Source organism: Oratosquilla oratoria, chromosome 12 (genome assembly GCF_046742065.1).
Source record: "Oratosquilla oratoria isolate Oo_2021 chromosome 12, ASM4674206v1, whole genome shotgun sequence".
In the NCBI taxonomy this organism is placed as follows: domain Eukaryota; kingdom Metazoa; phylum Arthropoda; class Malacostraca; order Stomatopoda; family Squillidae; genus Oratosquilla; species Oratosquilla oratoria.
In genome coordinates, this window is record NC_134788.1 from 31,810,590 (window position 1) to 31,882,678 (window position 72,089).

The following is a 72,089-nucleotide window of genomic DNA, read 5'->3' on the forward strand; positions in this document are numbered from 1 at the left end:
TAATTGGGAAATTAAAAACTTTCGAATAAACGGACTTAACGTTGATTCCATCTGGGTGCAAATTGTCATCGACATCACAAAATCAGTGTCCGAGTTAGTCAAAGAACAGAAGAATCACTGACACACTGAAGAGGTACTGATGTGAGACGACACAACGGGATAAAATGTAGCTAATTCATATCTTGTGTAGTATTGTGAAGGTTGCCAGTTCCACTATCTTGAAGCACCAATGTTCCCAGGAGTCTTTGAAACAGTGATTTTGCTGGAGATAAAACAAAAATGTATACAGAAAATATCAGATGCAATAATCCCAAGACATACAATTATTTTTCATTTAATTCTTATTATAGTCTGTGGCCCCCAAGAAATCCGTTTAGGGTGTGGAATACGCCGTGATTTACAAGCCATTCTGCCAAATCAGCCCTATCACATCCCTCTCTCTCTCTCTCTCTCTCTCTCTCTCTCTCTCTCTCTCTCTCTCTCTCTCTCTCTCTCTCCCATGTACTATTTATTTCTATTCTGAAGCTGGATAGTACAATGAGTATGACTTTGTAGAATCATAACAACTATTTGAACCAATTCTATGACACGCGTCAACAGCGCTTTCTCCATGTTGCCACGCCGAGTTGAAGCAGGTGGAATGGGGCATGGGTAATCGTGGTTAAAAACCCAAAAAGTTATACTTAATATTATATTATACAGCTTCCTTTACTATATACAGAATATATATATATATATATATATATATATATATATATATATATATATATATATATATATATATATATATACATATCCGATAATCTTTATGACATCGCATGGAGGATTCGAACCCACTGCTATCGGACACCCGTAAGATCACCTTCACAGAGACCTATAGCAGTGGATTCGAATCATGCATGCGACTGTCATAAAAATTATCGGATTGATGTCGCTGTTACTAGCGAATTTCTCTCATATATATATATATATATATATATATATATATATATATATATATATATATATATATTTGGATGATGGAGAACATATATACAGGGGAAGGCTCGGAACCTTATACACTCTAACGTTTCGTTCGCGTAGAACTTCTTCAGAAAGTGTATGTAGAATTGCAATTGGAGTTTATGTACTAAATCTAATTATCTTTTCGGACACTTGGGAAAGGTCGTTTTTCTGGCGTGTTTTAGAATTAAAATACTAGTTTCTTTAGCTAAATTGATAAACCCTCCTCGATGATTCGATGAATTATTAGTAGAAATATATGCTGATTCAACAATTCTTCTAGTGAATTTATCAAAACCTTTATGTAGCACTTCAGCTTCTCTCCAGTTTGGTAAATGATCGAATTTTTCCGCATGAAAAGGTTTTGATAAATTCACTAGAAGAATTGTTGAATCAGCATATATTTCTACTAATAATTCATCGAATCATCGAGGAGGGTTTATCAATTTAGCTAAAGAAACTAGTATTTTAATTCTAAAACACGCCAGAAAAACGACCTTTCCCAAGTGTCCGAAAAGATAATTAGATTTAGTACATAAACTCCAATTGCAATTCTACATACACTTTCTGAAGAAGTTCTACGCGAACGAAACGTTAGAGTGTATAAGGTTCCGAGCCTTCCCCTGTATATATGTTCTCCATCATCCAAATAATTTGTCTAAAATACTTATCAATATATATATATATATATATATATATATATATATATATATATGCATATATATATATACATATATATATATGTGTGTGTGTGTGTGTGTGTGTGGTGGAAAAAGAAATCACGGGTCTAGTTCCGAGTTTTTTTTTTTTTTTTTTTTTTACCGGTTTCGCTCCATGCTGAAGAACCATAGAGCTAAACCAGTCAGAAATACCCCCCCCCCCACAAAAAAAATCGGAACTAGACCCGTAACTTCTTTTTCCATCTTCATCAACTTGTCACAATGTACCAGCATATATATATATATATATATATATATATATATATATATATATATATACATATATATATTGTGTGTGTGTGTGTGTGTGTATGTATATATATATATATATATATATATATATATATATATATATTTATATATATATATATATAGACGCGACGCATAACAGACTCTTTGGGACGCACAAGCTATTTCCCATATTTGGAAATCGTGAACATTGAAGGTAAGTACACTTGTCGTCATTAGAACCTAATTTTTAAATCCTCTTTTTTCTTAATTATTTAGCTCAAATAGGGCATGTCCCTCACTGTTCGTATCATTAATCGATCATATAAACTAACATGTTATTGTTGAATTAGTTTGAGTGGGGTAAACACGATCTTAACACCATAACAGGATTTTTAAGGTGAGCATCACACTGGGCCTTTCTCGCTAGCATGCTACTTGCTTTTGCTATTTCGTTTGATCAGAAACGACTTCGTTTACGATCTTTTGTTTTTTTCTAAATTTCCAAATGTCAAATGATTCTTGCGTCATAGAAGCTGAATGTCGAATTAGAAGTTCAAATTGTACAAATGTTAGACACGCCTAGAATATTGTAACCAAAGTCATTTATAAGTAGACGATGTAGCAAAAACAATTAACATGCCAGCCTATTATGCCGCCAAATTTACCCATACATTTCAAACCTAATCAACACACTGAAAGACTTTGTCGGACAAGTTCAAGTGTGTTTAACGGGATCATAACAATATCACAACAGAATCTAAGCCCATATATTTCAAACCTAATCAACACTGACAGATATACGATCAAATGGTCCCAAAAACTGAAATGCAACACCCCCCACCCCAACCCTAACACATACAAATCAGCTGGGTTTTCCTCTCCCTCTTCCCCCTCCTAGCCCATACACAGTAGATGAATGTGTTATTAAATGTGATCGTATAGTTTCATAAACATTTGCACTACCTTTAAGCAGAATCCTCCAAATAAACTATATATATATTTCTGATTATATTTTGATTCACTGTTATATCAAGAGAAACTATAAAATAAAAATGTACATACATACTATTCTGTAAACCATTTCGTTGTCAAACACAGCACTTATGCTGATCATACAATTTTGTTTACATAAAATTGTATAATTCAATTTGAGTTTATCTTTGACAGTGTATCACAATGTTTTGTAAAGAAGAATAACATGACACTGCTTGGCTTGACTTACCCTTCGGTCAATACATCCGAGCTGCGTATAAAGATTCTTTCAACGAATCAGTGTCGAAACCGGTTTGAAACTTCATGAACCGGTCGACATTTATCTACAACTTGGGAGCTCATTACGAAGGGTTTGAATTATACCTAAATCGAAAAATCTAACCCTTCGACTATAGATTATTTAAGTAAAGAGAATCACCAAAGAGATATGATGATGATGATAATTTGTCAAATGTAGCTGACGGTTATTGTATCTATTTTCACCGCTACACAATGTATCGGGACGAATACTAAAACATATAAATGAATATATTAGGCAAAATCACTTACACCACCAATCACATCAAGAGATCAGAATCAATGATGAAATAATTTATCATTGATAGACATCTCAAATAAAATATGGTTCCTACTGTTGATTATTTTTTTCTTATATTAATTTTTGTACCCAGCCTACCTTATAAGATGGTATAGAGTTGGTATATTCTTAGGTATAGAGATGGGTATTCTTAATATCCGTATTCATTACTGTTTAAAGAGATATATGAATTTCTATTATCCTAAATTCTGGTAAAATAAATTATGCGTCACAGAAAGCATCGCAAGCCTTTGATATTATTCATAATTTTTTTTAAGGTAGATTACGTAAGCGACATCAATAGTATGCACTAAAAATAAACAACAGATCTATGGGTATTTTCCAAAATTTGGTTGTCGATATTTTCAGTGATCTTAATTCCCTCTCTCCCGTTTCTTTATTGAGCTCCCTGATTATTGATATTTTCCCTTTTTATTCCACACTTATTATATCTGGGTGCATCTTTAAGACATACGGGAAGTATAGATAATATACACAAACACTTCAAACAACATTTTCAAATTCCCTCCAAATGCTTCGAAGCCGCTTCGTTTTCTTGTTGTCATAAACAGCTGACTTAGACGAGTATGAATTACTGATCAGGGAAGCATAAGCTTCTGAAATGGTATACCGGTATATTTGCATTGCTGTTGCCTTTGGTAAGCTTCGCAATTACTACCTAGTGTATACTAAAGTATATGTAATAGCTTAGGCCAATTTACTACAAGGCATTTGTTTAATCAGTCGTAAAGCAAATCGTAGTTGTAATTTTGATTTTTAGTAGTTTACGGGTTTGTGATTTACATTATATTGAATCACATGAAACGCTACAGATGATTCTATCAGTTGAAAATCTGGCCAAGGAAGTCTTAAGACTTTGGGTGAGGGAACCCTAGTGTTTATACCAATTACATATATATTTTTGCTGTGAATAGTAACCATAAATTCTTTGGATAACAATCTTTATTTTTCTTGTATGTATGGCTGTATTAATTGCCAGTATAGCTTTTGTTGGTATATAGGATTATATATTTTAATGAACATTTTTCACCAAGTTAACGTTAAATTTGAAATACCAAATGGAAAATCTTAGTGTTAGGCTATGTAATAAACACCAATTTTTTTTTTTTTTTTTTATTGACAACCTAGGCCATGATTATAAAATTTATAATGGAAAATACACATGAAAATATTGTTGAAAGTACTGTAATATTGTTTAAACAGTGAAAGGGTTATATTTATAATAAAAAAGGATAAGTGTTAACATAGTAATGTACTTCACAAAAGTAACGGGTCCATAGACAATTTTTCATTCATGTTTACAAGACTTTGTACGACATTACATCCCACAGGTTCCCAAATTATTTGAAGAACTGAATGACGACAATCAAATGGGTAAGGTAAATACATTGTGGTAACGTGAAATATGTTCAAGGTCCTAGTTACATATTAATTTCCGCATTTGAACAGCTTCTCTTTTGCTGCTAAGGTCTTGGGGGCAGGGCCCTGACATGGGTAGGTGCCACCTCAGGGCAAGTCGAAAAGTGACCCCCCCCCACACACACACACACACACACACACACCACCACCACTACCACCACCTTCCACATCTGATGGTCACTAGCACAATTCACATGTAACATTCATCTGCAAAACAACGTTTATACATACATCATTCATACACACAACTCATGATAAATAAATCATGCATTTAAAGTACATTAGGGGGAATTTGCTTTACATTCTATTCACCAAAAGTGCAGCCCCTACCTAACCTCAAATTCATGTACAGTTCCAACTTAACCTATATCCTTGATTTCCAGTTATTATATTTAGATTTGAACTTGTGTATTGTTTGAGTTTGGGCTATACCACCTTCTAAGCTATGCCAGGTATTTATTCATCAATATGGTAAACAGTGTTTTTTCACATCCTTTAGAAATAATGTGGTCTTTCTTAATTTGTTCTCATGACCTCTTAAAGCCCTCCCATCTTTAATCTGGAAATCTCTTCTCTCAAAGCAGTCTATCCCTTTTAGCAACCTGAATACTGTAATCATATCACCTCTTGTCTCTTCGATCTTTCAAAATTGGCAAATTATTAGTGTGTGACTGATGATACGTCACTGGCCTCTAGTAGTGAGTATGGAATGATCACCAGTACCTGTATGTGGAGAGGCAGTGGAAATACAAATGAAATTGGTAAAAAAAAGGTTCTTGCCGTATTTACTACAAATAATTGTACTATCACTGACCCATACAGGGACAGTACTTTTAATTGAATGTATTTTCTTTGAAGGAATTGGTAATGGTTAAAGAAAATGGAGAAAAATGGGAGATAAGCCAGTTGTTTTTTGCTGATGACACTGCACTGTAGCAGGATCAGAGGAGGGGTCAACTAAGTGGTGGAGTTTGGAAAGGTGTGCAATAGAAGGAAGTTGAAGATAAATGTGGGTAAAAGGTGATGAGATGTACAAGGGGAGAGGATGGCAGCAAATTGGAAGCGAGCATTAAGGGAGAGAGACTGGAGGAAGTGGATAGCTTTATATACTTGGGGGCAAATGTGGCAGGAAAGGGAGGAGTGGAGGTGGAGGTAGAATGTAGATTGAGAGAAGCAAGTAAATGCCTTAGTGGATTAAAAAGTGTGATGAGAAATAGACATTTGGGAATGGATGATAAGAGAAGATTGTATGAAGAGGTGATTGTGCCAACAGCACTGTATGGGGCAGGAACATGGAACATGTATTTACCTAGTTGTATTATATGGGAAGGGAGCTATGGTCGTGGTGACCCGTCTTTGTATCTTTCAACATCAAATTTTTTCTTAAAATCTTGAATAGTACTTGCACACACTGTTTCTTTATCTAAGTTATTCCATATATCCAGCACTCTGTGTGGGAAGCTATTCTTTTTCTGATCTCCTCTGTAGTTGTCCTTTTTTTAGTTTTTTTTTTTCATGACCTCTTGTTTTTCCATTGTCATTTTTTAGTAAATCTTTTCTGTCAAGGGTTTCCATTCCTTTCATGATTCTAAATATAGTCAGCAGATCACCTTTTTCTCTTCTTTGCTCTAGTGTTGGTAGTTCTAATTTCGATAATATTTGTTCTTATGTTAATTTGGAAAGAGCTGGTGCCAACTTTGTTGGTGCTCTCTGTATTCTTTCTAGTTTCCTTATTTAATTTTTAGTACTGGGTGTCCATAGTGTTGCTGCATATTCCAGTTTTGGTCTAATCAATGTGACTAATATTCTTTTAATCATTTCTTCATCCAAGTATTCAAATGCCACTTTTATTGACCTTAGTAGGTTGTAGGCTTCACTGACTATTTTGTTTATATGTTTATCCAGTGTCATGTCTTTGCTGATTATCACTCCAAGGTCCCTTTCTGAGTGCACTTTCTTTTATTTTTTTTTTCACCAATTTTGTAATTTTTTGAAATTCTGTTTTTGCTTTTACCAAACTCCATTATGCTACACTTCTTGATATTGAAGTTCACGTCCCACTTTTGAGTCCATTTTCCAGATTTTGTCCAGGTCTGATTGTAATGAGTCACAGTCCTCTTCTGTTGATACTTTAATATTTTTGCATCATGAAATGCTTGAGAAGTATGGTAGGGGTTACTAGGCTGGATAGAGTGAGAAATGAGGAGAGCGGGAGTGGAAAGGTAGTTGTTGTTGTCATTCCCTAGACTGTCTGTCTGAGCAGTCCCATCTCCCCAAGGAATGCCACAGCCGAAACTGGGTTTTCCCACAAATCCTTTATAGAGTGTATGTTGTGTTGTTTGCATGCATGATTGTGTATAATGCAGTCTTCCATTATGTGTTGTATGGTATGGGGTGAAGTGTTACATCCTGGGCAGCTGTTCCCAATGCGGTCATCCAGCTTCTGGTATTTTAGAAGTGCTGGGTGGAGACCACACCGCAGTCTGGCCAGGTGGATGATATAAGAGGGGATGGTTTGGACACATGGAAAGAATGAGTGAAGAAAGATTAGTAAAAGAGGTGTGGAAGGCAGAGGTGGGGGGAGTGAACATGAGGGGGCAACTAAGGATGAGATGGATAGGTTAAAGGTGGCATTGGGAAAGAGGGGAATGTCTGTTGAGGAAGGAGGGAAGAAGACAAGATAGGGGTGAGTGGAGAATAGTTGTTGATGAAGGTGGAAAAAGAAGTCACGGGTCTAGTTCCAAGTTGTGAATATGTTCCTGACCAGTTTTGCTCTATGGCTCTTCCGAGGAATGTGTCTCTAAGTTGAAGGTGGCGGTATACATTGGGGAACAAGGCCGCTTTCCCTCCAAGGATGTGGGGTCCAATGTTGTTTTGACCAAAGCATACAGTAACTTACAATTTAAAACATAGTTATTCAATTTCTTTTGTATTGGGGAACAAGGTGCTTTCCCTCCAAGGATGTGGGGTACAATGTTGTTTTGACCAAAGCATACAATAACTTACAATTTAAAACATAGTTATTTAATTTCTTTTGTATTGGGGAACAAGGCGCTTTCCCTCCAAGGATGTGGGGTACAATATTGTTTTGACCAAAGCATACAATAACTTACAATTTAAAACATATTTATTTGATTTCTTTTGTATTGGGGAACAAGGCCGCTTTCCCTCCAAGGATGTGGGGTCCAATGTTGTTTTGACCAAAGCATACAATAACTTACAATTTAAAACATAGCTATTTAATTTCTTTTGTAAATACCAGAAACGGCTCCAGTGTGTTTGAAAATGTAATGGTGTATTTGTAAAGATGAGTGATTGAGTGGTGTAAAAATATGTAAAACCTAAAAGACATCACAAAATAACTTATTATTTACATAGTAATAGAATAGTAACATGGCAAAATGAAATGAAAATGTAATAATTCAGTGCAAAGTGATGTAACATATGACATTACATTATGTTATACAACATAAGATATTATAATTTATTAATGATATTTTACATTATATATATATATATATATATATATATATATATATATATATATATATATATATATATATGTATATATATATATATATATATACACATATAACAATAGGTTTTTCCCCCTTATAAGGGAGGTAGCCAAAGTCAAAGGTATAAATCCACTCCTACTTCATTCCCACATACTCCAGTTCCATTCACCATCCCTCCCTCTTACCTTGGCACCTCCTGGATGACTGGTCATCCCTGCATCACTTCCCCTGCCCTGGGTCAGAAACAGTGTAGCAAAACACAGCTCATTTACAGCAAGGCTACTTCTTTTAATCACCAAACCCCCCCATCTCTGTCCCCTCACGCAGAAAAAGAGAAGAAAGGGGAAAATCCCTCTAGGCTGCATCAAAATATACAAACATACTCCCTCACCCCCCCATCCTCCACCCACACCTTTGTTCTTGTGGGGACCAAAACCTGTTCATTAGCATGTAGCTGATACTTTAGGTATCCCTATGGACCAGAGTCACACATAATTTTGGCAGTGATAGAGGAAATCTCTATTCATAGAGAAATTATGCTACTTTATTATACTGCGACTGTCCCTCCATTATGCTGTCCCCCAGCACTCTTGATGCTGTTCTGTACCCCTTCTCTGAATATTTATGTCCTTTTTTGCCAAATCCTGTGGTAGGGGAGAAAGAAAACCGCCACTGAGTGTTCCCACTCGAGTCGTACAAAGCGACAAAAATGGGACAAGACTAGGCCTCCTACTCTCTGGAGCCCCAATTGGGACATTCCTAAAAAAAAGAAAGAAAGCAAAGACATAAGAGGGTCTGATAAAAGTTACATGATATAATGTAATATGAATAATAGAATGAAGCATAGTGATAGAAGATGTTTAGAAAGGAACTGGCATAAGGATTGGTTGTTTATGGATGATGCTGTGATGCATGGAAAGAAGCGGGTAGGGGATGGGGGGTGAGGGAGTGTGTGTGTGAATGATATTTTGACGCAACCCGAAGGGATTTTTCCAAGTTTTCTCTTTTTCTGCACAAGGAGATGGAGAGGGTGGTAGCCGATGAAGTGAATGGAATGATTCGAGGGTTGTCTGGCATCGCGACAACAAGCAAGGTCAGCCGAGGAAGTGAAGCAGCCTTGCTGTGGATGTGCTGTGTCTTGCTGCTATGCTTCTGACCCAGGGCAGTGGGCAAGATGCAGGGATGACCCATCATCCAGGAGGAGCCAAGAAAAGAGGGAGGGAGGGGTGGTGAATGATAGTGGAGTATGTAGGGATGAAGTGGGTGGAAGTGGATTGATGCCTTTGACTTTGGCTACCTCCCTTGTGAGGGGAAAAAGGCCTTGGTGTGTGTGTGTATGTATGTATTTTCTCTTTAAGAAAACTGCACCCATTTAGCATTAATTCATTTTTATTTGTTTCAGAATTGGGCGAGGCAGATTCCTATTCTAGTCACAGTGGGTGAAATGATGTATCAGTAAAGAAACAAGTCTCCTCAAAAAGAATGTGACGCATTTGATGGAAAGAAAACACTGAAATGAATCAAAATCGGGAAGCAAAGAAGCAGGTGTGTATGTATCATCGTAATCCCCATGACGAACGTGTACAGGCAGCCTCATGTGCATGAGTTGAGGTGACGTCTGATATCCAGTCGGAAATAAAGTAGGACGACTCTTGTCGAGCCAGTGGTCATTATGAATCAGACTGCCTCTGACGATTATAAAAAGTGTCGAGTGTGTGGAACGTCCTTCTGTAGTTCTGCAAGCTTGATACGTCATCTTCGGATACATACGGGCGAGCGGCCGTACAAGTGCACGATATGCGTTGCGACGTTTTCTACTTCCTGGAATCTGAAAACTCACATCATGACCCACACAGGAGAGCGACCCCACAAATGTACAGTGTGTGACTCGACTTTCATCACGGCTAGTCAGCGGAAGGCTCACCACATGGTTCACACGGGCGAAAAGCCTCACAAATGCAACCTTTGCGATGCCGCCTTCAACACGTCCGGTAATCTCAAGACCCACATCATGACCCACACGGGCGAAAAGCCTCACCAATGCAGTTTGTGTCACTCGTCCTTCCTGCAGAAGAGCAACCTGAAATACCACATGATGACGCACACCGGTGAGCGGCCGTACATGTGTCAACTGTGCAGTTCGACCTTCATCACCGGGAACCAACTCAAGTGCCACATGAGAATACACAGTGACGAGAAGCCTTTCAAGTGTAACGACTGCAATGCAGCCTTTGCCCAACGAGACTACCTCAGGTCACACGCTCAGCGGCACACAGGCGAACGACCTCACAAATGTACACTTTGTAAAGCGAGTTTTATGCAGGCAGGTCAGCTGAGGGCTCATTTCAGGAAACACACAGGGGAGAAGCCCTTCGAGTGCAAATATTGCTCTGCGACATTTGCCCAGAGGAGTTCCCTGAACTGCCACCTTCGAGGCCACAGTGGCATCAAACCTCACAAGTGTCACCTGTGCTCGGCTGCCTTCCCACGTGTGGACAGCCTCAAGACTCACATGAGGACACACACCGGAGAAAGACCGCACAAATGCAATATGTGTGATGGCGCATTTTCTACACACGGGGGACTCAGTCGTCACAGGCGGACCCACACAGGCGAAAGGCCTCACAAATGTCTCTTTTGTTCGGCTACCTTCTCGGAGAGCAGTAACTGCAAAGCACACATGAAGAGACATCGGGGTGTGGCTGCGCCCATCAAATACTCGCGTTCCTCCACCAAACATCAGAAACCCAAGCCCCACAATCGGTTGACCTCACTTCTTCGAGGGGAAGCATCATCTCGCCATACCGTCAAGTCGGAATTGATGGAACCCGACGATTCGTTTAATACTTCTGAACATGTCAGTTCATGTAGTTCATCAGAAAATGTACATTCGTTTCATCCATCAGAAGTGCATTCGTTTGACTCTCCCGGAATTATGCATTCGTTTCGTTCGCTGAGAACTATCCAGGACTGTAATCCTGAGAGAGTGTTTGTGATGGAGGACCAGGTGCCTGGTGTTGACTCTCACAACGTCATAGTGCCGGAGAAAGAGATCCATATTAAAGTTGAAGTTGAAGACTATGAAATCGATGTTGAGGAACATGATTTGGACTTGGAGAAAATATGAAGAGTGATTAAACCAATGGAGAATGAAGTGAAAATTAACTTCTGCGTGTTGAGGTACAAGGTGCTGAAGTTGTACTGTAATGTTGTAAGTCTACGTAATGAAAGGCATTTTTTTTTTCTGTTTATTTATATTATATATTTTTTGTGTTCCTGACTAGATTGAGATTTCACTATTTCAAAGTTTTTCATTGACAACCCTTTGAAGTTTACCTATAGCAGTTTAGAAAATGTGGTATATAACATCTCATGTTCATATTTGATAAGCTATGGTTGTTCCATATTTTCTAGTTGCACCTGATGTGGACTATGAAATACAATTTCACTGGCTCCACAACATGCTACTTATACTAAACAGTATTTTGTACCATATTGCCAAAATTAATTCAAATCTGATTTACTTCTAGTCTTTCAACAACACACTGAATGAAGATGTAGTGTTTCAAGTGTTGTTTTTTATCTCAAATATACCAAAAACTTTTATGTTCTTGATTCTGTGATATGTATCAGGCTTTGCCTTTTGGAGTTTTTGCAAGTCAGCCATACTTGTGTAAAATAAGCAGCAGTAAAGCATTATTGTCTGTCACACCTGAATGTGGTTAACTTCTTAAGTAAAAGCCAGTAAAACAGTTAAAATACATGTTTTTATACCTCGTATATAGTTCACAATGGTTCAGTTCTTCTGAATGAACCAATCTTCACCTCTCAGTTGGATATAGCGATGACTGTGGAAACCCACCAGCCCACAATGACTGACATGTCCTCAAGCCCTTCCATATATCTCCCTGGGAAGAAACTGTGGGTCCTTGTCTGTGTTGCATTACAGTGCGACACTTCTATCACCAGCTTGTAGAAGTAGAGTAACAATCACTAGTTGTCAACTCCCATGTGAAAATCAAGTTGATGGAGATCTTTGCCCCAAACCATGGATGGGAAGATGTTGATTGGAGATCTTTCCCCCAAATCAAATCCCAGCCCAACATGGATGGGAGGGTGTTGATTGTTTTTGATGTTTAACAGATGATCCTGACAACTACCACATCACAGGAGCATGACGGTCATTGGCCCATGAAAACATGACATCCCTTGCAGAACCTAAAAGTCTACAGCTGATAAGATTTCCACTGCATGATTCCATCTGGGAAGTTTGGTCAAAATTAGTGACCTATGGTAACCCAATCGGGGCAAGTTACCAAAATGACCCACTAAAAACTCAAAGGATTTAGCCTAAACTGACCCCAGAGGGAGTTGTGCACATTCATCGTCACGTGGCGTGAGTATCCTGGACCTAGGGGCGTGTACGTGACGAACAGCCTATGGTGTCTGTACCTTTGGCCTGATTGGTGTCCAAGTGGAATCCACTGGAGGCCTGGTGTCCCTCGACCCGTGGGTGAGATGCTAACCCGATCGAAGCAAAAAAAAAAAAAAAAAAAAAAAAGCTGGTTGCCACGCACACGCCCTTGGGCCCAGGTTCCTTTCGTCTACATCACCGTGCTCCTTCTGGGGTGTGTGTGTGCCAAATTGGTGATTTGATATTTGGCCAAATACGTGGGTCTCTGACTTTTTTTTTTTTTTTTTTGGGGGGGGGCTAATTTTGGCTACTTTTCCCGATTGGTTCACCACCTCGCCCACACGTCAAGGACCACCAGGCCTCCTGTGGATTGCACTTGTACAGCACCCGGGCCACAGACACGGGCACCGGAGCGGAAAGGTGATTGAAACAACCTGCCTGATGTAGAGAGAATTTATTTAGAAGTAAATGTTGGGCGCCAATAAAGATAGCTCGCTTTGAGTGCAAGGAAAATGTGAGAGGGAGGTTGCGACAGCGAGTTTCAAGTCGTGTCCCAGCTTGGTCTGCGTGCAGGGGAGTGGGGAGGAAGTGAGAAAGTAGCCAGGCTCACGTGTGACGCTCCGAGGTGAACTGAATCTTCTGCGTTCGTTCAGTCTTTATATGATAGATGGGCAAGTCATGACCAGTGATCCTAATTGGCGTGAGGTCAAAACGTGCTGGTGACTCACTAAAACAGAGGGTATGCGTTCCTCGATGAATCTAGTATTCATCATCACGTGGCTAGCCGAGGTGCAAGGTTAGTCATCGCTGGACGATACTGGCACTGCACGTGTTTCCTCAAGGAGGCTTTGTCCCACCTGTGGGCCTCAAGGAAACTCTGAGTCGAGTCACGCGGCTGGGTTGCGCGAGCGTGTCCCATGGGACCACTTGTGAGTCAGTAAGGTTGTGGGACGGCCAGAGAAGAGGTGAGGACTACTAACAAAGGTTCAATTTGGCTGGTCGCCGTGCACACACCCTTGGACCCAAGTTTTTCCCGTCTTGTATGAGGGTGGCTAACGAAACAAGATCGAATTTGTGTATATTAATTAGCAAAACAGATAAAAACGTGCGTACGCTTGGAAGGCGTAATGGGAAACTGGGCGCTTGGAGGACACCAACCACTTGGAGCGGAAAAACTCTCAAACGAGCGAGCAGAACACTTAGTTCTTACAACATATGTACAGTATACAATAATGAATATACAATGTTTCAAGTACACTATTGCAGTCTACCTTGCCATGCTCTATACACGACTCTCTCGCTCTGGGGTAAGTTTGGGCCAAATCGATGAACTGACGATTTGGGGCCGAATCCGTGGGTTACACTATATATATATATATATATATATATATATATATATATATATATATATATATATATATATATATATATATATATATATATATCACTTGCCCAGACCGAGTCACCGCCTCACCCACAGGTCGAGAGCCCCCAGGCCTCCCGTAGATTGCAATTGGACACCACTCTGGCCAAAGGTAACACAAAAAAAAAAAAAAAAAGGCTGGTTACCACACACGCGCCCTTGAACCCAGGTTCCCCCCTGTCTACCTTGGCGATCTCTGTGCATGTCTCTGTCCCTCTGGTGCAAGTTTGGGCTAAATAGCTGACATGATGATTTCTTGCCAAACCCGTGGGTTCCCTTTGAGTTTTTGGGGGGCCATTTTGGTCACTTACCCCTATTGGGTCGCCGCCTCACCCACAGGTCGAGGTCTACCAGGCCTCCTGTAAATTCCACTTGGACACCACTCAGGCCAAAGGTACGGGCGCCATATTCGGAAATGAGAGAGAAAAATGCTGGAATTTTGCTTCATTAATATTATTGATATTATTAATATTATCATTATCATCATTATTATCATTATTATCATGATCATCATTATTATCATTATCATCATTATTATTATTAATATTACTATCATTATTATTATTAATATTACTATCATTATTATTATTAATATTACTATCATTATTATTATTAATATTACTATCATTATTATTATTAATATTACTATCATTATTATTAATATTACTATCATTATTATTATTATTACTATCATTATTATCATTATCATCATCATTATCATCATTATCATTATTATTATCATCATCATTATCATTATCATCATCATTATCATCATTATCATTATTATCATTAGTATCATTATTATCATTATTATCATTATTATCATTATCATCATCATTATCATCATTATCATTATTATCATTAGTATCATTATTATCATTATTATCATTAGTATCATTATCATCATTATTATTATCATGATTAATATTACTATTATTATTATTATTAATATTACTATCATTATTATTATTACTATCATTATTATTATTATCATTACTATCATTATTATTATTAATATTACTATCATTATTATCATTATTATCATTATTATTATTATTATTATTATTATTATTATTATTATTATTATTATTATTATTATTACTATCATTATTATTATTATCATTACTATCATTATTATTATTAATATTACTATCATTATTATCATTATTATCATTATCATTATTATCATTATTATCATCATTATCATTATCATCATTATCATCATTATCATCATCATCATCATTATTATCATTATCATCATCATCATCATTATTACCATTATCATCGTTATTATTATCATTATTATTATTATTGTTATTATTATTATTATCATTATTATTATTATTATTATCATTATTATTTAACTTCCTTCACCTCACAAAACGTAAACAAATAAACAAATAAAATAAATAAATAAATAAACGCTTTAAACATTCGTGACATCTCTGTATTTGGTCATCAATGGGTACCGTGTACAAAGGGCAGGAAATTCCTATGAATAGACAATTCTTTAAACTCGTTAATGGTCCACAACTAATGGCCAAATTGGTGTTACAGACAATAAGAATAATGTCGAGTAAAATAACAAGTTAAAGATTATAAGAATTCTGGCAATTTCACAGAATAGAGGAAATGACAACTTATAGGAACGAAAGTACAAATATAAAGCCTGCTATATCGGCTAGGTCCTTGAACGAAAGTAATTTGCAAATTATGGTTTGAAAATAGACGTGGAATTTGGGAATGGATGGTGTGTCACAACCCCGAAAGTTGTGACATTCAGTATTTTCAATTTGCATTTAATTTGTAAAACTTTATTATAAACATAATCCATGTAAAATTGTAAATGTATATATATACTAATTTGAAAAAAATAAAAGGATTTTTAGTAATAATTGCATATTATTTAGATAGACTTTATTTGGCAATGAATCAATGTAAATGAAGTGCAAATAATGTCAAGAACACATAGTTCGGAATAATTAATGCAAATGGCCGAGTATAACACAAAAAGCATGTACGAACCTTTTGAAACAGACAATCTTGGAAAGGAGGAGGGAATGACATTCTGACAAATGATGAAAGGGGTGCAAGGGCCAAGCAAGGCTGAGAACCCCTGTCCTAGACCCTCTTATGCCCTTTTTTTTTCAGGTAATGTCCCCTCTTACGACATAGGTTCGGAACAACATCCAACAAACCATACATTAGCCAAAGAACCCTACATATCTTCACATCACCGTAATCGACATTCTGAAACAGCTCTGGTATGCCTGTGAGCAAAACTTTCATTTACTGTTAGTGCCCATGATCAGTAATATTACGGACCTTTTCAAGTTCAGACTTGTATACGACACAACAGCTTTAGTTTTCTGAGTGATCAGAATCGGGCTTTTTATGCCTCATGGAACTGATGCACTCTTCTCATTCCTAGTGCAATCTTTCTTTTTGTAATTTCCTGCACATGATTTATAGCAGTGAGGTTTCTCTCCATTTCACTTGGCAGTACAGTTCTTCAAGATATACATTTGGCAAGGGAAACAGATGATGACATGATATATGTCTCTCACATAATATATACACCATTCCAATTTCATCATATCTTGGTTTTTATGAATAATTTCTCTAGTAGATGGTTCACACTTCGGTACATAATGTATGAAAAAAAAGATTAGTTAGCCCTTGATAAATCATATGGTTTAGATTTTCCTTGTTCCGTTGTGACTGATATTTTCGTTAGGTAAGAATAAGCTATGTCAAACCATTTCTAAAGATGACCTTGTACATTTGCAAGAATGTCTAAAATTGTTTGGACATTTGTTAGACGCTGAAGTGTCACGAAGATATCATAATAAGCAAAGAAGGAAAACACAGATAACGAAAAAGTTGTTGATTGCCTGAGAGTTGCAGGCCATTGTCACAGCCACAGGTTGTAGCTGTCTAGTGATGGATACTTTAGGAAGAATGCTGTAGGTCAGTAATGAGATCTAATTAGGTGTTATTCCATTGAAAGAAACCCAACATTTAAAATTTTGTAGAGGAGCCTGTCCGTAGCCCGGAAGTTGAACTTTGTTTTGGGTTGGGATACTCTTAAAAGAGTATTTCAAATCATAATAGCCCCTTAACTCTTAAGATCTAAGAAGTAGTTGACAGAAAATACTGATGTTTTGGAACACTTCCAAGTATTAAATGAAGAGTTAGTGTAAGGTTAGGTATGTATAAATTAGTTTGCCATTTTTTTTTCTAATCACTACTGATGTTACTATTTATTTGTGGTATTTATATCTGGGGGTTGAAAATACTCAGAATTATAAAAACTAGTTGGTGATATAAGAATTGCAACTTTGAGATGTAACATAATGTAAACTGAGCTAATTCTTGGTAAATGTAAAGATACTCATCCTTGAGATTTAAAAATCACTGCAGACATTACATTGAACTTGCTGTATTTATATATGGGGTTCAAAACACTTGGAATGATAAGGACTAGCCAGTGATACCTACCTACCTTTGTCCGATTTCATCTTGACCGATTCAGCTAATGTGGACGTCCGCTGTACTCAGGCAGCTCCTCCTCCTCTCTGTGTCACAGGATTGGAGGGAGTAGTTTTTGGAGCTGGTGTATCCCAGTGTAGGTGGTTGGTCCATAATTGTGGCCAGCCACTTGTCCAGTTTGTTTTTGAAACTCTCTAGTGAAGTGCCTGTCTGGTTTCGCAATTTCTGTGGGACAGAGTTGAAGAGGGGTGCCCCAATATAGGTGAAGCTGTGGTGTGCTATGTTCTTCATCCTTTGTGACGTCCCCTCAGTTTTCCTCACATAGCACAGGCGACCTCTTCTTAGGTGATATAGTGAAGGATTGCAGATGTGTGTAAATATCTAAAATTATGCTGTCATTAGTATACATTATCATAAACATGTATGTGTATATGTACATTTATATATATATATGTAATATATATATATATATATATAAATATATATATATATATGGATCATGTCAAGAACAGTGACCCCAATGATCCTCATCTAAAGAATGGCTATCCCATCATAACCTAACCTAACCCAACCCAACCCTCCTTTTTTCCCGATTCAGATAATATTAAGATTAGCAAACCCAACATATCTATATCATAAACAGAAAACCTGATTATACTAATGTAAAGAATAATGAATCCAATAATCTTGTTAGGAATAGCGAACTCTGCTGTGATTATGTTCTCTAAGATGTGGTCAGAATTGAAGAAAACTGTGCTTGTTTTATTGTTTATTTGAACAATGTTGTCCTTGTCTTTCTCATTAATCGCTAGCTTTGCACCCCTATTTAATTCAAAATACTTATTTCCCAATGCAGTCCCCAGACATGACTATTATGGGAGTTGGGGTTGGTACAAACAAGTGTTTTCTGATTGAAACAGAACACCCAATTTAATGAAATCAACAGGAAAACTGTTGTGAAAAAAATAAGATCTAATATCCTGTTTATGATAATAATAATACATACATATACCAAGACTTCTTCCCCCTTACAAGGGAGGTAGCCAAAAAGGAAAAGGCATAAAATCACTCCCACCCATTCCACCCCTGAATACACTCCACACCCCTCCACCCTCCCTCTTATCTTAGCACCTCCTGGATGACGGGTTGTCCCTGCACCTTGTCCACTGCCCTGGGTCAGAAGCAGTGTCGCAAGACACAGCACATCCACAGCAAGGCCACTTCATTAAATCGGCGACCCCCCTCTCCGTCCCCCCATGCATAAAAGGAGAAGACGGGGAGAAATCCCTTCGTGCTATGTCAAATTTTGCACACACATACTACCTCACCCCTATCCCCCCACCCATTCCACCTCATGCATCACAACATCATCCATATACAACCATTCTCCATTTACCCCTGTCTTCTGTCTTCCCACGTCCTTCCTCAACAGACATTCCCCTCTTCCCCAAAGACCCCTTCACTCCATCCATCCACCTCATCCTAGGACATCCCCTCATGTTTACTCCCTCCACATCTGCCTTCCATACCTCTTTTACTAGTCTTTCTTCACTCATTCTTTCCATGTGTCCAAACCATCCTAATACTTTTTCATCAATCCTATCTCCCAACTCCCTTTCCACCCCTGTTCTCCTCCTCACCTCCTCATTTCTCACTCTAGCCTAGTAACCCCCATCATACTTCTCAGACACCTCATCTCAAACACATTCAAACTCCTTCTCTCTTCCTCTCTTATGTTCCATGTTTCTGCCCCATACAGTGCTGTTGGCACAATCACTCCTTCATACAGTCTCCTCTTAGCATCCATTCCCAAATGTCTATTCCTCATTACACTTTTTAATCCACCAAGGCATTTACTTGCTTCTCTCAATCTACATTCTACCTTCACTCCACCTTTTCCTGGCACATTTGCACCCAAGTATCTAAAACTATCCACTTCCTCCAGTTGCTCTCCCTTAATGCTCACTTCCAGTCTACTGCCACTTTCACCCCTTGTACATCTCATCACCTTACTTTTACCCACATTTATCTTTAGCTTTCTTCCATCACATACTCTCCCAAACTCTGTCACCAACTTCCTCAGTCCCTCCTCCGATCCTGCCACAAGCGCAGTGTCGTCAGTAAACAACAGCTGGCTCACCTCCCACTTTTCTCCATTTTCTTTAACCATCTCCAATCTCTGACCCACTACCCTTGCATTTACCTCTCGCACTACCCCATCCATGTATAAGCTGAACAGCCAGGGCGACATAACATATCCTTGACCAAGTCCCACCTTTACCTCGAACCACTCACTCTCTATTTCTAATCCTGACACAAGCTCTACCACTCTCATAAAAACTCTTGACAGCTCCTAGAAGCTTTCCTCCTATCCCATATATCTGCATAACCTCCCACAGTGCCTTTCTGTCTACCCTATCGTAAGCCTTTTCAAGATCCGTAAAAGCTCAAAAAACATCCTTCCCCTTTCCTATAGCTTTCTCACATATTTGTCTTACCACAAAGATCTGATCTACACAACCTCTACCTGTCCTAAATCCACACTGTTCCTCACCAATTACTCCCTCTGTTCCTCTCCTAATCCTCTCAATCAAGATCCTCCCATAAGCCTTCCCAACTACACTTAACAAGCTAATCCCTCTGAAACTACTATATTCACACTTGTCCCCTTTTCCTTTGTAAAGTGGAACTATACAGGCACTCCTCCAGTCCTCCGGTACTCTACCCTCACTCCAGCAAACATTAAATAACCTCACCAGCCAGTCCACCATCACTGTACCTCCTTTTTTTAGACATTCTGCATGGCATCCATCCATACCAGGTGCCTTACCTGCTTTCGTCATTTTAACAACTGCCTTCACTTCATCCTTCCTTATTTCTCCTTCATTTTCCTCACTCATCACGGTCATTTTCTTAGCATTTCCCACTGCAACTATCTTTCCCTCCCTATCCTCCTTCACATATAGCAACTCCCTAAAATACTCTGCCCATCTTCCCCTTACTGCCTTCTCTTCCATTATCATCTCTCCATCTGCACCTTTTACCTTTTCTTCTCTACTTGGTTCGCCTCCTTTTCCTCTCTTAATTTCTTTCCAAAACATCTTTTTATTGCTTTCAAAATTTTCTGTCATACCCTTTCCCCATTTCACATCTGCTCTCCTCTTTGCCTCCTTTACCTTTTGCTTTGCTTCTCTTTTCTTTTCTTTGTACCTTTCATATGACTCCCTCGTCCTATTTTGTAACCAATCTGTGAAAGCTCGCTTCTTCTCTTCTACAACCTTCTTTGTTTCTTCATCCCACCTTTCACTACCCTTCCTTCTATTTCCTCCTGTCCTTGTTCCACACACCATCTTTGCACACTTTGTGACTCCCTCCTTGAACCATCCCCATTCCTCCTCCACACCTAGCTCTACTCTATCCTTCACTCCCTCCCACTCCTTCAGCTTCTTCTTGTACTCCTTCTCCTTTTCATTTAAAAAATTCACTCTAAGCACCTCCCTACCTTTTGTCCCTTTCCTCTTTCTCCATCTATCCTCCACTCTCAACTTACCTTCCACCAAAAAATGATCTGATATTCCCTTAGCACATGTACATCCTTAACTTTTCCTATCATAGTCCTATTTACCACTACATAATCCATCAACGCTCTATCTACCACCTTTCCATCCACCACCATCTCCCATGTGTACTTATGCTTGACTTTCTTCCAAAACACTGTATTTGCTATCATCAACTCTCTTTCTAGACACATTTCCACAATCAACTCTCCACTACGATTCTTTCCTGGAACTCCACATTTCCCAACCACTCCATCAATTGGACCATTTCCTACCCTAGCATTAAGGTCTCCCAGTACTATTACATTGACATTTCTCCCTAAATCCACTATGCACTCATTTAAATCTATCCAAAAGGCCTCCTTTTCTTCTACACTCTTCTCACTGCCAGGCCCATATGCACTTACAAAGACCCACATCTCCTTTCCCAGTTTCACCTTCATCCACATTATCCTTGAGGAAACCTCCTTCCACTCCACTACATGTTTATCTATCTCTTCACTTACTAGAATAGCCACCCCTTCCCTCCCTCGCCCTCTCTTCACTCCTGATAACTTCCCACTTACACTCCCAAACTTACACTCACCCTTCCCTTTCAACTTAGTTTCACTCAAAGCCAACACATCCATCTTTCTTCTCACAAACATACTACCTATCTCTTCCCTTTTACTCTCATCTGTACCACATCCACGCACATGAAAAGACCCAAACCTTAGGGTGCTGTTCCGAAAACTCCCAGACCCTCTTATGCCTTTACTTTTTCGTTTAGGAATGTCCCCTGTGGGGCTACAAGGAGAAGGATGCCTAGTCCCACTCCCCGTCCCTTTCTTCTCGCCTCCTACGATCCAAGTGGAAATACTTGGTGGCAGTATTCTTTTCCCCCACCACAGGGAATTCCCCCACAGCAGAAAATGAATACTCAGAGAAATGGTACAGGACAGCTGCAAGGGGTTAGGGGATAGCATAACGGAGGGACAGTCGTAGTATAAAAGTGTCATCACTTCTCTATGAAGAGTTTTCCTCTATCATAGACAAAATTATGTGTGGCTCTGGTCCGTAGGGGTGCCCCATATAAACCCTAAAGTATCAACTGCATGCTACTTTGCCACAATAACAAGCAGCCAATACCCCAGACGGGGTACATATAATGTTAAAATAAATTAAGCGGATGACATTAAGATTGTTGATACTCCAGGTTGATCGGATGCTGAAACTGGTACCTGAAAAGAATTCCTTATTTGATCTTAGGATACTTTTTTGAAAGTTCTTTTACTCCCATCTCCAACGTTTCTATGTAGGTTGGCAGGTTGCATCCCATGCAATTATTGGGCACCTTATTGTCTTCCCTTTTTAGGGAATTAATTAGGGTGTCCATACAGAGGAATGATTATTTTCCAACCAGAAAAAAAAAAATAATGAATAGATAATAGTAATAAAATGAAAAATAGAATAACAGTTGTTCCACTTTTCAAACTGTGTGTGATGTCTTTGTATTGCTTTGGTCATACTCTGATCTGAGGCTTCATTTCTAATGGTTTCAAAAACTTTGATTTATTCTTGTTATCATACTATATATCCATTCAATTTTTGTATGGTTTTAATGTATACATGAAATAGAAGTGCAAAAATATACTTTTTATGCAATTTTGATCAATGAAATAGAAGTGCAAAATATAATGGTGATTTTATCCTTGATGCATATGAATGATTTATTCTACATCTATAAAAATTGTTTTATGATGATAAGCAAGGAAATGTAGGACTGTGGACATTGTCATGTGGCATTTTGTTGCATATCCTTTCCAACTTGTCAGTTTCTGTATTAATGACCATTTCTCTCATGATTCTATCGATGGTCAGAAGGTCACCTATTTTCTTCTTTGTTCCAGAGTTGGCATTTCCAGCTTTAACAATCTCTTCAAATGACAGTTCTAAAAGTGTTGGGGCCATATTCGTAATTGCTGTTTAGATTCTTTCAATTTCCTTTTATTCTTTTTAGTACTGGGTGTCCATAATGTTGCTGCATACTCCAGTTTTGGTCTTATCAGTGTGATTATTAGTTTCTTTACCATTGCTTCGTCCAAGTAGGTAAAGGCCACCTTTATTGGTCATAGCAGTTTTTTCTATCTGTTTATCTGGTGCCATGTCCTTTGTGATAATCACTCAAAGGTCTTTTACAGAACTCACTCTCTTTACTTCCTTTGTACCAATTTTATATTGTCATAGCATTCTGTGAGTAACCTGGTTTACAAATATCCTTTTTGTAGTGACAATTCTGTATTACAGACATTCTCTTAATTAGTAAAGCTTCATAAGATTATTTCAATGCTTCATGGAGAGAAAAAAAAAATAGAAGCATGACACAGGTAGAGAATATTGTTAGGGATCTTACAATTTTTAAGTTATCTAGAGAAAGGATGTAATTTAGTGGATCTATTACCGGTGTGTCAACTTCAAAAATTGAATCATTTACCTTCATTGGGAAGGGGATCAGTTTGTACAGGTTGAATCTAAATTCAGAAGAGAAAGGAACCTCTGTTATTACTGAAGAAATATTTAAGTATGCAGTTTACTTCACCAAAGAAAGGTTGGAAATTACAATCTTTCTTAGGTGAGCTAGTTATCCTTACAAGTTGGGGCATTGGGAGAAGGGAGGACATGTCTTGACCAGAATTTGCAACAACTAAATCTTGCGCAGAGGATTCCAGGAGACACAGGATTCCAATCCATTACTTTGAGGATAATTGACCTGAATATTAATTTTGTTTACCTTAAATAACTTACATAATTTTTCCAAGATTTTGCTGTTAAATTCAGTAGCATTGTCTGAAACTAAGATCTTGGGAGTTGTGAAATTGCAGATTACTTGTCCATATATTACTGAAGCAATTGTTTCAGCTCTCATATTTGGAATGGGTTGTAAAATACAAAATCTTGACAGATAATCAATGACAAGAAACACATATATTCCTTTTCAGACAACTCAAGTGTATCTAAGTGAATTTTTCCCGAGGTTTATGTGGTATAGAATATGATAGCACAGGAGCAGACTTGGGTGTATTTCCTTTTACCTCCATACATCTCAAGCAATTGTCAATATGTAAGTGAATATCTCTCTTCATGCCTAGCCAAAAGTATTTAACTGTGATTTCACTAAGATCCCTAGCTCAGCCTGACATATTGTCATGCCCTCTTTTTTCAATGTTGCAAATCCTATCAATAGATCTGGGAAGACAGATTCTTCTACAACTATCACCAGAATGTACAAGTGCTCATTTTTTTTTTCTATTATACAAAATAACATAAAAGTCAGTCTTATCTAATGTTTTAACTGACTTTCTGTTAGTCCTTGCAATGAGTAATGGATTGGTTCCAAGATTTTCATTCCTAGTTTCAACCTTTTAAGCATTTTACTGGTTATAACATTTACTACAGATCCTGTATCAATAAATATTTGAATAGGTCTATTGAATAATTGACTCACAACGATGGGTCCTACAGAACTCCTTCCAATTGTTGTAGTAAACGAGAGAGAAAAATTCCCATGGTTGTTATTCTCTTTTTCATCCCTTTTCAGTACCGTATAATGTCTGTCCCCCTAAGGTTAGCTCTGTAGTGTTGTTTTATTTTGTGTCTTCTGGGGTTTTTACTCCTGTTTCTGGGCAAATACAACAAAAATTTGGCATTCCTCTTCAATCCTGTGTTCTGTGTCCTACTCAATTGTGATACAAACAGAAAGCTGTGTTTCTACAATGATATCATGACTCTCATATTTTCAGTTCCTGCAAATAATCTCATAATAACACACATGCTGTCCCAGTTTCCTACAATTATGGCACTCAGTCTAGCGTTCCTGGAGGTGCTCCTAACTGTTTAAATCCTCTGTTTCTGTAATCACTCCTAATTTTACTAGTTTCTTGGTTGTTGTATTATCAATGTCATGACTAGAGCCCGTATTTCTAGTCCTAAAAAAGTGGTCAAAATAGCGCAAAAAATATGGTCAAAATAGCACTAAAAAGGTTGATATTGCAGGCATCATAGCAAAATAGTTTTTATTTCTAGCAAAATAGTTCTTATTTGTAGCAAAATAGCACATAAAACTTTGCTAGTTTTGGCTAAAATTCAGCAGTTTTCTTTCATGTGTAGGTAGCTACAAAAACTGAGAGAAAGTTATTATTTTAATCGGAAACCATGTTACTTTTTTCACTCAGCCTATGTGCATATTGCTTGTACAGGAACTTATATAGTTGTGTACTTTCTTTATAGTGCTTAGTTTTGTAGTATATATAAGAATGAAATAAAACAACATTATTTTCATAAAACAAATTCCATTTCAAAATTCAAGAAAAACTAACAACAAAGGAAGAATAGACATTTTTCTTCATCTACGTATTATATTAACATTACGTATAGTATAACAGAAATAGACAAATGTATAACAAAAATGGTATTACATGTAAACAATAACTACCATATAGTTAAAAAACTATAAAATAGGTAACAAAAAGTAATACTCAATAATTAAACATACAAGAAATAATTAACATTTTATTTATATTTTCCATTGTAAGCAACAATCTTCTATCTGACAGAATCATTTTCATTTTTGAAAATGTCTGCTCAACTTCTACTGAAGTGACGGGAGCATACTTAAAGTAAAGTACACCCTGTGTTGAGCGATGTTCTTCTCCACTTCTACCTCTTCTTTCCCAACTATAATGTCTCTAATTTTTACAATATTTTCGTACCCTGGATTATTCTTAACAACCCTATCACCTTTGGCACTCACCGCTTTGCCAACCTCTCCATATGCCATGCCTATCCTATTGAGAGCTACCTGGAACACTTTTAAAGAGTCAACTAGAGGCAGATTGCGCTCTTCCAGTTGTTTAATGGAGTCCGGTAAAGAGGAGTAGTTTGCAAGGATGTACGTGAGGTTGTGATGTAGAGCTGAGCTCTTCATCAGTTCTTGCATGATTTTGATTGAGCTCGCGTCGTCCAGGTCAGATGAATTGATAATGTCCTGTAAAGGGGTAATAATTTTTTTTTAGTGTTTTACATAAAATGGAGAATAAATCATACCACCATTATGTCACATAAATACAGTGCTTCTACAGATAACATGAACAGATTGCATAATGCATATTTGCCATACCTTCACGACTGTAAAATGTTTAGCATAATATAATGCGGCGGTTATCCATGCACCTCATCTCGTTACAACAGGCTTTGAGGGAAGGGGCACATCAGGAGCCTTCTCTCTGAAGAGTTCGCATCTACTTGGGGGCCTTCAGGAATATTTTTTTACCATTTGATATTAGATTATCAACGTCCTGAAAGTGCATCCATACCTCTTCTGCAACTCTGCAAGCCGTGTGCGAGGCAAGTTAGGTGCAGCATATTGGAGTACAGAATTTGTAGGGAAGCTGCTGTTTTCTTCATATATGCTGCAGCGTCTGTCACCAGCAACAATATGTTGTTATACTTAATGGATTCTGGCTAAAGTGCGTTCCAATTGAGTGGAATTTAACAGAAATATGTCAGATTGTTTGTCTATTTCAAGTGTGCCTATTATTGCTGTCGCAATCTGCCTCCCCATCATATCACAGAGCACTCGTCCACTGCCAACCACAACTTGTTGTCTCCTACTGCGTTTCATATCTTTTCAATGGTAGCTGTGTAGTGACGATCCACATCATTTTTTCTGATGGTTGACTCGTGTGGAAGCACATGTCCTGTATATTTCTCTAAAAAAAAATTGAAAGCTTTGTTTTCTAACTTCCATATAGGAATATTTGCACTTACCATGGCATGGCACAGGTCTAAATTAAATGATTCAAATGAATTGTTGTTTCGATCATGGTTTTGCGCATTTTCGGGATTACCACTGCCTCCACCAACATTTCTAATATGTTTGGATGTTTTTATGTGAGCTGCAATGTTTGATGTTCGTAAATAGTTCAAGGTAATGTGACACAGTTTGCACTTTAGAACACTATTATCATCACTCCCAACACACAACACATTACTCCCGAACGTATCATATTTCGGATACGCACTCCATCGGATTGCTTCACTTTTGGCATTTTATAGCAGGTTCAAGCACTTGTGTAACTGGTAATGGCGTGACCACAATAACAATGACTTGCACAATTCACGTGGAATGCAGATTAGGTACACACGTGACACATATTTATACATTGGTACAATGTATTATAATACATTGCTATTATATGTAAACATAACCCATTTTTAATTTTTGTTGCTTATAATTTCATTAATTTGACAAAAAACCCACTTTTATCTTTTGATAATATTCTAAATTTTTCCTCAATTATATTTCTTACGTTTTCTCAAGTAGGAAATTTAAAGAAAATTGAAGTATGGCAAACTTAGTTATAATAATTATTTATTCAGCGTTACTTGATAATTAAATGATTATATGTTTAATGTTACAGATACATACTACAACTTTGTGCAGGTTTTATAGTCATTTATTGCATAATGAAGACTACTTTTTGCCTTTGTGTCTGGTCAAAATAGCGTTTATAGTAAAGTAGCATTTTTTGCAATAAATGCCAATTTTTATTTGCATTTATAGTCGTAATAGCAATAATAGAGTTAATGCTAGAAATCTGGGCTCTAGTCATGACATATGGAATATTTGCCTTACTATCTTGATAACCTTGTAAAAGATGATCTCCCCTACCTTTCTCAGAATCTACATTTTCTTTCAACATTTCTATCTTTTTCATTTCATCTAGTATGTTTTTGTCACTATTAGTATATCAGTTATATTGATGAATCAATTTACCCCTATTGTATTGACTGCGAAGTAATAACCTCTTGACGGAGAAATTTCGTGGTTATTCTAACTATTATAATTACAAGTATAATACATGCGAGTTTCTACCTTCTCTGTTGATGATGTCGATTTGAATAGACTCCTTCTCTTCAACTCGACACATATGGGTGCGCACGTCGGCAAATCATCCTTTTCCTTGTAGTCGTCCCTCTCCTTCACTAGATCGTTCTCGTACCAGCGTGGGGATTTGCATGCACTACGTTGTCCCGTCTGTTGCTTGGAGTTTGTGAGTATTTGCATTTTCTTTTGTTGACAAATGATTGTGTTTTGTTTCTTCAAAGACGTTGCCTGCGATGATAGTTTGGCTGCAACAATACTCTACATATGTGGAAGCATGTATGCCGCAGTACATTCTTTATATGTAGTCTTTAGTTACGTGCACAGAGTGCTTCTTTCCAGAGTCTTTTTTATTGTGTGCGTTGAGTGTGAGTTTGGGAGTGTAGCTGGGAGGTACTCGGGAGTGAAGAGGGGACGAGGGAGAGAAGGTGTGGCTATACTAGTAAGTGAAGAGATAAGTAAGCAGGTAGTGGAGGTGAAGGAGGTTGATGTGGATGAAGGTGAAGCTGGGAAGGGAGATGTGGATTTTTGTAAGTGCGTATGGACCTGGTAGTGAGAAGAGCGTAGAGGAAAGGTAGGCTTTTTGGGTAGATATAAAAGAGTGCACAGAGGGATTAGGGAGAAATGTCAATGTAGTTGTATTGGGAGACCTTAATGCTAGGGTAGGAAATGAACAAATAGATGGAGTGATTGGGAAGTATGGAGTTTCAGGTAAAAATCGTAGTGGAGAAATGATGGTGGAGATATGTCTTGAAAGAGAATTGATGATAGCAAATACAGTGTTCAGGAAGAAAGTCAAACATAAGTACACATGGGAGAGGGTGGTGGATGGAAGGGTGGCAGATAGAGCATTAATGGACTATATAGTGGTGACCAGGAGTATGGTAGAAAGAGTTAAGGATGTACATGTTCTAAGGGGAGAGAGTGGGGGAATATCAGATCATTTTCTGGTGGAAGGTAAATTGAGAGTGGAGAATAGGTGGAGAAAGAGGAAAAGGGCAGAAGGTAGGGAAGTGCTTAGAGTGAACTGCTTAAATGAAGAAAAAAGGAGAGTGAGTATAAGAAGAAGCTGAAAGAGGAGTGGGAGGGAGTAAAGGATAGGGTAGAACTAGGAGTGGAGGAGTAATGGGGATGTTTCAAGGAGGGAGTCATAAGGTGTGCAAAGATGTTGTGTGGAACAAGGAGGGCGGGAGGAAATCTAAGGAAGGGTAGTGGGTGGTGGGATGAGGAAGCAAAGAAAGGTGTAGAAGAGAAGGAGCAGGCATTCATAGATTGGCTACAAATTAGGACGAGGGAATCGTATGAGAGGTACAGAGTAATGAGAAGGGAAATTAAACATAAGATAAAGTAAGCAAAGAGGAGAGCAGATGTGAAATGGGGTAAGAGTATGACAGAAATTTTTGAAAGTAATAAAAAGATGTTTTGGAAGGAAATTAAAAGAGAAAGAGGAGGCGAATCAAGTAGAGAAGAAAAGGTAAAAGGTGCAGATGGAGAGATGATAATGGAAGAGAAGGCAGTGAGAGGAAGGTGGGCAGAGTATTTTAGGGAGTTGCTAAATGTGAAGGAGGATAGGGAGGGAAAGGTAGGTGCAGTGGGAAGTGCTAAGAAAATGAAAGGAGAAATAGGTTGGATGGATGCCATGCAGAATGTCTGAAGAAAGGAGGTACAGTTATGGTGGACTGGCTGGTGAGGTTATGTAATGTTCGTTTATGAGAATGGTAGAGTGCCGGAGGATCTGTAGGAGTGCCTGTATAGTTCCACTTTACAAGGGAAAGGGGGACAAGTGTGAGTGTAGTAGTTTCAGAGGGATTAGCTTATTGAGTGTAGTTGGGAAGGCTTATGGGAGGGTCTTGATTGAGAGGATTAGGAGAGGAACAGAGGGAGTAATTGGTGAGGAACAGTGTGGATTTAGGACAGGTAGGGGTTGTGTAGATCAGATCTTTGTGGTAAGACAGATATGTGAGAAAGCTATAGGAAAAGGTAAGGATGTTGTTTTTTTTGGGGCTTTTATGGATCTTGAAAAGGCTTATGACAGGGTAGACAGGAAGGCACTGTGGGAGGTACTGCAGATATATGGGATAGGAGGAAAGCTGTTAAGAGCAGTCAAGAGTTTTTACAAGAGTAGTAGAGCTTGCATTAGGATTAGAAATGGAGAGAGTGAATGGTTTGAGGTAAAGGTGGGACTTCATCAGGGATGTGTTATGTTGCTCTGGCTGTTCAATCTTTACATGGATGGGGTGGTGCGAGAGGTGAATGCAAGGGTAGTGGGTCAGGGGTTGGAGATGAGTAAAGAAAATGGAGAAAAGTGGGAGGTGAGCCAGTTGTTGTTTGCTGACGACACTGTGCTTGTAGCAGGATCAGAGGAGGGATCGAGGAAGTTAGTGACAGAGTTTGAGAAGGTGTGTGAAAGAAGGAAGCTGAAGATAAATGTGGGTAAAAGTAAGGTGATGAGATGTACAAGGGGAGAGAGTGGCAGCAGGCTGGAAGTGAGCATTAAGGGTGAAAGACTGGAGGAAGTGGATAGTTTTAGATACTTGGATGCGTATGTGGCAGGAAAGGGAGGCGTGGGGGTGGATGTAGAATGTAGATTGAGAGATGCAAGTAAATGCGTTGGTGGATTGAAAAGTGTAATGAGAAATAGAAATCTGGGAATGGATGCTAAGAGGTTATATGAAGGAGTGATTGTGCCAACAGCACTATACGGGGCAGAAACATGGAGCATGAGAGAGGAAGGGAGAAGGAGTTTGAATGTGTTTAAGATGAAATGTCCGAGATGTATGATAGGAGTCACTAGGCTGGATAGAGTGAGAAATGAGGAGGTGAGGAGGAGAACAGGGGTGGAAAGGGAGCTGGGAGATAGGGTTGATGAAAGAGTATTAGGATGGTTTGGACACATGGAAAGAATGAGTGAAGAAAGATTAGCAAAAGAAGTGTGGAAGGCAGAGGTGGAAGGAGTGAATATGAGGGGGCGTCCCAGGATGAGATCGATGGATGGATGGGGTGAAAGGGGGATTACACAAGAGAGGAATGTCTGTGGAGGAAGGACGGGAGAGGACAGAAGATAGGGGTGAATGGAGAAGGGTTGGGTATAGATGATGCTGTGATGTATGAGGGGAAATGGGTGGGGGATGGGGGTGAGGAAGTATGTATGAGAAATTTTTTGACGCAGCCCGAAGGGATTTCTCCCCTTCTCCTTTTCTGCATGAGGGGATGGAGAGGGGGGGGGGTCGCCGAATTTATGAAGCGGCCTTGCTGTGGATGTGCTGTGTCTTGCGATACTGCTTCTGACCCAGGGCAGTGGACAGGATGCAGGGATGACCCGTCATCCAGGAGGTGCCAGGATGAGAGGGAGGGAGGGGAGTGGAATATTTAGAAAATGGAATGGGTGGGAGTGGTTTCTATGCCTTTTTCTTTTTGGCTATCCCCTGTGTGGGGGGAAAAAGCCTTTGGTATATGTATATATGTTATTGGCACATGAAAAAAAATAGCAGTGTAAATCAATATCAGATTTAGATGCATCCCACTACGAAACTATAATATCTGACATCAGGAAATGTGTGGCTTCAGTCAAAACCATCACTTTTGCCATGTGTGCTTGCCTTGGACTGTTGGGGTAGGTAATCAATAGTCTCTCCTTGGAATAGGAGAGAAGTATGGAATTTCAGCCCACAATTTCTAGGCGAAAGGGTGTAGGGTGGGTGAAATGTATGTTTTGACTCTGCCACCCCTCTATAGGAGGAAAGGGTATGTTGGTTTGTAATATTGTCAGCAGTTGGAACTGCTACACGGATTGGACAGTGGCTCGTGTCGTGGAATTAATCTGGCAACTGTATGTTTGTTTACATTGTTGTGAAATATTATGGATGAGTCGAAGCAAACAACACTTGTAATGACCAGTTGACCATTTTTGGTGTTTCCACTATATGAAGTTGATATAATGTGTGTATTGCCATGACCAACTAAGTGATCAGTGACCAATGTGGTTCTTGTTGGCGAATAGTGTGGGTATGTAGGTGGGCACCTTTTCGATGGCTGGGACAATGTCATTGGTGTGGATGTAATGTGCACGCATCCCATTTGCATGAGTGTTTTTCATGATCGATTTTACTATGTGTTTTTTAGGTAAAATATTCTTATAATAGGGGATGGCGGCATGTATGAAATGGTTTGTGTACAAAACACCCACAATCCTACTATTACAAATCTCAAAAAGTTCATGTCACTCTTATGATTGCATTTTTTTCTTTTTTCAGAGAGGTAACTATCAACATTTCTGTGGGAAAGTTATCCATAGATTCCATGTGTTTGTCATGCAGCAAAGAAAACCTAATGTGACCTATATTATGCAGTTTTCTCACCAAAAGATCATCACATGTATGATATGATGGCCCACATAGTAGAGAAGCCTTTCCAGTGTGACTTGTGTGACTCTGCTTTCTCACAAAAGCGTAATCTCAGATATCATATGATCCACACAGGAGAGAAGCCTTTCCAATGTGACTTGTAATCTCAACCTTTACATGATGACCCACACAGGAGAGAAGCCGTTCCAGTGTGACTTGTGTGATTCTGCTTTTGTACAAAAGGTTGTTCTCAAACGTCACATGACGACCCACACAGGAGAGAAGCCATTCCAGTGTGACATGTGTGATTCCGCTTTCTCACGAAAGGGTGGTCTCAAACTTCACATGATGATCCACACAGGAGAGAAGCCTTTCCAGTGTGGCATGTGTGATTCTGCTTTCTCACAAAAGCGTAATTTCAAACATCACATGATGACACACACAGGCGAAAAGCCGTTCCAGTGTGACATGTGTGATTCTGCTTTCTCAAAAAAGAGTAGTCTCAAACTTCACATGATGACCCACACAGGAGAGAAGCCGTTCCAGTGTGACATGTGTGATTCTGCTTTCTCACAAAAGGGTCATCTCAAACTTCACATGATTACCCACACAGGGGAGAAGCCGTTCCAGTGTGACATATGTGATTCTGCTTTCTCACAAAAGGGTAGTCTCAAACTTCACATGAGGACCCACACAGGAGAGAAGCCATTCCATTGTGACTTGTGTGATTCTGCTTTCTCACACAAGGGTAATCTCAAACGTCACCTGATGACCCACACAGGAGAGAGGCCATTTCAGTGTGACTTGTGTGATTCCGCTTTCTCAAAAAAGGGTGGTCTTCGACATCACATGATGACTCACAGAGGAGAGAAGCCATTCCAGTGTGACGTGTGATTCCGCGTTCTCACCAAAGGGTGATCTCAAACGTCACCTGATGACCCATACAGGAGAGAAGCCATTTCAATGTGACCTGTGTGATTATGTTTTCTCACAAAAGATTCATCTCAAACGTCAGATGATGACCCACAAAAGGAGCGAAACCTTTTCAGTGTGACTTGTGTGATTCTGCTTTCTCACAAAAGGGTGGTCTCAAACGTCACATGACGACCCACACAGGAGAGAAACCTTTCCAATGTGACTTGTGTGATTCTGCTTTCCTCACAAAAAGGTGATCTCAAACGTCACATGATGACCCACACATGAGCGAAGCCATTTCAGTGTGACCTGTGTGATTTTGCTTTCTCACGAATGAGTCATTTGAAATGTCGCATGAGGACCCACACAGGAGAGAAGCATTTCCAGTGTGACTTGTGTGATTCCACTTTTTCACAAAAGGGTCACCTCAAATGCCACATGATGATCCACACAGGAGAGAAGCCTTTCCAGTGTGACCTGTGTGATTCTGCTTTGTCACAAAAGCATAGTCTCAAACATCACATGATGATCCACACAGAAGAGAAGCCTTTCCAGTGTGGCCTGTGTGATTCTGCTTTCTCACAAAAGCGTGGCCTCAAACATCATATGATGACCTACACTGGAGAGAAGCCTTTCCAATGTGACACGTGTGATTCTGCTTTCTAACAAAAGAACGATCATAAATGCTAAAGAGAAGCAGTTCCAGTGTTACCTGTACAATAAAGCTTTTTCACGTAAGGATGTTCTCAAAAGTCACATGATTACCCATACAGGAGAGGACCCATTGCAGTGTGACCAGTGCAATCAATATTTTTCACGAAAAACTGTTCTCAAATGTCTCAAGATGATCCATACATGATTGAGCCTTTTACAGTGTGACCTGTGGGATGAAGCTTTCTGATATAAGGATGATTTGAAATAGCACGTGATGACCCATTCCGAAAAAATGCTTTTCCAACAGCTTGAAGGAGCAGTATCTAACATCATATGATAATGAGTGCAGGTGATATTTCGTTCCCATACCGACGGAATCACCCCGTTATTTCCCCCCTACCACATCCTCCAGGTTTTAGCGGGAAAGGATGGCGTGTCCCCAGCTTGGTTATCTACTCTTCAGTGAAGACGAAGTCTTATACTGGGGAGTGGCCAGAAATTTCAGCATTTCTTAAGGGAGAAACTGGGAGAGTTTGAATAATCACATAACACGTAGGAATCCCCCGGGAGTACATGTACAAAGTCTGCATAACTACCTCAGAGGGGATTTTGGTAGCCAGTACACACCTCAGGGAGCTGTGGACTCGGAGGATTTTCGTAGGGGAACAACAATTCCTGGTGACTGGCGCGTAGCACCGCAGTTGCAACGATGTGGTTCGGGATCTACCACTATTGGCAACAATATCCGTACCCAGTACATGAACTACTTCAATGCAGAGGGTGCTGTGCAACGGCAGTTGGCAAATGTATAATTGTGTAGGTGCCCCTCCCCATTCCCCCAGATAACCCTCCTACCCCGCACTCACCACCTCGGCCAGATCTATGCCCTGTCTCTCTTCTTTTCCCTCATGCCCTCGTTGTCCACCATCACTTTTGTTGTCAACACTCCCTCTATCACATTTACATACGAATTATGTATCAGGAATTATTGTTGATGGGACTACTGTCCATACTGTGATTCTCTACCTTATGATAAGAATTAATTCACAGACTCTGAATACACATTAAAAGAGTGGGACTATGAAATGCCTGTTTAACGTGAACCATTGCAGTCTCCCTTAACTCGAGACACCTATTTTACTTGGTAAAACTGGCTGATTTTGTAATATACCTATACAGGCTGTCTGAAAGTAATTGTTGGATTTCATTACCCTTATGTGAAGCATATGATTGAAAATTGGTTATATACTTAGAGAGAGAGAGAGAGAGAGAATAGTAAGTACATACGTACCTCGGAATCAGAAACATCCTCGGATACTGTTTCTGTAGTCTGATTGCTCGCGGTGCTTGACATATTTGACACAGCTGGCCGCACAGAATCACCATCGTTCAGGAATGACAATATGTCAAAGCACCCACAACTTGGGTGTATGACTTTCATCTGACCCAGCTCCTGATTTCTTCGATGTGCACATTAGCCTCAATTCTCGCCGATGTTGGTCTCTGAGGGAATCCAATTTCTTTTTTACATCATTAACACTCCTGCTTATTGTCTGTGCTATATCCCTTATTGCTGCAGCACGCTTGTCTCTATTTCTGTAATCAAAACAACTTACATTCCACTAGACATCCATGTGATTTATATATATCAATCAAAGTTATAGTGTCTTGTCGTGACCAATATGCACTAGTACTCGGAGTGGACATGGTGTACTAATAACGTGGTAGTCAGTGGATCTGCCTGCATCATCGGCCGCTAGACAGAGGGGGCGGCGGTCCGTCTTCGGCAGCTAGAAAGAGGGGGCCGTGACCCGTCTTCGGCAGCCAGACAGAGGGGGCGGCGACCCCCATTCGTCAGCCAGAGAGAGTGGGCGGTGACCCGTCTTCGGCAGTCAGACAGAGGGGACGGCGACCCGTTTTCTTCAACCAGAAAGAGGGGGCGGCGACCCGTCGTCGGCAGCCAGAAAGAGGGGGCGGCGACCCGTTTTCGGCAGCCAGAAAGACGGGTCGGAGGGACAAGGAGTCGGAGGGACAAGGAGTCGGACGGACAAGGAGTCGGACGGACAGAAAGTCGGACGGACAGAAAGTCGGACGGACAGAAAGTCGGACGGACAGAAAGTCGGACGGACAGAAAGTCGGACGGACAAAGAGTCGGACGGACAAAGAGTCGGACGGACAGAAAGTCGGACGGACAAGATGCTTATCCTCCAAAAATGACTGACTGCCTAACACGGGTGTCTACCCCTCTTTCTTCCTGACTGCCTAACACGGGTCGCTGCCCCTCTTCCTGACTGCCTAACACGGGTCGCTGCCCCTCTTCCTGGCTGCATAACACGGGTCGCTGCCCCTCCTCCTGACTGTCTAACATGGGACGTTGCCCCTCTTCCTGACTGCATAACACGGGTCGCTGCCCCTCTTCCTGGCTGCCTAACACGGGTCGCTGCCCCTCTTCCTGACTGCATAACACGGGTCGCTGCCCCTCTTCCTGGCTGCCTAACACGGGTCGCTGCCCCTCCTCCTGACTGTCTAACATGGGACGTTGCCCCTCTTCCTGACTGCCTAACACGGGTCGCTGCCCCTCTTCCTGGCTGCCTAACACGGGTCGCTGCCCCTCTTTCTTGTCCGTGCCTTCGCATCTTGGCCTCGATAGCTTCTATCGTTGTCGTCTGGGTCAGTCACCTCCCTCGTCTCTGAGAACTTTGCTCCCCCCCCCCGCCCCCGGGACGGCACTTAGGCATGTAAGGTCTCTGCCTAATAGTCTCGACAGTTGTGTCTTCGATTTAGTTTTCAGTTTGCCGTGTTCATATAGACTCAACGAGTACATTCTCCGAGGATATGTCTCCTTTGCAGGTAGAATGGGTACTGCCCAGTGTGGCCACTCACAAAATGTAAAAATGCCAAGATGATCCAAGAAAATCCAAGGATTGTTTTTTACACTGATACTTGCGAAAAACAAGGTGAGATGGATCCTGAAATGGATTGTGGCTTATTCGAAATAGGAAATTCAGTTAGAAGAGGAAATTCTACCCACCAAATACTTTACAGAGGATGGTATTATTGTAGGAAGAAGGATACTGGCATAGGGTCCTCCTCTAATTCCTCATCATCAACATCATCGGCTTCACTATGATCTAAAGTTGCTGTGTCACTATTCTTCCTGGACTCTTCCCTCTCTCTACATCTCATCTTGTGACAGTGACCCAACTTTACATCTTTGATTAATGAAATAGATGGTTCTCACTTTTGGCAATGGCTTGCTTGGCCAATAGACGGTTTGCAACTGTATTTGTGTGTAGTCTGTTGCTTTGCTTGGATCTAACTTGTTTGATTTGGGGAAAAAAATTCTTTCAACACAGCCAGATGAGTGTGGCAGAGCTAATAAGTTGCACGTAAATGTTGCAAGAAGGTTAAGCTTTTCTTTATGATTCCCATCTTTCACTGAATGTAAATCATTCCAGAAAACAGTTGCAGACTGACTTATGCCTTTAATTGTCTCTTGCATTTGTGAGATCTCGCCATAGCTCTTGTAGCAAATCTAGCTCATCCACCTTCATCAATGTTGGAAAATGTTGTTAGCATAGCGTGCTACCTTATTAAGTGAAAGGCTATTCTAATAGTAAACTAACATTTTAAGCAATTGTTTACAAATTGGCGAAAAAAAAATCCAAGATTTGTTCATTTTCTACAATTTACAAGCCAAGGGCTTCGCCTTTCTCGGCTTCGCGCGCGCGCGCGCACACACACACACACACACACACACACACACACACACACACGACTCGGTGGCGTATTTAGTAGAGCACTGAGCTGCCACAACAGTGGCCCGCAGCTCATGGTTCGAATCCTGCCCAGGGCCGAAATTACTTCGGTACCGCTGCGCTTCGTGTCGTTACTCTGACTCTCGTGGGCGAGGAGTTGGGTGTGTGTGTGTGTGTGTGTGTGTGCAAGGTCATAGCATTACCCATAGATCGGACCTACGAGCTCTGAGCTCTCTTCCAGGAGGGAAATAGCTGTCGATCACGAGTCCAACACGTGATCCAAAGACCAAGTGAATACACACACACACGCACGCACGCACACACACACACACGCACGCACACACACACACACACACACACACACACACACACACACACACACACACACACACACACACACACACACACACACACACACACACACACTCGGTGGCGCGGTTGGTAGTCTCCGACTGTCACTACGGCGGTCCGGGTTCGAATCCTGCCCAGGGCTGAAATAATTTCAGTATCGCTGCGCTTCGAGTCGTTACTCCAACTCTCGTGGGCGGGGAGTTGTGTGTGTGTGTGTGTGTGTGTGTGCGTGCGTGTAAGGTCACAGCAATACCCATAGATCGGTCATACGAGCTCTGAGCTCTCTTCCGGGAGGGAAATAGCTGCCGATCACGAGTCTAGCACGTGATCCAAAGACAAAGGTGAATACACACACGCGCGCGCGCGCACACACACAAAAACACACACACACACACACACACACACACACACACACACAAAACATGAAAGGCATAGAAACTATTGATAGAGAGGATCTAATAAAATGGGATAACAGAGATACAAGAGGACACAGAAAGAAAATCAAGAAAGACAGTTATAGAAGAGACCTGAAAAAGAACAGCTTTCCCCACAGGGTGATAGATGTTTGGAACAAGTTAGATGAGAAAGTGGTGTGTGCAAAAACAATACACGAATTTAAAAGCAGTCTAGACAAAACGAGATATGAAGACGGGACACCACAAGCATAGCTCCCCTTCCCGTATAATACAATTAGGTAAACACACACACACACACACACACACACACACACACACACACACACACACACACACACACACACACACACACACACACACACACACACACACACTGGCCTCACAAGCCGGAGAGCCGGGGTTCGATTCCCCGGCCGGGCGGAGACAAGTTGGGTTTGTCTCCTTTCACGTGTAGCCCCTGTTCACCTAGCAGCGAGTAGGTACGGGACGTTAGTCAAGGAGTTGTGACCTTGCATTCCCGGTGTGTGGAGTGTGAGTGGTCTCAGACCTACCCAGAGATCTGCTAATAATGAGCTCTGAGCTCACTGCCGTAGGGTGGTGTCTGGCTGTCTCGAAAAGAGGCTGCAGCAGATCCGAGGTGAACACACACACACACACACACACACACACACACACACACACACACACACACACACACACACACACACACACACACACACACACACACACACACAACAGACAAATAGGCTGAACGGTGTGGTTTAAGTGTTGATTTGGGAGTATCGATTGGGACCCAATTGGGTCGCTATGTTTATGTTTCCATGGAGTCTTAGAAGAAGACTGGAATGTGTAGAGCAGACCTTGGTTTTTCTTTAATATGTGTGTGTGTGTGTGTTTGTGCATACGTGTGTGTGCTATGAATTGTGGTGTTGGATCATGTCATGTTAGTTAGTTTTTTTTCGTAACTTAGTTCCCAGGTTCTGTGTTGGTTAGTGGTGCCTGGTTAGAAGTCATCATCTAAGTTCTTGTAAGTTCTTATATACATACATACACACACACACACACACACACACACACACACACACACACACACACACACACACACACACACACACACACACACATGTATATATATATATATATATATATATATATATATATATATATAGAGAGAGAGAGAGAGAGAGAGAGAGAGAGAGAGAGAGAGAGAGAGAGAGAGAGCGGTCCAGTAAGATATGCTTCGCGTCGGTCACGTGACGTATAGTGTGGATCGGCCAGTAGTAGCAGTCGACTATACTATAATACCAGTTATCATCTACAGTGGCCAACACTGGAGAAACTCGAACGATAAGCATGATAATAAATGCACTTTGCATTATATTTGAAGAAAACGTACGTGACAGTGCTTCAGAAAAAAGAAAAAAAAGAATAAAGAAAAATGAAATTAGCCGCCATGGCTCTAGAGCAGTGGTTCTCAAACTTTACCATGCCAAGGACCCCCCCAGATATTTAAGTCCCATCCGAGGACCCCCAGCCAATCAAAAGTTATTATTACCATACCAAGATACCCATTACATGATTATAATGCAGTAAATTTACTATTTGCATATTCCTACACAAAGAAAGTATAAAAATAAGCATTCAAAATATTTTCAACATTTTGTCGATTTTCGGTTTAAAAACATTTCCATCTTCAGTTCACACTTTCTGTAAGCATAGAATAAAGCTTGAATGAATATAAATATTAATTAGAAAGAAACAAATGAAATATTATGACATATAAAAATGTAATAGAGAAGTGCTGGCTGATTGCACAACAAAATATCGATATCACCGACACTATAATGACAGAATCAGTTTTGTATATTTTCATAATTATATAGTTTTTTCTGGATTTTTTTTTTCTTTTTTTTTTGTCATTGTGTCGCGGACCCCCTAGGACCTTCTGAGGGACCTCCAGGGGTCCGGGGACCCCAGTTTGAGAACCACTGCTCTAGAGGATTAGATATAAAAGAAAAAATCTTCTCACATTTTATTCAAGTGAGTTCTTCGTGTTATTTGTCATTGCGAGGTGCAGCCCCGACGATAACATAATATCACATTCTATTTGTCTAAACAATCTTCACTTCCACACTCCTCCTCCTCCTCCTCCTCCTCCTAGTCCTCCTGTAGCTTAGTTTAGTAAACACTAACAGCCTCGTTAGGGCCAGTAGCCCTGCTCTTCTTTGTTCTTCCTTTGTTCCTCCTCCTCCTCCTCCTCCTCCTCCTCCTCCTCCTCCTCCTCCTCCTCCTCCTCCTCCTCACTCGCCCACCTCCACCTTTACCCGGGTTCTGTAACCAGACTGGTATTCTTCTATGCACTCAGTGACAATCTGGGGAGTTTTTCGTGCACTCAGTGACAATCTGGGGACTTTTTCGTGCAGCATGAAGTGACAATCTGGGGACTTTTTCGCTAGTTTCTGTCGTGTCTTACCTGCGTAATGACACAAGATAAACTACTGAAATACTCAACGACCAAGTTTTTCCTATCATTTCATTGAAAAATGTAATATTTTTGGTACTGCACCTACATCTGTGTCAATACTTTTAAATTAGGAACTTTTTGTTCCAATCTAGGAATTTTTCAGCACGAGCTTAGGGAATTATTGATCTCCCTTTGTGGGAGCTCTCTAGTACCACTACCTTTCCCGTATTGACAGTCAGTCGTCATTTGTACCCGAGGGAAGACGCAGTGAGTGCTTATTCCTGCAGGGCCACGGGGGAAGACCTTTGCCATCTCATTCGAGAACCTTCAATTTGGCGTCGTCTCACGGGTAAGTGAGCTGTGAAGAATTAAAGTCAGTAGTGGCTGCAGCAGGAATAAGGTAGGCTACGTTGTGGTAGGTACAGTAAGTCGCAAGATTTTTGTTCAAGGGCGCGCGCGGTCGAGCGAGTGTCGTCGTCATGTCGGGTGGCATTTCCCCAGCCAGCCAGCCAGCCAGCCAGCCAAAGTCTTCAACCGACGAGAGACGCCATTTCAGCCGCCGTCTGCATTGCTTGCTGTGCATCATGTGTCAATGCAAAGGTGACGTCAAGTGCGACAGAGAAAAAAAAAAGAAGAAGAAAAGAAAGAAAGAAAGAAGAGGAAGAAGAGAAACAAAGTGAAAAGATGGACGACGGACGGACGTACTCTCAGCGGCGATAACGTTATCGCAGCGAGCAGGGATACTCCTCCTCCCTCCCTCCCTCCCTCCTCCTTCTCCTCCCTCCGTCCCCTTCTCCTTCTCCTCCCTCCCCCTCCCTCCCTCATGTCTCTATCTCCCTCCCTCCCTCCTCCTCCTCCTCCTCCTCCTCCTCCTCCTCCTTATCATCATCCCTTCCTCCCTCCCCCTTCTCCTTCTCCTCCCTATCTCCCTCCCTCCCTACTGCAGTGCTGTTAATTACAATGGATTACAAAGGCGGAGCATGCCGACAGGAGACCTTTTGGTCCATATCTAGGTCGGATGCGAAAAAAATCACAATGATAATAGAATAATGATAATAATAATAATAATAAAACTATAACAATGTATGCAACAAACAAAATACATAGATAAATGCATAGGTATTGTTGAATAACAAACAAGTAAACAGTAAATAATAATAAATTGACACATAACTAATAGTAGATGAAAATCAAACGACAAATGATAACAAAGCAAAAACAAATAATATAGAATAAATTATAATCATTACAGCATCTTCTTGCTCCTTCGTTCCTCTCTTGTTCTTGTTTGTTGTTGTTGTGGAGGTCAGCGTTCTTGTTGCTGCTGCTGCTGCTGCTGCTGCTGCTGCTGCTAGGGTTGCTCCTCCTCCTCCTCCTCCTCCTCCTCCTCCTCCTCCTAGTAGTAGTATAGTTTCCTAGTTTGGATTCAAGATTGACCAAACCTTTTCCCATGCCTGTTCCCGACCGATGGCGTAGTGGTATCAACCGATATTCCAGAGGTCCCAATTCGATTCCCACACAGGAATGAAATAATTTCAGCATCGCTGCGAGCCGGTATTCCAACTCTCGTGGGCAAGAAGTTTGTTAAGTCACAGCATTACTCTTAGGTCGGGCATGTATGAGATCTGAGCTCTCATTCGGAAGGGTAAGTCTGTCGTTCACGAGTCCACCACGTGACCCAGCATACGAACAAAATAACTACCTTTTTTTTTTTTTTTTTTTTTTTTTTTTTTTTTTTATCATGATACTGTGGACCAAATTTAAACGTATATTCAATCCAGCTCTAGTTTTCCCGACAATGTGGCATGGTTTTCCTATGAACCTATTAACAATGTATTTTTGAACGTGTTAATCTATTTTAAACAATTATAATAATTTATATATTGTGCGTGTGTCTGCATGCGTCAATGTCTGCACGTAATATTATGGTTTTAATAAATCAGGTTTGGTTCAAATACATACAGGCTTGTAAGTGAAACTTGCATGCGGTGAAGTACCCATTGCTATAAAAAAAAAAAAAAAAAAACGAAGTATGGCAATACCAAATTCCATCATTAGTTTGTCTATTGGCTGTTGCATTATTGTGAATTCTGTCTTTTGCGAATGCCAGGATAACATTGCTAGTCTTTGCTAAAGAAGTTGATATACTAAAATACTCTATTTTTTTTTAGTGTGGATTTGTATACACGGAATCTAGATTTCATAGTAAAGTATGCGAATGTTCACTGCAGGAAAGCGATATGACGTCACATCGCTTTGTCAGGAATGTCATGTTTTTTATTTTCTGTATGTTTATGAAAACATAGGCGTGGGGTTACTAGTTAACGTTTTGAGATTTGTTAGAACGATTGTAGATATCAACAAGTTTCTTTAGTACAAATATCCAACACCATTTGGAAGTTCCATTACGATTAATATTACCATAACTGCACTCTCCTCGCACCAACGGGGGGAGTCAAAGAAAACGACTTTTGTTAAGGGGTGGCTTTATTTTAACTACCAAATCCCCCATGACGAAATCAATATGTTTATAACAACCAATCCTAGAGGTACACGCATGCATATATACACTCAATATTAATTTATATATCAATATATATGTATATATATATATATATATATATATATATATATATATATATATATACATATATGTATATATATATATATATATATATATATACATATTTTTTTTTTTTTTTTTTTTTTTTTTTTTTTTTTTTTTTCCATTAATTCTTGGTACGATGGGGGGAACATGATAGGTGGAGAATATTTAGACGTGCCTTTGGGGTATGTATGAAGCTTACGGGTAAAATATTAGGTGTGCATAGATACGGCATTTTTGTGTATTTGCGTAGATACATGGACAAGAAAAAATGTATATAGACAAAAAGTTAACGTGCTTCAACAAGCACGTGGATGTGCATGCCAATATGCACAGTCGTGTACGTAAGCCTAGTATATATACATGTACGTGTTCATTCATATATGCATACACACACGCACACACACACACAGTACTCTGTGGCGCGGTGGTAGAGTTCCCGGCTGCCACCACGGCGGTCCGGGTTCGAATCCCGCCCAGGGCTGAAATAATTTCTGTATCATAACGCTGCGGGTCGTTACTTCAACTCTCGTGGGCGAGATGTTGTGTGTGTGTGTGTGTGTGTGTGTGTGTGTGTGTGTGTGTGTGTGTGTGTGTGTGTGTGTGTGTGTGTGTGTGTAAGGTTACAGCATTACCTATACATCGGTCATATATGAGCTCCGAGCTCTCTTCCGGGAGGGTAGTAGCTGTCGATCATGAGTCCAACACGTGATCCAAGACCGTGGTGAATATACATACGCACTAAGTTGAATCAAACACACACACACACACACACACACACACACACACACACACACACACACACACACACACACACACACACACACACACACACGCACAGGTACACACACACACACACACACACACATACACACAGGTGACCCACTGACTATGTACAGACTGCGGAAAGGGCACAGAAGTACTGGACGGAGAGGACTTGTTAAACTGGGACAAGAGAAGCACAAGAGGAGGACATGGAAAAAAAAAAAAAAAAAAAAAGCATACCTACAGAAGAGATCTGAAGAAAAACAGTTTTCCACATAATAGAGTGGTGGACACTTGGAACAAACTGGACGAAATGACAAAGTGTGCGCAAAAAACATCCATGTGTTTAAGAGCAAACTAGACACTGCGAGATACAAAGGCGGGACACCACGAGCGTAGCTCCAATTCCCGCAAAATACAACTAGGTAAATACAACTAGGTAAACACACACACACACACACACACACACACACACACACACACACACACACACACACACACACACACACACACACACACACACACACACACACACACACACGGCTCGGTGGCGGATTGGTAAAGCACTGGCCTCACAAGCCAGAGAACCGGGGTTCGATTCCCCGGCCGGGCGGAGATAAGTTGGGTTTGTCTCCTTTCACGTGTAACCCCTCTTCACCTAGCAGTGAGTAGGTACGGGACGTTAGTCAAGGAGTTGTGACCTTGCTGTCCCGGTGTGTGGTGTGTGAGTGGTCTCAGACCTACCCAGAGATCGGCAAATAATGAGCTCTGAGCTCTCTGCCGTAGGGTGGTGTCTGGCTGTCTCGATAGAGACTGCAGCAAATCCGAGGTGAATACACACACACACACACACACACACACACACACACACACACACACACACACACACACACACACACACACACACACGCACACACACACATTTCTCCATTGTGACGTAGAAAGGGAGACAGAGAGACAGAGAGAGAGAGAGAGAGAGAGAGAGAGAGAGAGAGAGAGAGAGAGAGAGAGATACACGTTACAAACATGTTACGGGCATGTTACAGACACGTTAGAGACATGTTACAGACTTGTTACGGACGAGTGAAATATACGATACAAACATGTTACGGACATGTTACATACACGTGACAGACATGTTACGGACTTGTTACACTCATGTTACAAAAACGATACGTTTGTGTTACATGCACGTTACAAATACGGTACACAGACGTTACAAACTTGTCACGGACATTTTACGAAGACATTACGGTCATGTGACGGACTTGTTACGAACATGTCACAAACATGTGACGGACTTGTTACGAACATGTCACAAACATGTGACGGACATGCTAATGACATTCCAGAATTGTAGGGTCGCCTACAAAGGCTTTGTCGCTAGAAGGTTTGAATTTTGTCCATTTTTGTTTTGTTTTGTTTTGTTCTTAAATGGGATCAGGACTGATAAGGAATGGAGTTTATTTAGTTTAAACCAAAATATAATTTAGTTAGCTTGTAACCAATATATATACATACATATATATACATATATATATGTATATATATATATATATATATATGTATATATATATATATGTATATATATATATATGTATATATGTATATATTGTTACTAATCTAGTTTAGGCCGTAACTGACATAGTTAACTTTAACTGTGCAATGTCAAAAGATACCCCTTCCCTAACACCATCCGTATTGCTATATGATGACCCTACATTGACGTCACAGAAATGACGTCAAATGATTGGCGCTCACCCCTCCCCCTTCCTCCCGACCCCTTCTCGACCTTACATTAGGTGAAAACGATTTCGCTCGGCTCGAACCTGGTTTTTGTACAGCTGAAGACGTCGGGCGGCCATTTTGTCTGGACGCTGGCGGCCATTTTGTTGGCAATTAACACATAATCACACCACTGACAGCGACCTTTTGTCTCTTCCCTTTCCAGATAGCGGATTGCCAAGTAATTTGTTCGGAACGCCCTTCCCTCACTCTCTCCCACCCTCCCTCCCACTCTCCCACCCTTCCTCCCTCCCTCCCTCCCTCACGCACTCACTCACTTTATTCGCAATTATATATACGACGTTATAATTCTTTCCCTCTCTCAAGTCCGTTTACGAATATTTGTTCATATTAATTGTTTATATATATATATATATATATATATATATGTATATATATGTACATATATATATATACATCGAATGAGTGGTTCGATGGAATCCGACATGACGTCACGTCGTCAATAAGAAAAACTTCGAAAAGGACCTAAAACAAAAGACAGTCAACGGAAAAATTAACTCAATTATTAAGTATATCACAATAATTGTAATACACAATAATTGTCCTTAATAGATTTGTACTATATTTTGCTATAGATTTATTTTCATTGCGTACAACAGCAATATCCAACTTTCTAAATCGTCGACATTAAGTATTGGATCATTTCATGTTTAGCAAAACATTTTATCAGTTGATATTTGATCATTGATTGTTATTTTGATATTCAAAAAATACTTTTAATCGTGAGAAAGTAATTATAAATCTCACGACATAGGGAAACGTCATGTCGACACTCGATCCACATTTTGGCGGGTATCGAAAAAAAAATACTACGATTACCGTCTATTTTTTCTTTATTACTTCCTCCTTAAACGTCACAGTTAACTTCCATCTTAATCTTCTTTTCGCTTTTCTGCTGAATTTCCCCTTCCGTCATCCCTGCATCAAGTAGTTAGTTGTTTTTTATTATAATTGTTATTAAAATCATTGTTGTTATGATTATCATCTTTTATTATTATCATATTTCATTGTTAATATTACTGTTGTTATTTCTTCTATTAGTAATATTATTATTGTTATCATTGTTACTATTATTATTGTTATCATTATTATTATTATTATTATTATTATTATTATTATTATTATTATTATTATTATTATTATTATTATTATAATTATCATTATTATTAATATTATTATTATTATTTTTATTATTATTGATATCATCATCATCATTATTATTATTACCATTATTCTTCTTCTATTTTCTATTTTTGATGAGTATGTTTTTGTTTATCTATCTATTCATTTGTTTATTTATTCATTTATTTACTCTACAAGAACCTGAGTGACGATTCATCGATGATTGTCGTAAAGATTTATCAAACGAATAAATAAGTAAATAAATAAATAGATATTTGTGCGATTGCAAACACATACGCTATTATATTTATTTCTTCCAGAGGTAAAAATTGACACAAAATGGGAAAAAAATTAGAAATACAGTCGATTTCTTATATATATTTCGAAAATTGATCATCTATTGAGTCAAATCTAGGATATTGTTCACATGAATGTCTAGAAAAAGTGAAACCTTGAACTAGCTTATCTGGATACTATATAAATCACAAAAACAAATTTATCTGACCTATCTAACATTATATAACGTATTAGTAAAATAACATCGATTTAATCTTAGATTTTCCTTGTTTGTTTTGGCTTTGTTAAAGAAAATAATTATTTTTTTAAACGCAATTTCACACAAATCTAGCTTAACACTTGTTCAACGACTTTGTCCGTATGCGCACAAAATATGAATGAATGAATAGATAAGTAGATAAATAAATAAGTAAATAGATAAATTTTCACAAATAAGATGTGTAATGGCAGACGTAGATACACTACGCTCAAAATACAATTTACGTAAAATGTTTATAATGATATGCACGTATAGTTCATCAACAGACACAAAGCCCAAGTCAAGGTCACCATCCGAACGAACGACTTTTACACATGTTGCCAGGTACAATTTTTTTTTTTTTTTATATTTTCAATTGGTATTTCTTCTTATAGAACATACGAAACGCAATTTTGTTTGTTTGTAATGCTGTTGTCATAACACCTTGAAACCAAACTAAAGAAAGAAAAAATATTTACGGTGTATATATATATATATATATATATATATATACCCGTCTGGGGTATTGGCTGCATGTTATTGTGCCAAAGTAGCATGCAGTTGATACTTTAGGGTCTATATGGGGCGCCCCTACGGACCAGAGCCACACATCATTTTGTCTATGATAGAGGAAAACTCTGTTCATAGAGAAATGATGACACTTTTATACTACGACTGTCCCTCCGTTATGCTGTCACCCAACCCCTTGTTGCTGTCCTGTACTATTCATGTCCTGAGTATTCATGTTCTGTTTTCGCCGACCCTGTGGTGGGGGAAGACAATGCTACCACCAAATTTTCCCACTTGAGTCGTAAAAGGCGACAAAAAAGGGACGGGGATGGTATTAGGAGTCCTACTACCTGTAGCCCCGAAAGGAGACATTCCTAAAAACAAAAGAAAAGGCATAGGAGGGTCTGGGAGTTTTGCAACCAGCACCCTTAGGTTTGGGTCTTTTAATGTGCGTGGATGTGATACAGATGAGAGTAACAGGAAAGAGATAGGTAGCATGTTTGTGAGAAGAAAGATGGATGTGTTGGCTTTGAGTGAAACTAAGTTGAGAGGGAAGGGCGAGTGTAAATTTGGGAGTGTAAGTGGGAGGTTATTAGGAGTGACGAGAGGGCGAGGAAGGGAAGGGGTGGCTATACTAGTAAGTGAGGAGATAGGTAAACGTGTGGTGGAGTGGAAGGAGGTTTCCTGAAGGATAATGTGGATGGAGGTGAAACTGGGAAAGGAGATGTGGGTTTTTGTAAGTGTATATGGGCCTGGCAGTGAGAAGAGTGTAGAAGAAAGGGAATTTTTTTTTTTGGGTAGATTTAAATGAGTGAATAGAGGGATTAGGAAGAAACGTTAATGTAGTAGTACTGGGAGACTTTAATGCTAGGGTAGGAAATGAACCAATTGATGGAGTGGTTGGGAAATGTGGAGTTCCAGGAAAGAATCGTAGTGGAGAGTAGATGGTGGAGATGTGTCTAGAAAGAGAGTTGATGATAGCAAATACAGTGTTTCGGAAGAAAGTCGAGCATAAGTACACATGGGAGAGGGTAGTGGATGGAAGGGTGGCAGATAGAGCGTTGATGGACTATGTAGTGGTAGATAGGAGTATAATAGGAAAAGTTAAGGATGTACATGTGCTAAGGGGAGAGAGTGGGGGAATATCAGATCATTTTTTGGTGGAAGGTAAGTTGAGAGTGGAGAATAGGTGGAGAAAGAGGAAAAGGATAAACGGTAGGGAGGTGCTTAGGGTGAACTCTTTAAATGAAAAGGAAAAGGAGAAGGAGTACAAGAAGAGGCTGAGAGAGGAGTGGGAGGGAGTGGAGGATAGAGTAGAGCTAGGAGTGGAGGAGGAATGGGGATGGTTCACGGAGGGAGTCACAAAGTGTGCAAAGATGGTGTGTGGAACAAGAAGGACAGGAGGAAATAGAAGGAAGGGTAGTGAATGGTGGGATGAGGAATCAAAGAAGGTTGTAGAGGAGAAGAAGCGAGCTTTCACAGATTGGCTACGAAATAGGACGAGGGAGTCATATGAGACGTACAAAGAGAAGAAAAGAGAAGTAGAGCAAAAGGTAAAGGAGGCAAAGAGGAGAGCAGATGTGAAATGGGGAAAGGGTATGACAGAAAATTTTGAAAGTAATAAAAAGATGTTTTGGAAAGAAATTAAAAGAGGAAGAGGAGGCGAATCAAGTAGAGAAGAAAAGGTAAAAGGTGCAGATGGAGAGATGATAATGGAAGAGAAGGCAGTAAGGGGAAGATGGGCAGAATATTTTAGGGAGTTGATAAATGTGAAGGAGGACAGGGAGGGAAAGATAGTTGCAGTTGGAAGTGCAAAGAAAATGAGAATGATGAGTGAGGAAAATGGAGGAAAAATAAGGAAGGATAAAGTGAAGGTAGTTGTTAAGATGATGAAAGCAGGTAAGGCACCTGGTCTGGATGGATGCCATGCGGAATGCCTAAAAAAAAAATGGAGGCACAGTGATGGTGGACTGGCTGGTGAGGTTATTTAATGTTTGCTGGAGAGAGGGTAGAGTGGCAGAGGACTGGAAGGGTGCCTGTATAGTTCCACTTTACAAGGGAAAAGGGGACAAGTGTGAATGTAGTTGTTTCAGAGGGATTAGCTTGTTAAGTGTAGTTGGGAAGGCTTATGGGAGGATCTTGATTGAGAGGATTAGGAGAGGAACAGAGGGAGTAATTGGTGAGGAACAGTGTGGGTTTAGGACGGGTAGAGGTTGTGTAGATCAGATCTTTGTGGTAAGACAGATATGTGAGAAAGCTATAGGAAAGGGGAAGGATGTTTTTTGGGCTTTTATGGATCTGGAAAAGGCTTATGACAGGGTAGACAGGAAGGCAATACGGGAGGTTTTGCGGATATACGGGATAGGAGGAAAGCTTCTAGGAGCTGTCAAGAGTTTTTACGAGAGTAGTAGAGCATGTGTCAGGATTAGAAATGGAGAGAGTGAGTGGTTCGAGTTAAAGGTGGGACTTCGTCAGGGATCCGTTATGTCACCCTGGCTGTTCAACTTATACATGGATGGGATGGAGCGATAGGTAAATGCAAGGGTGGTGGGTCAGGGATTGGAGATGGTTAAAGAAAATGGAGAAAAGTGGGAGGTGAGCCAGCTGTTGTTTGCGGACGACACTGCGCTTGTAGCAGGATCAAAGGAGGGATTGAGGAAGTTGGTGACAGAGTTTGGGAGAGTGTGTGAAAGAAGATAAATGTGGGTAAAAAGCTGAAGATAAATGTGGATGAAAGTGAGGTAATGAGATGTACAAGGGGTGAAAGTGGATAGTTTTAGATACTTGGGTGCAAGTGTAGCAGGAAAAGGTGGAGTGAAGGTGGAGGTAGAATGTAGATTGAGAGAAGCGAGTAAATGCCTTGGTGGATTAAAGAGTGTAATGAGGAATAGACATTTGGGAATGGATGCAAAGAGGAGACTGTATGAAGGAGTGATTGTGCCAACAGCACTGTATGGGGCAGAAACGTGGAACATAAGAGAAGAAGAGAGAAGGAGTTTGAATGTGTTTGAGATGAGGTGTCTGAGAAGTATGGTGGGGGTTACTAGGCTAGATAGAGTGAGAAATGAGGAGGTGAGGAGGAGAACAGGGGTGAAAAAGGATTTGGGAGATAGGGTTGATGAAAGAATATTAGGATGGTTTGGACACATGGAAAGAATGAGTGAAGAAAGACTAGTAAAAGAGGTATGGAAGGCAGATGTGGAGGGAGGGAACATGAGGGGACGTCCTAGGATGAGGTGGATGGATGGGGTGAAGGGGGCTTTGGGGAAGAGGGGAATGTCTGTTGAGGAAGGACGGGAGAGGACAGAAGACAGGGGTGAATGGAGAATGGTTGTATATGGATGATGCTGTGATGCATGAGGTAGAATGGGTGGGGGGATGGGGGGTGAGGTAGTATGTGTGAGCAAAACTGGACGCAGCCCGAAGGGATTTCTCCCCGTCTTCTCCTTTTATGCATGGAGGGACGGAGAGGGGGGTCGCCGATTTAATGAAGCGGCCTTACTGTGGACGTGCTGTGCCTTGCGACACTGCCTCTGACCAAGGGCAGTGGACAAAGTGCAGGGATGACCCGTCATCCAGGAGGTGCTCAGATAAGAGGGAGGGTGGAGGGGGAGTGGAGTGTATTTAGGGATAGAATGGGTGGGAATGGTTTTATGCCTTTCCCTTTTTGGTTACCTCCCTTGTAAGGGGGAATGAGCCTTGGTATATGTATGTATGTATGTATGTATGTATTTATGTATGTATATTTTAATTTTAACCTCATGGTCTAAGATGGGAATATGGCATTGCAACCTCCCCATTTGGTTGAGCCACTGTCATTCTGAATAATGAAATTAAAAGTTTTCTTACATAAAACCACTTTTGCAAGAAAAAAAATAATTACAAATAGAATATACAAAAGTACAAAAAAAATATATACAAGATAATTGTTTCACATTATTAGTGACAGGGTTTACATAGCTTACAAACCATATTTTTCTATTTACTAGTGAAGGTAGTATTAGCATCTTGGAAAGAGGGAGTGATCACTGCCTTTACCAACAATGGTCCTATTACTCTACATTGTGAATCTTATGTGAGAAGAAACTATATCATGTACAGTCTATCCTGGTTGAAAAATAAGATAAAGGCAGCTAACTCCTGGCTCTTTAGGATCATCAGAGTGGCTTGGGTTTCAAATGAATTTATCAGTACATAACAAATGAAAAAAAAAGGAATATCTAATCAGAAGTAATATTTTGTTACTTGAGAACTATAATAGTCATTGTAGTGATGCCTATCCATTGAAATCATTAAGCACAAACAACACAATATTAATCACATATTGCACTTAAACCAAGTGTGAATTTGTTTATGGTAACTGACTTTGTACTGTATACGATATGGAAAATATCAATATGATAATACATATTACATAAAACAATACTAATTTTCAAACAAACTAATGCCACTAGTTTCTGAAACAGGCTGTCAGCTAATCGCTGGTCTCTGATGTAAATAAGCAAAAGAGTTCCTGGCACAACCCCGTGCAAGAATGTCACCACTGCAATCCAACCTTTCCTGACATTTCTGTGCAGAGGATAGAATATATATCAAAAGCCAAAAGTGGAAACATTAATATTAGAGAAGACTATATTGTCTCCATACTGCCCATCTTCAAAAGCTAAGATCGTCTTTATCTTCATCTGAAGCTGACACTGGGCAAAATATCCCATGTATTCAATCGTGTTTCTTCCACCTCTCTCACAAGAGACAGACAGACCACTAAACTCAATAATAATTCAACAACTTAGAGAAAAATCCCTCTCAAGAGAAGAAAGAACCATACTTGTGTTCAGGACGCCATCCGAAGACATCTCTGGATGGCAAGGTGAGATCATTCCTGACTAAAATCGAGGCGCTAAACTCTCACAACAAAATGCTCTCGAGAAGGAGGACTCGCAAAACTTTCAATCGCTTGAAAAGGGAGCAAAAATACAATCAAGTAATCACCGGATTACTTGTAGTGCTTTCACAGAGTGAAGGAAAAAGTAAAAACTGAAAGAGCCGAAGAGAAACTAAAGGAATGGAAAACACCACTAGGCATAGTGTGTGTGTCACAACGCTAAAGTTGTGACAAGGTAGGTAGGTAGGTAGGTAGGTAGGTTCGGTTAGGTTAGGTTCGGTTAGGTTAATAGGCAATCATGATAGTGAGTGCGGCACAATTGATACAATGCCGTATTAGCTATTATGGTCGACTATGAAAACGGCAGTGACGTGAGCGGTGACGTCACATTTGCGCATGCTCAGAGCACTACCGTACTCCTAGTCGTGACGAAAATTCAGAGTTCGGCTGCCATACCTATATAGTGCACATTTAAAAAAATGGACAGGTGAATGTATTTAGATGATTTGTCATCTCTTAAAGAGAGAATTTGCCAACGTATTAGAATCTAATGCTTCGACACCAAACACCACAGTCGTCATTCTTCAGGCACGTGTTAAAGATATCTATGCAAAGGACCTCCATGGCTGCTTATTCTACAGAGGCCCCTCGACGTGTGGCGAGACGGCAGTGACCGTTCGTACACGCCTCCTCGTTGCTTACATTGGCCAACGGGCTGCATTGGCATTCTCATCAGTTTATGTTCGTCTCATTTTGCATCGGACCTCCTCCTCCTCCTCCTCCTCCTTCCTTAGGTACCCGACAGGATAATGAGGCCGTGCTCAAGGTGACGTCAGTCCTCGCTGCGAGCGAAGCGAGCGAAGCGAGGACGACTGACGTCATATTTTTCTGGTGTTGGATCAAACATTTTGGTGTTTTATGATTTTTTGTTTTATTTGACCAAATGACAAGACATCTTGTCATCGGAGTTTAATGGGTTATTAAAGGAAGACTGGGTCACATCATGCTGGTCTATTTTTCCTCCCACGCCCATCCTCCATTTGAATAACTCGAATACGCCCTCACTCACAGAAATCTAAACTTGTCTAAGAATATGTCAGCAGGAGGAGTATCGATTGGGACCCAGTTTGCTATGCTTACATTTCCATGGAGTCTTAGAAAACTAGAATGTGTACGGCAGACATTAGTTTTTCTTTATTATGTGTGTTGTGTGTGTTTGTGCATACGTGCGCTAGGAATTGTGGTGCTGGTCATGTAATGTTTCTTTCCGTAACTTTATAGCTAGTTTGTGTGTCAGTAAGTGGTATCTGGTAGTGATGTAAGTTCTTGTAAGTTTTTACATACATAGATACATACATACATATATGTATATATATATATATATATATATATATATATATATATATATATATATATATATAGAGAGAGAGAGAGAGAGAGAGAGAGAGAGAGATGTGGCAGCAGGAGGGAGGGATAAGAGGAGAGGGTAAAGGGAGAGAGACAGACAGATGGAAATGGGGAGGTAGATATCCATATATGGATTGGGGGGGGGGAGGGACAGAGAGAGGAAGAGAGAAAGAGGTGTATATGGCCGTGGGTGGGGTCGAAAGAGAAAAGAGAGAAAGAGAGATGGCGGTGGAAAAGGGAGAGAGAGATAGAGAGAGATGGCGGTGGAAAAGAGAGAGAGAGAGAGAGAGAGAGAGAGAGAGAGAGAGAGAGAGAGAGAGAGAGCGGTCAAGTAAGATATGTTTCGCGTCGGTCACGTGACGTATAGTGTGGATCGGCCAGTAGTAGCAGTCGACTATACTATAATACCAGTTATCTTCATCTACAGTGGCCAACACTGGAGAAACTCAAACGATAAACATAAAGACAAATGCAGTTGGCATTACATTTAAAGAAAACGTACGTGACAGGGCTTCAGAAAAGAAAAGAAAAAAAGAAAAAGAAAAATGAAATTAGCCGCCATGGCTCTAGAGGATTAGATATAAAAGAAAAAATCTTCTCACATTTTATTCAAGTGAGTTTTTCGTGTTATTTGTCATTGCGAGGTGCAGCCCCGATGATAACATAATATCACATTCTATTTGTCTAAACAATCTTCACTTCCACACTCCTCCTCCTCCTCCTCCTCCTCCTCCTCCTCCTCCTAGTCCTCTTGTAGCTTAGTTTAGTAAACACTGACAGCCTCGTTAGGGCCAGTAGCCCTGCTCTTCTTTGTTCTTCCTTTGTTCCTCCTCCTCCTCCTCCTCCTCACTCGCCCACCTCCACCCTTGTCCGGGATTTGTGACCAGACTGGTACTCTTCCATGCACTCAGTGACAATCTGGGGACTTTTTCGTGCACTCAGTGACAATCTGGGGACTTTTTCGTGCAGCATGAAGTGACAATCTGGGGACTTTTTCGCTAGTTTCTGTCGTGTCTTACCTGCGTAATGACACAAGATAAACTACTGAAATACTCAACGACCAAGTTTTTCCTATCATTTCATTGAAAAATGTAACATTTTTGGTACTGCACCTACATCTGTGTCAATACTTTTAAATTAGGAACTTTTTGTTCCAATCTAGGAATTTTTCAGCACGAGCTTAGGGAATTATTGATCTCCCTTTGTGGGAGCTCTCCAGTACCACTACCTTTCCCGTATTGACAATCAGTCGTCATTTGTACCCGAGGGAAGACGCAGTGAGTGCTTATTCCTGCAGGGCCACGGGGGAAGACCTTTGCAATGTCCTCGAGGACCTTCAATTTGGCGTCGTCTCACGGGTAAGGGAGCTGTGAGGAATCAAAGTCAGTAGTGGCTGCAGCAGTGGTTGGTACAGTAACTAACTCGCAAGATTTTTGGTGAAGGGTGCGCGCGGTCGAGCAAGTGTCGTCGTCGTCATGTCGGGTGGCATTTCCTCCCAGCCAGCCAGTAGTGCTGGGCAAATACCGCTAATTTCAGTTCCGGAATTACCGGTAAACAACAGTGCCGTTACCGGGATTACCGGTACCTCACCGGTTAAAGACTCGTAAGGTTGTAGTGACGTTCCAAGTTCGAGTCGCCTTTGACATATATATATATATATATATATATATATATATAGAGATATATATATGTATATATATATATATATATATATATATATATCTATATATATATATATATATATATATATTATATATATATATATATATATATGTATTTTTATATATAAGTATATATATATATATGTACACATATTTGGGTCTTCTCCGTTTGGCCACTCTCTCCTCCCTCCCTCCCTCCCTCGCTCCCTTCTCTCTCTATCCCCCTCATCATCATTATCTCTTCCTCCCTCCCTCCCCTTCTTCTCCTCCTTCCTCCCCTTCTCCTTCTCCTCCCTCCCTCCCCCTTCCCCTCTCCTTCTCCTCCTCCTCCGCCCGCTCCTCCCCCTCCCTCCCTCCCTCCCTCCCCTTCTCCTCCTCCTCCTCCTCCTCCTCCCTTCCCTTCTCCTTCTCCCTCCCTCCTTCCCCTCCCTTCCTCCTTTCTCTATCTCTTCCCTCCTCCCTTCCTCCCTCCTCCTCCCATTCTCCTCTCCTCCCTCCCTCCCTCCCTTCCTCCCTTGTGGTGTACACACACATGTGTGTACCCCAGACGTGTGTGCGCTTGAAGGTGCAAATTGGTGCACACGTGTTGGCTGGGCTGGGCTGGGCTGGGGGGCAGCAGCAGCCTGTCTCTCTGACCTGACCTGACTCGAGTCTCGAAGGCTACGTTGGGTTGGGTTGGGTTGGGTTGGGTTGGGTTGGGTTAGGGTTGGGTTGGGTCACCCCTGAGTCAGGTCGGGCCTGGGCATACTACTGTATATGCATGCAGGCAGGCAGGCAGGCAGGCATACATGTATGGACATATTACCGCCTGCCTGCCTGCCTGCCTGCCTGCCTGCCTGCCCGCCTGCCCCTAACGGCACTATAGCAGCCCCAGGTAACATACACACAGCTCTACACCCTCCCTCCTCCTCCTCCTCCTCCTCCTCCTCCTCCCTCCCTCCCTCTCCTTCTCCTCCTCCCTCCCTTCATCCCTCCCCTTCTCCCTGCCCGCTTTCTCTATCTCCCTCTCTCCTCCTCCTTTCCTCCCTCCCTCCTCCTCCTCCCTCCTCCTCCTCCTCCCTCCCTCCTTCCGTCTCCTTCTCCTCCTCCTCCCTTCCTCCCTCCCTCACCCCTTCTCTTCCTCCTCCACCTTCTCCTCCTCCTCCCTTCCTCCCTCCCTCCCTTTCTCCTCCTCCTCCTCCTCCTCCTCCTCCTCCTCCTCTTCCTCCTCCCTCCCTCCCCTTCTCCTCCTCCTCCTCCTCCTCCTCTCTCCTTCCCTCCATTCCCTTCTCCTCCTCCTCCTCCTCCTCCTCCTCACTTCCTTCTCCCTCCCTCCACTCACTCCCCTTCTCCCTGCCTACTTCACCTCCCTCCTCCCTTCATCCCTCCCCTTCTCCTTCTTCTCCTCCCTCCCTCCCTCCCTCCCTCCCTCACTCACTCACTCACGTCCTCTTCTCCTCCCTCCCTTCCTCCCTCCCCTTTTCCTCCTCCTTTATCTCTTTATCTCTTCTCCTCCTCCTCCTCCTCCTCCTCTTCCTTCCACTCCTTCCCCTTCTCCTCCCTCCACTTTCTCCCCTTCTTCTTCCTCCCTCCCTCCCTCCCTCCCCTTCTCCTTCTCCCTCCCCTTCTCCTTCTCCTTCACCTCCTCCTCCTACTCTGCGAAGAAATTCCGTGGGAAAATATGTATTTCAACCCGACGACGACCTGGTGTACCACGGTAAGTATAAAAGAAATGAAAAAAATAAAAGGTGTATAGATAAACTCAAAGTTGATAAAACACCAAGGTCTGGCGGTTGGCATCCAAGAATCTTAAAGGAAATTAAGAATTGAACTGTCGTTCCATTAGAAATTATTTTCAAGAAATCCATCATATCCGGAAAAGTCCCAAGAGAATGGAAGCTGTCTAGCGTTACACCCAAATTCAAAAAAGGCGACAAAAAGAAACCAAATAAGTACAGGCCTAAGCTTGACTTTAATCGTAGGAAAAATGATGGAAACTGTCATCAGAGATGCTATAGAACACCATTTAGAAAGTAACGGTTTGACAGATGATAGTCAGCATGGATTCAAAGGGAAACGATTTTGCCTTACTAACTTACTCGAATTCTACAAAAGTATGACAAAATAGACAATATAGATTTAATATATATATATATATATATATATATATATATATATATATATATATATATATATATATATATATATATATAGACTGCAAATTTTTTGATACCGTCCTCCACGAAAGACTACTTACTAAATTAGTTTCACACGGAATAAGTGGTAGCCTATAATTAAGCTGGGCTAGTAATTGGTCATTGATCGAATTGGTAATTGATCGAAAACATAGTTGTTCTAAATGGCAAAACTTCTAGATAGGAAAATGTTACGACTGGAGTTCCTCAGGGTTCCGTTCTTGGGCCACTTCTATTCATAGTATACATAAATTATGTAGACCACAGACTGAAATCTATTATCTCCAAAATTGCTGATGACACAAAACTGTGCGGAATGGTAAATGATCACTTAAACCAATTAAACCTACAAAAATATTTAGATAAACTACAGCAATGGTCTGAAAAGTAGCAAATGACATTTAACACAAGTAAACGCAAGGTTATGCACATAGGTAAAAATAACAGTAAGTACGATTACAAGTTATTTTGAAAATCGTTAACAAAAGTGGATAGTGAAAAGGATCTCGGCGTAATTATCAGTAACGATCTCAAATCATCTAAGCAGTGTATTTTAGTCTCTGAGAAAGCAAATAAGAATGTAGGACTGATTGCGCCATCTTTTGACTTCAAAAGTCCATCTCCCATTAACAAGCTATATAAATCGTTAGTTCGTTTGTAATATGATGTTTCCGTATGGTCACCGAATCTCATTAAAGACATTGGCAGATCGGAAAAAATACAACGGCAAGCCACAAAACTGATTCCAAATATAAAAAATAAATCATACAAAAATAGACTAAAACATGTGAATATTTTCCCTAAAAAGGCGTAGACTCAGAGGTGACTTGATACAGGTCTTTAAGATTCTAAAGGGAATTGACAACATCAAAAGTGACCAAATTTTCACACTTAATGAGAACCCGACAAGAAATAATGGCCTCAAACTGTCAGGAAATGTATTTAATTTGGAAGTGGGTAGAAACAACTTGGCCAACTGTGCAATAGTAAATGAATGAAATAAACTTCCTGCAGAGGCAGTGTAATGTAGTTCAGTTCGAAGCTTTATTATTCGTTTAGATAAATATCTAAGCAAGATGCTGTAATGCCTGCCATTATTTTTTTTCTTCATATTGTTTATTTGTTTGCTATTGTCTGTTTATTACTATATATTTCATTATCATTTATCTATCCATTTATTATTATTTAATATTAACTGTTTATTTATTATTTACCTTTACCTATTGATTTATTATTTATATTGTTATTATTTTATTAATTAATCAATTTATTTATTTATCATTATCATATATTTCTTCGCATCCGACTTAGTTATGGACCAAAAGGTCTCCTGTCGGCACGCTCCTCCTTTGTAATCTCTTGAGAGATCTTGGGCCCAGAGACCGAGTGCCAGCCCTAAGGCCTGCAGCAGGTGGTCGGGGGTGGGGCTGGGTGGGGGGTTGGTTGACGGGTTTTGAAAATGGCAACTTCGCTGTCCACCTTGCACGACCACCACCACAAGGAAGGAAGCAGGTACCCGTCATTGGTCCCCTTCAGGTGGCGGCGTTGAGGCAACTGGCAGTGTGCTCGCTTGAGTCAGGGTTTTCAGACTGTTTACTTCTGTAGTACTTGTGGGTGGTTGCATCTTGTTGTTGCTGCTTCTGCCCTTTGGTGGCTGTCCCCTCCCCACTTGTGCATTGCACCGTATTTACTGACCTCACGTTCCATTTGATAATGTTGGCTCTAATCTGAGAATTGCTTTCTGATTGGCATTATAAATTTGTTCGCCCTTCCAGGATCTTTCCCGTTCGTTCTGTCACTTTAGCTCCAACTCATTCTTCTCTATTGAGGTTTCAATTGAGTTTCTTCTTGGATGCTGTGTCTATGTTTGTGTGTGAATTTGTGTTGTGGTAAATTTGGGAATAGACTTTCCTGGACGCATCGATATCGAAGGAGGTATAGTGCAGGCATGGCAGTGCGGTGACACGAGAGATTGGTCAGAAAGAAGGGCGCGTGCTTGAGATTATAGGCCACCTCCTGAGTCAGAGAATCGACGAGGGGGGAGGGAGGTGGTCACTGAATACATGGTTCATCTTGAGTGATACACGGCTAAACTGGTTGGCATTTGCAGGCAGCAAGTGAAGAGCTAATATGGTGGAAACAGGAGCCTTAGGCGGCCAGGCGTGGGAATCGATGGCTGACAGCAACGAGCGCCTTCAGTACCTGTACACCTCGAGCGAGTTAAGCGACCTGGACATCTTCTTCCCAGGAGACGAGGACCCCATCAAGGTAAGTGTGGTGACTCGCATTGAATAGGATTCCCTCCTTGAGCAAGGTTGGTGGGGCTTTGACGCGCGTTACCCCACAGGAAGGCCTTGGACTTGATACGTGACTCCCTTAGGCCCACAGACTGGTCCTGTCCATGAGCTCCCCCGTGTTCCTCGCCGAGCTGAAGGGACCCCAGGCTGCCGGTAAGCTCACCCTTTCAGAGGACCCTCGTCAGTCCTTTCGGAAGCTGCTGGGTCACATGTACCAGAACCGGATGGAGCTGGAGTCGGTGGAAGAGGCTCTCGAGGTGTACAAGCTGGCCCACAAGTACCGGGTGGGTTCAGCGAAGAAAAATTGTGTGCAGGTACAGTGTGGGGAGGCCAGTTGCCCTCCCTTGCTTTTCTCCACAGCAGTTCTACCGCTCTTCTTCTGTTCTTGTTTTCTGTTTCTTGTTCTGTTTCTTCTTCTGCATTTTCTTCTTATGTCTCTTATTCTGTTATTCTTTTTCTAATTTTTCTTGTGGTTCCTCTTTTGTTTCTTCTTCGTCTTCTTCGTCTTTTTCTTCTTTGTCTTCTTACTCCTGGTCTTCGTCTTCTTCGTGGGCTTCATTTTCTTCTCCGTGTAACCGATAAAGGTTGTGGTTACATAAGGAGGACTTCATGCGGGCGAGATAAACTCCAAAACGGGAGTTTTCTTCTATTTGTTAACAATGAAGGCAACCTGGTTAACAAATATTATAAGGTACAAATGGACCCTGTGGGCGGATTGCAATATGTGCCAGGCCTTGACCTAGGGCACAACTGGCTGGCAGCCTCTCGGCCTGCCTAGCTTTGGCCAGTAGGTTCTTGACCTACCTAGCTCTGGCCGGTAGGCTCTCGACCTACCTAGCTCTAGCGTCTGGCCGGTAGGCTCTTGACCTACCCAGCTCTGGCGTTCGTGACATGGGTATTATAGGTTATATAGGGGGTTATTGGGTTCTTGTAAGTAAAGGTGTTAGTCTCGCTATTCTATGCATTGGGGTCAGTTTTATAGATGAGGGTTAGTCGTATAGTTGGTGGGTGTTGTTAGGTGTATCATATATATGTTAGTTTATGGGTAATATAATAGAGCAGTTATAATAAAGGGTTTTTAATAGGTTAGTCTGGTGACATTGGGTATCTATATCTTGTTTGTCTTGAAATGTGCTGCGTTAGATGTATGTTCTGGGAAATGCAAGGTTAGCGAGAGGGGAGTCTCGCTATGTTGCAAGCTTGTGGATCACGTGCGTGGTGGGTGATGGTTAGTAATGGTTACATTGCCTCCCTGACCTTTTGAGGTACGTCCGCGTACCTTGGGTTAAGGTCGTGACAGTGGGGTTTGGCATACATAATTGTAAAAGAAAAAAAAAATCAAGATATGATCAATTTGTTAAGTTGCTAGTGGGTGATATTGATCTGCAAAATTTGTTTGAATGAGTAAAAGGGGGCTTTTTTACGTATATTATCATACCTTGAATGTGTTCAATAAAGCTATGGAAATATTTTTACACTTGTAAATTCTCTTTTCAATGAGAATGAATTTTCACTTTTTGTTCTTTCTCTGTTCAATGAGAATTTTTTTATGATCTCTTTTCTCTGAGATATATTTAGTTTGAACAATTTCATTAGAGTCATAGCTTTACTGAAGACATGACATCCTAAGTGGTTAGTTTGTTTTTGAATGAACGTGTTAGTTTGTGTAGAGCTAAATATTCATATATATTGGTAAATATTGATATAATGTATAGACATATATACAAAGTTGGTAGTATTGTGAATGGTTATTGGCTACAATTTTCATGGGAAATGATGTTTTCTGTTGTTTTTATTATCGCGTTCATACATATTTATATTTATTTAAGGCAGTTAATTTTTGAAAGATTCTAATGTATGTATGGTATGAATTGCCTATTCATCTTCTTTGAGTGGCGGGGTTTTGAGTGTATTATTCCGGGGCTTCACGGTCGGAAGGAAGTGAAGAAGTACTTTTACAGATAGTGAGAAAAGTTTTTTATAAGTAAATGATCGTGAGGACCTAACCTGTCGAATCGCATGACGCCCTGCGTCCAAAGGAGGAATAATTAATGTAATTTCATAGTTTAAGTGTTTGCTGTGTTCATCTTGGGATTTGTCGTTGTGCATTGGTTTATCCTAATTTATAGGTTTCGGGTGACTGCCTGGGAGATTTCTTCGCGGTGACATTTTGATATTTTGAGTCAACGTTAAAATTGAAAAATTATCTCCCAAGTTAAAAATGACGCTAGTGGATGTTTTGTTACTTAATTATTGAGTTCTGTCTATCGTGGTGTTTGATTTTCTATAACTGCAAATAATAGTTATTTCTGATAGGTCTACGTGGGCTATTTTACATCCGAAGAGTTTTAATTAAGATTATTATTTTATGTCTTTGATACGTGGGTTATTTCCATGCATCTGTGTGTTTGTGATATACAAAAAGTTTGAAAAATGGGGTACTTTGGTACTGTGGGTCTGCACTGAAGTCTTTGGAAGCACTGGTTGGCACTGTGGGTGGATGTGACACTGGCGTGGGCTGAGATGTTGATTCTTAGCTGACGTTGAACAATGCAAGGTTAGCAATTCTCGCTGAGCCAAGGCTGGCGGTGGGTGGAGGGTGAGGTTGGGTGGTTGGGGTGGGTGAGCGAGAATGCTGACCCGATGTGAAGAGCAGGTGTGTTAGGCGGGTCCGGGCCTAACTGCTGCGAAGCTCCTGGTCTGGGTGGAAGGGGTGGAGGTGGGTTAGGCGGGTCGGGGCCTAACCGATGCGAGGCTCCTGGTCTGGGTGGGTGGTCATGAAGGGGGTGGGGTGGAGGTGGGTTAGGCGGGTCGTGGCCTAACTGCTGCGAATTCTCTGGTCTGGCTGGTCATGAAGGGTGGTGGAGGTGGGTTCCCGTCCGGCTCCTGAATTATAGAAAAGGGGGATTAGTGGGAGTTTATGGTTTATACTCACGGTGATTGGTGACGGTGGTTGCGGGTGGTGGATGAGATTGTTTCTTGGGTGTGTCTCGTTGGTCTGGGTCCACTGCGGCGTCTTGACTGGAGTCGTGATGTCGTGTCGATCTTGGAGTTGGTGCGCTGGATCTCTACAGCTGATTGGATTCGTTTTGGGTTCAGTGCTTCAAGGGATAGAGGGGTGGTGGTTAGTAATGCTTACCGAGTGAGGTGCTGAGTTTTGCAGATTTTGCGTTTTTCTCGGGTGAGGACGGTAGGGGTGAGGTGGAGTATTTTCTTTCGGAGATTGGGTCTTGTGGTAGCTGAATGGAATCTTGTGATTTGATTGAAGTTCGATCTCTTGTTTGATATTGGATTGGAATCTTGATACGGTGCTGTGTAGAGTTGACAGGTTCTATTCTGACAGAGGTCTCTCTGTAGACATCTGTCGTATGATTGGTAGCGTACTGCCACCAGGTGCTTTAAAACCAATTTGCTTTACGATTTCAACACCGATTCTAAGATTGGTGCAACTGTAGATCAAAGCTGCGATCTTAGAATTCAGACTGTCGTCTCGAAGGGAGTGGTTGGTGGAGGGGTAGTGTGTAGACGTGTTGCTTGCTTGAAAAGCTTGCTGACGAAGCGATGTCTGCTTCGTAGACAGTCATCTTGTTCTTCTGAGCTGTAGGCGTGGCTGGTTGGCTGGCGTGCATGTTGCTTGGAGCTGAATAGAATCAAGTGGCTTGATTCCTTTATTCTGGGAGCTTGAGAAGTCGAAGGTAGACCATTTCTTCTTCGTAGACCGTGGTCTGCTCCCTCTGAATGGTAGGCGTGGCTGGTTGGCTGAAGACTTTATTCGGCCTTCTGTGGTAGGCGCGAGTGTAACCAGTGTTTCTTGGTATAAGGTAGGCTTGTCTCTTCGGAATTTGGAATGAGAGCACTGTTTGCCAGTTGGATTGGTTGTGTAACCTTGGTTGTATGGCTGAGTACGGCGTGTCTGTTCAGAGCGTGGGTGCACCGCTGCCGCCAGTGTAACCGTGGGCTTCTTCATTTTCTTCTTCTTCGTCTTCTGCGTCTTCTTCTTCTTGTTCGTCATTTCTTCCTTTTCTTCTCTTTCATCTTCTTCGTTTCTTCTTCATTTCCCTCGTCTTCGTCTTCTTCTTCTTCTTCTTCTTCGTCGTTGTCTTCTTCTTCTTCTTCTTCTTCTTCCTCTTCTTCGTCTCTATCGTCTTTGTCTTCTTCTTCGTCTCCTTTTTAACCTTCTTATTATTCTTCTTCGTCTTTTTCGTTCTCTTCTTTCATCCTTCTCGTCCTCGTCTTCTCCTTTGTTTTCTTCGTTTTCTTCTTTTTTCTTGTTTTTTCTTCCACTTATTCTTCTTCTGTTTCTTCTTCCTTTCCTCCTCCTCCTCCTCCTCCTCCTCCTCCTCCTCTATCTTCTTCGTCTCCTTCTTGTTCATCTTCTTTGTGTTCTTATTCGTCTTCCTGTTCTTATTCTTCTTCTGTTTCTTCTTTATTTCCTCCTACTTTCTCGTCGTCATCTTCTTCTTTTTCTTCTTCTTCCTCTTCGTCGTATTTTTTGTCTTCTTCTTCTTCTTCGTGTTCGTTTTCTTATTCGTCTTCGCATTCTAGTTCGTATTCTTCTTCGTCATCTTCTTTTCCTTCTCCTCCTCTTTCGTTCTATTTTTCCTCGTCGTCTTCGTCTTTCTCTTCTTCGTCTTCCTCTTCCTCTTCCTCTTCGTCTGCTTTCTCTTCTTCTTTTGTTGTGAAGATGGAATAGCGACGAATCATGACACACTCGACTTTTCACACTTGCCGCTTAGGGAAACTCTCCCTCTCGTTTTGTTTTCAGTACATCATCGCCTCCAACGTGAAGGCGGAGACGATGCCGGCAGTGCTGGAGACTTCGGTTCTTTATGAAAACGCGACGCTGAAGAAAAAGTGCAAAGAGGTACGTGGGTCGGTTTCATGATGTCGTGGCTGGCGTTCCTTTTGGGTAAAATGGTGATGTCTACACTTCTTGGAGTTAAGTATCCAAAGCCCTCTTGGTTGAAAGACGCCTCGCTTTGCATTAGAGCGTAAGGAAGCACGGCGGCATTGCACGTTCGGTCGCGCCAGTTGTCGCCCGTCCCTTGGATTCGTCGACATGTTCAGAAGCATGACGTGTTTGACCCACAGATACTGGAACGCGACCCCGACGCCGTCATGCTGCCCGAGACCGTGTCTCGTCTGAGCAAGGAAGGCTTGAGGTTATTGCTGACGGACGAGACCCTGGCCTTCTCTTCCGAGGTTGTCCCCTTCAGAGGGCTGATTGCCTGGTAAGTGCTCGCACTCGTGGCGACCATACCATTCCTCTCCGCCCTTTGCACAGTGCTTGACTATATTTTGGTAGTCGCTCATCATGCTCGCACGCTAATGCGTTCTCTGTGCCTCTCGTTGGTCGCAGGGGAAAAGCCCAGCTAGGCCAGCAGGAGGAGGAGGAGGAGCCGTCGGGGAGTGCAATCCGGGAGGAGATCGGGGACGACCTGCTGAGGGAGGTGCGGTTCCTCGACATGTCCTATGACGAGTTCGTGGACGATGTGATTGACACGGACGTGCTGACCCACAATGAGTTCATCCACATCCAGTGTGCCATCCAGGGCGCCGATCCCTCGAAGTTCCCGATGACCATGCCTCTGCATCCTGCCAGGGGAAGGAGGAGGCAACGCCGGGAAGAGGACGCGGCGCTGAAGAAGAAGTGCAAAGAGGTACGTGGGTTTGTTTCATGATGTCGTGGCTGGTGTTCCCTTTTTTGGTCAAATGTTGACATCTACACTTCTTGGAGCTAGGCTCCAAAGCCCTCTTGGTTGAAAGACGCCTCGCTTTGCATTAGAGGATAAGAGAGCACGGCGGCATTGCACGTACGGTCGCGTCAGTTGTCGCCCGTCCCTTGGATTCGTCGACATGTTCAGAAGCATGACGTGTTTGACCCACAGATACTGGAACGCGACCCCGACGCCGTCATGCTGAGTGAGACTGTGTCTTGTTTGAGCAAGGAAAGCTTGAGGGCTTTGGTGACGGACGAGACCCTGGCCATCTCTTCCGAGGTTGTCCCCTTCAGAGGACTGATTGCCTGGTAAGTACTCGCACTCGTGGCGACCATTCCGTTCCTCTTTGCACAGTGCATGACTATGTTTTGGTAGCCGCTCATCAAGCCCGCACGCTAATGTGTTCTCTGTGCCTCTTGTTGTCCGCAGGGGAAAAGCCCAGCTAGGACAGCAGGTGGAGCCGTCGGGGAGTGCACTCCGGGAGGAGATCGGGGACGACCTGCTGAGGGAGGTGCGGTTCCTCGACATGTCCTTCGACGAGATCCTCGAGAACGTGGTCGGCACGGACGTGCTGACCCACACGGAGTGCATCCACATCCTGACGGCCATCCGGGGCGCCGACCCCTCGACGCTCCCGAGAACCACACCACTGCATCCTGCCAGGGGAGGAAGGAAAGGGCGGCTTTCTCGCTTTCACACTCCCTCGAATGGACCCAAATTGACATTGAAGCCGGATGAACGTCGTGCTTTGATTGGGTGGCTTTCGAGTGATAGGGATATTTGTGTCCATCGCCTGGATGCACCAGGTGCTGGCACCGTTGAGATAGAGGTTGTTGAGATAGAGGAGGCCATTGTTGATGTTGTAATAAGCTCGGCATCCTCTGAGGGTCCTGAATTCGTTTTTGCACCGCCTGCTGCCCTTCAGAGGGACGAACTGTATAGTGTGTTGTTTACTCCCAAAACGGAAGTAGTTGTGAATTGGGCAGGTAACGGAATTCAGAGTGTGGGGAATGTAACCCTGTCACGAGTAACGGCGGGTATTGAGTGTGCCCTGTATTTCTGCGAGTCTGGAAGCTCTGGCTGCGAGTGAGTGAGTGAGTGAGTGAGTGAGTGAGTGAGTGAGTGAGGGGAACTTAGCCTGGCCGCCGAAAGGAGGAGTGGCCGGGCGGGTTGGGTTGGGTTTGGCCCCTTTTTGCACCAACAAGGGAGGAAGGGAGGAAGGGAGGGAGGGAGGGAGGGATGGGGCACAGCGGGCGGCGACCCGAAGCCGAAGGGAATAGCTTGGCGAAGAGCCGTTGTATTACCAACATCACCGCCGCGCCGCCGCATTCGTACAATCAGGTGTCTTGTCAGAGAGAGAGAGGCGGTTTCAGTCCCAAGAAAGGAAGCGTCTCATCATTTGTTGTTGTCGTTGTTGTTGTTGTATTCGGATCCTCTATTTCACGTCATTTCCAAGGTGCAGCAGAAATCGTCACAAGGGGGAACAAGCCTGTGGCATAGGAACGTGCCTTACTAAAAGACACCTAATTACACAAATGGTGTGTATACACACACACACACACACACACACACGTATATATATATATATATATATACATATATATGTATATACATATATATATACATATATGTACATATATATGTATATACATATATATATACATATATATACATATATATATATATATACATATATATATATATATATATATGTATATATATATATATACATATATATATCAATGACCTATGCATGGATTTCAATTTACTGTATCCAAATTTCTTGATACCAAGTTGTGCAGAGTAATAATATATTGCCACCAAATTCACCTGGATATTCAAGTAGTTAGACAAATGACAGGAGTGGTCTGAAAAGTGGCTAATGAAGTTTAATCAAAGGAAATTAAAATTATTCTAAATACATCCACAGGCTATTTTGAAAAAAAGGAGTGAAAATAATCTGTAATGTCTGCAAATCATCTAAGCATTGTACATTTTGCTTTAGAGAAAGCTAATGAGGTCCTAGGACTGAGAGTTTTATCATCTTTTGACTTGGCAAGGGGGATTATTGAAATTCAATATCCTTATGTGTTAAATTTGGTTCCTTCACATTCAATAATGAAGAACATTTTCAGTGCCGTGGTCTCGCGATGGGGAGTCCGCTCAGTTGCGTTCTGGCCTCTTTATATAACATGGAGGTTCTAGAAAAAAGGGACCATTTTACCACATTAATGGGCCAAGATACAACATGGTGGCGGTACGTGGATGATGCACTTGCTATCACCCCCAAGGAGACGGATCTCAGGGATAAATGAAACATGCTCAATGGGACAGAAGAGAACATACAAATCACTATGGAACGGGAGGAGAATGACAAATTAGCCTTCCTAGACACGGTAATATAGAGAAAAGGGAACAAGACTGCTTTCTCAGTACAAAGAAAAAAACACAAATAAAAACGACATCATCCACTTTTACTCTGCTCACCACTCAAGAATAAAAAGCGGGGTAGTAATAGGTTTCTTTTTGAGAGCATACCGGGTGTGTAGTGAGGAACTTCTCCAAGGAGGAATTGAATACATTTTTGACATATTTAGGAAACTGTGTTAGCCACAAGGACTCTTACATAGACTAAAAAAGAAAAAGCTTTAAAAATAACAAAAAGAACCAGAGACAGCCAAATATGTGAGAACAAAGCCAGGGGTTTTTGTCCGTCCTCAATGGGACTTCTCGCAGTCAGGCTCGTAGATTCCTATTAGCGCTAGAATTTTCAATTGTCTCAGATTTCACGAGGCAAAGGGGTGACTCAGCTATTTTGGAAACCGATATCTAAAAAAAGATACGCCATAAATTGCTGCATAAATGTATTTAGAATTAAAAACATGACTCATAATGTTATGATTTTTACTTACTGGCGTGTGATAAGGCTTTGTTAATTTAATTATAAAGTAAAACTAAGAATAGGTAATTATTTTGACTAAAGTAACTATGAGCAGTAAAAATAAGATGATGTTTATTTCGGTTTGTGCATTTTATCTGAGAGTGTTGAAAAATAATGGATATCACTGTCACGTCCTGTATATGAAGATAATCAGTGAGGTAAAAAATAACAGTGGTGGCGGACGTACGAAGTTGACGACATTTTTGTAAAGAATAGCCTCTTAGATCTGCTGGGAGCTATTTTCAAACAAATGTGACTAATTTTACGTGTGCCGTGGCAAACTGCACGTCAAATTAAAAAATATATATATATAACTTATGACAAGGTTTATCGTACCGAAAAAAAAAATTAAGTCTTCGATGCAAAATTATATTTTCGATACATTACATGGATTTGCCTATTGCTTGGTGCATTCAAATGAAAGTATATATCAGTATACGTCCATTGAAGTCGGTAGAAAATGACAAATTGCTTGGTTTGATACAATTATAGGCTGTTTTACGAATACATCTGTGATTATAGATAGAGGCTCAAACAATGCTATATGCCGTTTGCAATCATGAAATTAATTGACTTAGATTTCAGACACAATAATGTACAACGATACACCTCTGTAGGCTTATAAAACTTGCCCAAACAAAGTATTTATTTTCTGGCAAGAATTACAAAATCTGGCGGTGTCTGGTATCAATTTGCTCACTGCGAAAGGTCCCATTCCAAACACGCAGATGAAATCGGGCAGTTGTTCACCAAGGCTTAAGGGTTGATTAAGAGTTGCATGATATGGCACAGGGGCCAAAATATACAACATCATTAAAAACAAAAATGAATACCATATGGGTGCTGAGGACAGGCTGATATATAGAATTCCTTGTAAAAGCTGGTGGAAAGGGGGGCAGTGGATGCAGGAGTCGCCTTAAACCGGCAGAGGGTGTGTGTATAACTAACAGCTCTTCACCGTCATCATCTTTACTGTAAGCGGTCAGCACGGGGTTCCGCTCCGCCGCTAGTTACCAAGTCTGACTCGAGGAGGAGGAGGGAAGAAATGGCAAGCGATTTCCTGCTTCTCAAAGAGCCTACGCCTGCGTCCGGTGACGCGGAACAAAGACACAGATTTCTCTAGCAGGGCACGATTGCAACATATGTGGACTATTTTGGGGGGTTGGGATCTATTTTGTTTATATATGTGTGCATGGGTGTCAGGATGAGCATTGAGGTTGTCGAGATATTGTGTGTGTGTGTGTGTGTGTGTGTGTGTGTGTGTGTGTGTGTGTGTGTGTGTGTGTGTCTGTGTGTGTGTGTATTCACTTGGTCTTTGGATCGCGTGTTGGTCTCGTGATCGACAACTATTTCCCTCCCGGAAGAGAGTTCAGAGCTCGTAGGTCCGATCTATGGGTAATGCTATGACCTTACACACACACACACCCAACTCCCCGCCCACGAGAGTCAGAGTAACGACCCGAAGCGCAGCGGTACCGAAATAATTTCGGCCCTGGGCAGGATTCAAACCAAGTACTACGGGCACCACCATGCTAGCAGTTCAGTGCTCTACCAACTGTGTGTGTGTGTGTGTGTGTGTGTGTGTGTGTGTGTGTGTGTGTGTGTGTGTGTGTGTGTGTGTGTGTGTGATTTACCATGGTCTTGATAACAAAGAAGCTGGCTCCTGTTTGATAAAAAAAAATACTTCAGCTAATACTCCTGTAGACATAAATTATTTCTGTTGCAGCAATACACAGATATTGATTTCCTTTACTCATCACTCATCAGCATCGGCGAGAATCGTCATTTTTTTTAGAAAGGGATTTAGCATCGTCATTGGCAATATTATTTTGCCAATGACGATGCTAATCCAGCAACTCACCTATTATTTCACTATGCCCAAATTTGACTCATGTGATTGTGAATTTGACAGCAAATCATCTAAACATGAGTCAAAGTCATAGCCGTCATTGTCAAAAAGCATAAAGATGTGTTGTTAAGTATTTACTTGTTGAAATACATCAAACAATTCTTCATAAATTATTCATTTGGCTATATATTGCTGTGGAGTGAGGGGGGGGGGAATCTGTCCGCCAATTTTTTGAACATGTGAGCAGCAGCAGCCGGTGAAATCGAGAGTCCATAGACGACGACGAAGCTGGCTCGACAATTTACTCCCATATTACTCTTGCTTAATTTCTGTTGTAGAAACATTGCTGTTTGAAATGTATATGTATATATATATATATATATATATATATATATATATATATATATATATATATATATATATTAGTTTAAAATTAAAAGTCAATATAATTTGCTCTAATATTTTCTCCGAATTGTGCTGCTGCTTTAAAAGTTTCTCCGGTCTCGTACGCTCTTGTGGGTCTGCAGATTTGATCACTTCTGCATAATGTTTTCAAGACGTGTAATCTTATGGCACTAGACGGCAGTGTAGGTTTCACCACTACCACGGCACATTCCTAGCCA

General features: G+C 41.1%; 2 protein-coding genes across 3 annotated transcripts; both read left to right on the forward strand.

Annotated features, from left to right (window-relative positions):
• The first annotated feature begins 4,069 nt into the window (after positions 1-4,069).
• On the forward strand, positions 4,070-33,557 carry LOC143030312 (uncharacterized). The gene is made up of 8 exons (XM_076193465.1): positions 4,070-4,181; positions 9,883-11,601; positions 12,114-12,168; positions 12,266-12,452; positions 15,940-16,016; positions 16,469-16,581; positions 32,289-32,345; positions 32,767-33,557. The coding sequence occupies exons 2-8, from the start codon at positions 10,153-10,155 to the stop codon at positions 33,523-33,525; spliced, it is 2,697 nt and encodes an 898-aa protein (XP_076049580.1). The 5' UTR covers positions 4,070-4,181; positions 9,883-10,152; the 3' UTR covers positions 33,526-33,557.
• A 7,895-nt stretch (positions 33,558-41,452) lies between these two features.
• LOC143031266 (uncharacterized) lies at positions 41,453-67,865 on the forward strand. 2 transcript variants are annotated; one of them, XM_076194886.1, is made up of 8 exons: positions 41,453-41,538; positions 60,770-60,927; positions 61,040-61,270; positions 65,722-65,820; positions 66,048-66,187; positions 66,316-66,616; positions 66,845-66,984; positions 67,106-67,865. In XM_076194886.1, exons 2-8 carry the CDS (start codon positions 60,790-60,792, stop codon positions 67,764-67,766), a joined length of 1,710 nt encoding a protein of 569 aa, XP_076051001.1. In that variant the 5' UTR covers positions 41,453-41,538; positions 60,770-60,789; the 3' UTR covers positions 67,767-67,865. The 2 variants fall into 2 exon arrangements, with proteins under 2 accessions (XP_076051001.1, XP_076051002.1); XM_076194887.1 differs by lacking the exon at positions 41,453-41,538 and adding an exon at positions 56,080-56,182.
• Positions 67,866-72,089: the final 4,224 nt, after the last annotated feature.

What these genes read in the sequence shown, in the direction of transcription:
- LOC143031266 (XM_076194886.1), top strand. Translation starts at nt 60,790, where the DNA reads ATGGTGGAAACAGGAGCCTTAGGCGGCCAGGCGTGGGAATCGATGGCT. An exon ending in TGAAGAAAAAGTGCAAAGAG is followed by an intron (nt 65,821 to 66,047) that starts GTACGTGGGTCG and finishes TTTGACCCACAG; the next exon opens with ATACTGGAACGCGACCCCGA. An exon ending in TTCAGAGGGCTGATTGCCTG is followed by an intron (nt 66,188 to 66,315) that starts GTAAGTGCTCGC and finishes CGTTGGTCGCAG; the next exon opens with GGGAAAAGCCCAGCTAGGCC.
- LOC143030312 (XM_076193465.1), top strand. Translation starts at nt 10,153, where the DNA reads ATGAATCAGACTGCCTCTGACGATTATAAAAAGTGTCGAGTGTGTGGA. An exon ending in ATGATTTGGACTTGGAGAAA is followed by an intron (nt 11,602 to 12,113) that starts ATATGAAGAGTG and finishes GATATGTATCAG; the next exon opens with GCTTTGCCTTTTGGAGTTTT. An exon ending in CTTGTGTAAAATAAGCAGCA is followed by an intron (nt 12,169 to 12,265) that starts GTAAAGCATTAT and finishes CCTCGTATATAG; the next exon opens with TTCACAATGGTTCAGTTCTT.